Consider the following 69,726-nt stretch of genomic DNA (forward strand, 5'->3'; position numbering starts at 1 on the left):
GGCTTTTGGGAAACCTCCTGATGCTCCGGATGCGCCACCGGGTCAAAGCTATGCCAGGAAGCTGCAGGACCGACTGGAGTCGGCGCATTCCTATGCTCGGGACCAGCTGGCAAAGGCGGGACTGCGGCAAAAGAGAAACTACGACCTGACTACTAAAGGGAGGCACTTCCGTGCTGGAGAGCTGGTGTGGGTCTACAGCCCGAAGAGAAAAAAGGACGGTGTCCTAAACTGGACAGCAACTGGGTTGGACCCTGCAGTGTCCTGGAACGAGTTGGGGAAGTGGTTTATAGAGTACAGTTACCACCTAGAGGCAGGAAAGTGGTCCTGCACAGAGACAGGATGGCCCCTTATAAGGGTCGTTCTCCTTCCCCTTTCTCTGAGGGATGCGTGCAAATCCCCCACACTCCAGCTCAGCTGGACTCCCAGCTGGACATGGCTCCCTCCCCATCCCCTTGTTCTCCCCCTCAGTTTCCTGTAGTTCATGCCACCCCTCGGAAGCCAAAGAGGCGACGTCAACTGCCTCCCCGCCTCAGAGACTGTGTTTTTCCCTCGAGGACGAGGAACTTTTTGTTGGGGGAGCAGTGTAATGATCCATGATGGACGTTATTGCTAAATGTGTGTCACAGTTATTGTTCTCTTTAAGTTAGGTTGTTTTGGGGTTGAACCGGAAGGAGATGTGGGGGGTCGCTCTTGGGAGGGAGGTCTCTTTTTTTCTTGTGTGAGTTAGAGTTGGCTGTATCCGGCGAGAGCTGTTCTGTGTGTGTCCGGCCTGATTAAATGGTGTTAGTAACGAAACCTCTGCCTGGTGCTTGGGTGACATAACGGAACGTTACAATATTATGGGGTAAGATAACTGTCAAAACAGTGTATGAGTAGGAGTCTAAATTCGTAAATGTAAGCCAATAAACGTGCATAAATTTAAGATTTGTATTTATTGTTTTCCAACTCATACATACATGTAAAAATCCGAGGTTTTATCTCTGAGAATACAAGTTTGCGAGTTACGAATACAAGCTACAAAGTTACAACTTTGCAACAATACGAGTACGAATCATAAACTTACAAGTACGAACCACAAACTTACGAGTACAAACCACTGTGACAGATTTGTCTGTAATCGAGGGTTCTTTCACCCTCAGCTCAGACTCACAGGTGGGTTGCGTTCAGGTCTGCTGGGACTTATTACTCGATCTCACATTAGCCTGCTGGTGTGAAAAATCAAATGCACCTGGTTCACCAGCAACATGACGTCAGCTGCAGAGAGCAGCTAGGTGAAGCAGTTAGCTGATGTCATGTTGCTGGGCGGGCTGCGCATTGGCAGTGCTCCAGGTGACCTGATGGTCAGTCAATTTCGGTCATTTTTGTGGATGAATCTGCGAAACAGAAATGTGACAGAAAGGACCTGTCCCTCTGAGGCAGAGAGAGGGAGGGGAGGGAGAAGATTAGAGGACAAAAAACACAAATGTAAGTTCCCATGAGCAATTACAACACGTTTAGTTTGTAACCAGCTCCAAACGTACTTATAGTTATCCCCAGCTGGTTAAGTATGGTATTTATCATGTTGCTGTGTCTCTGTCAAAAACAACCTGTCAGCCTATGTCACAGTCCTCAGCGTGTTACTAGTTAATATATATTTTGCTTGACTCTTATCGTCATGGTCGTTTGTAATTTTAGGACTTTCATTTTTCAATTTATATTGTTAATGTTACTTTTTGATTGACTTTTTTGATTGACTTTTTGTCTTTTTCTGCCAATTCCTGGTTGGTTTCACTGTTTATATCCTGAGGTTTCTTGGTTTTCTGAGAGCTGTTCTTGGCCGTTGTTCAGTTTCTGTTTAATCCTGTTTCAGTTCTTAGGCTTCCTGTGTTCCCGGTTCTGTTTGGTGTTTCATTGTTTCTGGTTTGTTCTGGTAAGTGGATTTTCATCCTGGTCTCTGTTCCTTGTGCTATCTTTAAGTCCTCCTCTTGTGTCTAGTTATGATCTTGTTCCATAAGCAGGTCAAACACCCTAAATCACATATTTTCCTAAAAAGTCTACGCCCTCTAGACTGGATAAGGAATACATTCATCTATGTCATGGACATAGTTTTACAACAGGGGTGCCCAAACTCAGCCCACGGGCCACTTCTGGCCCGCCCCCTACTTCCAGTCAGCGAATTGATGTAAAAAATAACAGACAATTTAAGTTACTTTTTTGACATTTCGCCTTCCCCTCCAGTTAAGAGGGTTAAACAAAATGTCAAAAGAGTAACTTCAAGGGCCAAATTGTATGTTATTTTTAACATCAATTCGCGGACTCGGGGGGGCGGAACCGGCCCGCGTGCTGGAAGATTGGGCACCCCTGTTTTACAATGTGAATCATATTGAAATACATTGTTTTTAATGGGCTGAGACTGAAACAGTGATGCATCCCAAAAAATTAATATTCAACTTCAACCTTTCAGCATTAGTAATGGTCAGGCTCAGGTGACAGTTAAGTGGTATGAGAGGGACCCCCAAATCAAATTTTGCTTAGTGCCCTTTCAAGGCTTGGCCCTGTATGTTGTGGGAGTTAGACTAACAGCTCCTAGGTGAGCTGAAGGTCCAGCATGTAATCAGTTATTTAATACAGTCATGCATATTTTAATTATAGAACAACCCATTTTGATAACTATGGGTAAACCTGATGAGCATGTGTCCCCACATACCTGACTGTTTTTAATCTAGCTTTCCCTGACATCTAGTGGAGACTGAGAGAAGATATGTGGCATATGATGAATGTTTGAAGGTCCGGGTTAAAACAATGCAATTATAAAACAATTTTTGTGGGGAGACTTCACAAGATGAGTAAAATACTGTAATAAACAACTAAAAATAAAATGAGTTTATCACATTCATGAGGTGATGAGGCCATACAAGCAAAAACACGTTAGTTCTTCCTATACCGTCTCATCCTGCTGTACAAAATGACAGAAACCTCTTTTGTTTAGTTTGCATTTATTTATGCATATGAAGAAGACAAAAATAACAATACGGTTCAGCGGGACTAGTTTGTATATTGTAGTGCAGTCATCTGCCATGACCGGTTGGGGCTGGAAATGAATAAATTCAAATAAAGTTTGAAAGTGAAAAAGTTAAAACCCAACAGTTAAAATGACCCTCAATGAGCATGCACATGGCGACAGTGGGAAGGAAAAACTCCCTTTTAAAAGGAAGATGCTTCCGGCAGAACCAGGCTCAAGGAGGGGCGGTCATCTGCCATGACCGGTTGGGGGTGAAAGTAAATAAATTCAAATAAAGTATGAAAGTGAAAAACTTAAAACCCAACAGTCAAAACGACCCCCTATGAGCATGCACATGGCAACAGTGGGAAGGAAAAACTCACTTTTAACAGGAAAAAAGCTCCGGCAGAACCAGGCTCAGGGAGGGGCGGTCATCAGCCATGACCGGTTGGGGGTGGAAGTGAATAAATTCAATTAAAGCTTGAAAGTGAAAAAGTTAAAACCCAACAGTCAAAACGACCCCCTTATGAGCATGCACATGGTGACAGTGGGAAGGAAACACGCCCTTTTAAGAGGAAGATGCCTCCGGCAGAACCAGGCTCAAGGAGGGGCGGTCATCTGCCATGACCGGTTGTGGGTGGAAGTAAATAAATTCAAATAAAGTTTGAAATTTAAAAAGTTAAAACCCAACAGTCAAAACGACCCCCTATGAGCATGCACATGGCGACAGTGGGAAGGAAAAACTCCCTTTTAAAAGGAAGAAACCTCCGGCAGAACCAGGCTCAAGGAGGGGCGGTCATCTGCCATGACCGGTTGGGGGTGGAAGTAAATAAATTCAAATAAAGTTTGAAAGTGAAAAAGTTAAAACCCAACAGTCAAAACGACCCCTTATGAGCATGCACATGGCAACAGTGGGAAGGAAACACTCCCTTTTAAGAGGAAGAAAGCTCCGGCAGAACCAGGCTCAGGGAGGGGGCAGTCATCTGCCGCGACCGGTTGGGGGTGGAAGTGAAAAAGTTGAAATAAAGTTTGAAATTGAAAAAGTTAAAACCCAGCAGTCAAAACAACCCCCTATGAGCATGCACATGGCTACAGTGGGAAGGAAAATCTGCCTTTTAAGAGGAAGATACCTCCGGCAGAACCAGGCTCGAGGAGGGGCGGTCATCAGCCATGACCGGTTGGGGGTGGAAGTGAATAAATTCAATTAAAGCTTGAAAGTGAAAAAGTTAAAACCCAACAGTCAAAACGACCCCCTATGAGCATGCACATGGTGACAGTGGGAAGGAAACACTCCCTTTTAAAAGGAAGATTCCTCTGGCAGAACCAGGCTCAAGGAGGGGCGGTCATCTGCCATGACTGGTTCGGGGTAGAAATGAATAGGTTCAAGTAAAGTTTGAAAGTGAAAAAGTTAAAACCCAACAGTCAAAACGACCCCCTATGAGCATTCACATGGCGACAGTGGGAAGGAAACACTCCCTTTTAAGAGGAAGATACCTCCGGCAGAACCAGGCTCAAGGAGGGGCAGTCATCTGCCATGACCGTTGGGGCTGGAAGTGAAAGAGGTGAAATTAAGTTTGAAAGTGAAAAAGTTAAAACCCAACAGTCAAAACGACCCCCTATGAGCATGCACATGGCGACAGTGGGAAGGAAAAACTCCCTTTTAAGAGGAAGATACCTCCGGCAGAACCAGGCTCAAGGAGGGGCGGTCATCTGCCATGACCGGTTGGGGGTGGAAGTGAAAAAGTTGAAATAAAGTTTGAAATTGAAAAATTTTAAAACCAAAATTTAAATCAACCCCCTATGAGCATGCACTTGGCGACAGTGGGAAGGAAAATCTGCCTTTTAACAGGAAGAAACCTCCGGCAGAACCAGGCTCAAGGAGGGGCGGTCATCTGCCATGACCGGTTGGGGCTGGAAGTGAAAAAGTTGAAATAAAGTTTCAATTTGAAAAAGTTAAAACCCAACAGTCAAAACGACCCCCTATGAGCATTCACATGGCGACAGTGGGAAGGAAACACTCCCTTTTAAAGGAAGATACCTCCGGCAGAACCAGGCTCAAGGAGGGGCGGTCATCTGCCATGACCGGTTGGGGTGGAAGTGAAAAAGTTGAAATAAAGTTTGAAAGTGAAAAAGTTAAAACCCAACAGTCAAAACGACCCCCTATGAGCATGCACATGGCGACAGTGGGAAGGAAAAACTCCCTTTTAAAAGGAAGATACCTCCGGCAGAACCAGGCTCAAGGAGGGGCGGTCATCTGCCATGACCGGTTGGGGGTGGAAGTGAAAGAGTTGAAATAAAGTTTGAAAGTGAAAAAGTTAAAACCCAACAGTCAAAACGACCCCCTATGAGCATGCACATGGTGACAGTGGGAAGGAAACACTCCCTTTTAAGAGGAAGATACCTCCGGCAGAACCAGGCTCAAGGAGGTGCGGTCATCTGCCATGACCGGTTGGAGGTGGAAGTGAAAAAGTTGAAATAAAGTATGAAATTGAAAAAATTAAAACCCAACAGTCAAAACGACCCCCTATGAGCATGCACTTGGCGACAGTGGGAAGGAAAATCTGCCTTTTGAAAGGAAGAAACCTCCGGCAGAACCAGGCTCAAGGAGGGGCGGTCATCTGCCATGACCGGTTGGGGGTGGAAGTGAAAAAGTTGAAATACAGTTTGAAAGTGAAAAAGTTAAAACCCAGCAGTCAAAACGACCCCCTATGAGCATGCACATGGCGACAGTGGGAAGGAAAAACTCCCTTTTAAAAGGAAGATACCTCCGGCAGAACCAGGCTCAAGGAGGGGCGGTCATCTGCCATGACCGGTTGGGGGTGGAAGTGAATAAATTCAATTAAAGCTTGAAAGTGAAAAAGTTAAAACCCAACAGTCAAAACGACCCCCTATGAGCATGCACATGGTGACAGTGGGAAGGAAACACTCCCTTTTAAGAGGAAGATGCCTCCGGCAGAACCAGGCTCAAGGAGGAGCGGTGATCTGCCATGAGCGGTTCGGGGTGGAAATGAATGGGTTCAAGTAAAGTTTGAAAGTGAAAAAGTTAAAACCCAACATTCAAAACGACCCCCTATGAGCATGCACATGGCGACAGTGGGAAGGAAAAACTCCCTTTTAAAAGGAAGATACCTCCGGCAGAACCAGGCTCAAGGAGGGGCGGTCATCTGCCATGACCGGTTGGGGGTGGAAGTGAATAAATTCAATTAAAGCTTGAAAGTGAAAAAGTTAAAACCCAACAGTCAAAACAACCCCCTATGAGCATGCACGTGGTGACAGTGGGAAGGAAACACTCCCTTTTAAGAGGAATATACCTCCAGCAGAACCAGGCTCAAGGAGGAGCGGTGATCTGCCATGACCGGTTCGGGGTGGAAATGAATGGGTTCAAGTAAAGTTTGAAAGTGAAAAAGTTAAAACCCAACAGTCAAAACGACCCCCTATGAGCATGCACATGGCGACAGTGGGAAGGAAACACTCCCTTTTAACAGGAAGAAACCTCCGGCAGAACCAGGCTCAGGGAGGGGCAGTCATCTGCCGCGACCGGTTGGGGCTGGACATGAAAAAGTTGAAATAAAGTTTGAAAGTGAAAAAGTTAAAACCCAACAGTCAAAACGACCCCTTATGAGCATGCACCTGATGACAGTGGGAAGGAAACACTCCCTTTTAAAAGGAAGATTCCTCTGGCAGAACCAGGCTCAAGGAGGGGCGGTCATCTGCCATGACCGGTTGGGGGTGGAAGTGAAAAAGTTAAAACCCAGCAGTCAAAACGACCCCCTATGAGCATGCACATGGCGACAGTGGGAAGGAAAAACTCCCTTTTAAAAGGAAGATACCTCTGGCAGAATGAGGCTCAAGGAGGAGCGGTCATCTGCCATGACCGGTTGGGGGTGGAAGTGAAAAAGTTGAAATAAAGTTTGAAAGTGAAAAAGTTAAAACCCAACAGTCAAAACGACGCCCTATGAGCATGCACATGGCGACAGTGGGAAGGAAAATCTCCCTTTTAAAAGGAAGAAACCTCCGGTAGAACCAGGCTCAAGGAGGGGCGGTCATCTGCCATGACTGATTGGTCATGGATTGAGGGCAATCAGGTCTGATCTTATACCCTTGACGACCAGTTCAGTGGTCTGAGTAAGGATCAATACAACATTTCAAAGACCACATGATGAGCACCACAGAAACACAGTGTGTGCAGAGATACTGAAACCTTGGTAATCTAATCCTCACCAGATTCAGAGAAGATTGCATGAGCAAGACAGAATACAGTTATCAGTGTGAGGAGCACATTTGCATAAAAACTGCATTCATTCATAGGTTTTATTGTTCTTGACAACTTCACTTTGGCAATGATTATATTTACTGATCAGCAATGCTTCGTACCACAGTTATACAGAGGTAAAAGAGAAAGAATGGGACTTTTCTCTTTCATTTGGCATGAAGCATCCAACAGTTTTAAGTACCTTTATCAATAAAACTCTAATGACACCTGTCACTACCTCTGCGTGTCTTACCTGTCCCTGGCTGACTGTACGGGTGAGCTGGCACCAAGGTGGGGGATCAGTCAATAGGGTTAGGGTGGCTGCTGTTGCTGGCTGGGGGGTGGCGGGTGACCCAGCAGGGAAAAAAGGTGGAGGATTTGGTGTTTCCCCCAACTGGTCAGGTATAGCATCCCCAAGAATGGATGGCAGTTCTTCCCAATCCATCCCCTCCATGATACGCTCAAGTTTTTCTTTGATGCCCATCTTAGTGACAGAGAGGGGGTTTATGTTAGTTTGTCTGATCAGAAGAATGACAAAGTCCTGTGGCACACATTCATAGGAGGTTTTGATGCTCTCAGAATGGGACTGACTTCTTATATTATACATTACACAGAACTAAACAAAGGACAAGTATTATGTGGGAACAAGCTGTACTTTGCAGTTAAATCAGTTAGTTTTAAAGTATTTAGCAAAAACTTGCTGAAGTATTTAACATTAAATAAAGAAGTCAAATACATTTAAAAGTGTTGTATTTATGAACTAACTGAACCCAAGCCACAGTTCTTACTTTGTACAATCAAAGGCAAATATGCGCTGTTATACATGCAGTTACCCAGTTATACATAATATAGCGATTGTTTTTATATATATATATATATATATATATATATATATATATATATATATATATATATATATATATATAATATGGTCACATACCTTTCGCCCCTCCTTTATTATATATAATCTGCATTAATTATCAGACACAAAATATTTAATAATACTATTAAGGTACATGAGTATTATAATTTGATTTGATTGAACAGATTTCCTCTATTTTTAGCTCAACTTCAGCTCCACTAGTTACAACATTAAAATACTGACATCTGTGATTTGATAACTGACTGAAATGGAGAGAGGAAAATATAGTAGTATTGTAGTAACACGTTACTCTGCATATTAAAGTTTTACAGGCATTCCTGTGACAAACTAATACAATATGATGCATTGTTGGAGATGAAATCATCCAAAAAAGTTGATTAATTTGTATTAACAGTGTACTGTGTGACATAAGCTGCTGCTCTACGTATATGTTTCTGATCATTTCTGATAATTTTTTCTATCTTAAATTAGATTCTTGTGTATTTTTCATTTCTTAAAATGATGCAAATGACTTCATTCAGTGCTCTATCACACAACATCTCAATAATTCAAACTGAAACTTTGACACTTTCTGTTCAAGTTCAAAGACACGGCAAGGAGCCAGCCACAAGATTTAGGGAAAATATTTATGTAGAAAACACAAATTGTGGCTTAAAAATGTAAAGCTAAATAACCTTAAAAGGACCCATGTAAGTACTTACCAATGATAATCAGAGATGGATTTGTTTTCAGTGTTGTAAAATGTTTGCTTTTGGAGCTCTGAAAAGCAGGTGTTCACCTGGTGAAGTTCATCGATGAAGTGAATAATTTCAGCCTAAACCCAAGACATGAAAGACAAATGTCTCTGATGTGTCGGGTTCTATAGAACACTGCAGAGGAGCTACATTGTGACATCACTTCTAAACATTCCATTCCACTCCTCCCTTTTCCAGCAACTCCTTGTCCACAATCTTCATCATGGCTAGATCAACATCCTCAGGGACTCCAGAAAACAGTTGGTGTGCCCCCACTGAGCCCACAGTACATATCAGAATCCTTAATCCCTTAGAAACCAAACTATAAGCACAGACACAAAACAGTCCTCAGAAATCCTCATTTTTGTTTCTGTTTGGAGCAATTAATTTTTTTATTTTTTTGTTGTTCCCTGTTGTTGAGTTGAGTTTCCCGTTCCAGAACAGCTGATCAAAGTTAGTTCAATCAACAAGTGCAAGCCTGAGTTAGCATGTGCATGAGTAAAGAAAGAAAGCCATCATCAATGAAGCTCTGATACCAGGATTAACCATGGCAATGGGTAAATAAAGAGTGGAGCCTCCATTTTAATCCGATGGATGGAGGATCGCATGTGTCAGTGTGGAGCATGATGAGTCATTTTAATCAGCCTGACCCACTCTGTCATCATCAAAGACTGAATAAAAGTTTGGTATAAAATATTATCTTTTTTTTAATAATATTTGCTGTCATCATTTACACAACTTGAATCTCCATCAGATTAAGCTGAATCCTAGTTTCACATTCAATTTATAAAATGTAATTAGTCAGCTGCGGCCTGACTGACAAAATGCAGGAGACAGAAAATTAAGATAAAAATGTGTCGTCTCACTTAGGTAGTGTGTTTCCTGGTTCTGAGTTTTCCTGAGTATTCATTAGTTGTTGAATTATTAGCTCCAATTGAACTTTCCTAGCTTCCTTGTACCTGATGTACCTGACCAGAAATAAAGCTGCGTATTTCTGAGTTCACTCATTTTTTTCCATTTTGTTTTTTTTCTTAAGAGTGTTTGGGTCCTTATCCTGCCTGTTACACTGCAAAATCATGACACTTGTATGTCAAGGTTGTTGAATATTTGCAAGGTTCAGTGGATGGGACATTCTAGCTGGGCACATCTTGGCTTTATTCATGCATGAATGTTCAGACATAACTGTGCATTTGTAAAGTGTAGTGGTTTAATCTGCGTGTCCGAGTGGAACTGACCCGGTTGGATACGTCATCGACTCTTGGAGCTCGTGGAGACCTGTGTGCTTCTCGGCCCTTGGAGTGGAAGACGTGGAAGACGCCTACATATTCGGCTTTTTGGTAGCAGTATCTTCTCTGTTTGGGCTCGGTGGATACCTGCTTTACTGGCAAATTAAGAAAATCTGGACGGCGGTTCGACATCTGCAGAGGCTGCCGATCCAGGTGGAAGGGCTGAGCAGAGCCGCACAAACTCAGACTCAAAGCCTGGTGGACCTGAGCCGCAAGATTAGCGAGCTCGCAGGCGAGAGGGGTTAGATCAGGAGATATAGTTCGGTTCTGCACAGTGAGGACGGCAATCAACTAATTTGGAATATTGGATTTTTGAATGGTTTCCCAGTAAGACTGAAGGCTGTTGGAAAAACAAGCAGCCTGTTCCAAAACAACTTCTGTTATCAGGAATTCGGCTCCCCTGCCGGCCTTGGGTTGGCAACCATATCTCTCTCCAGGGCACTGTGTGCGGCTGCTCTCCCCCCCACTCCGCGTTGTGATTTGTGAAGCTGGGTCTGGTGTATCACGGCCGCTGATGAAATTCCACCACTATCAGCAAACTGTTTTGGCTGGAACCTGGCATCTGGCTCCACAATGCCCCCACCTCTCGTCTCCTTCTGCATCCCCTCCCGCCCTGACCTCACCTACCGCTGCTGTCCTTGCTTTACATGTGCAAATGCTTTGCTAAGGTGGTTTTTTTTGGACCCTGGTATAGTGCTCTTTTTGAGCACTGTACCAGATGACTTTTTTTTTTTAACCTAACTTCCCCATGATGTGTTGTTTTCTCCTCCTGCCAAAGGTAGCGCCGTAAGAAACGGCTGCATGACCCGAGGACACATATCCCCCTATGTGTGTTGTGTTTGTGTATTTGGATGGTGTTCTGTAACTGCAATTTCCAATGTGTGAACTTGTTCACCCACATGGCAATAAAACTTCATTCATTCATTCATTCATTCATTCATTCATTCATTCATTCATTTAATCTGATTGGTTAACTCACTGTTCCTGTGGTGACACTGTTTTGCTGTTTTCATGCTGTAGTCAGATTGCATTAATAGACTAGTAGATCTCACTTTTATTCCTCATTCATGGTCTCGGAGTGCCACCATGTAATTTTGTGGTATAACAGTGTAATTACATATTTACTGCACTTTACGGCCCAATTGCTGACCACTTGTATTCAATATAATTTCTCTGATGCTGAGAAATTCTGTATGCTGTATAATTATTATTTATATATTTCAAATGGCTTATTTACTAGTCAGTAATTAGGTGCATTTACAGAGTTATGCAAAAATATACATCTTTTGGATGAAAACAGCATGTCCAACATGTCCAAAAGCAGGTCAGACAGACATCCAAAATGACATATTTCCTAAAAGGCCTATGTTCTCTACATTGGATATGGCATAATGGATGTCACCACGCCCTGTGCTGCAGACTACCACATCAGACACACAGTCATGCAGCCTCACATACTGTGGTCTGTTAGTGAGGTAGTCGATGGTCCATGCAGTCAGCTGCCTGTCAACTCTGGCTCCCTCCAGCTTCCCACCCAGCAGTGCAGGCTGGATGATGTTGAAAGCACTGGAGAAGTCAAAACACATGACCCTCGCAGTGTTCCCCGCCTGCTCTAGGTGAGACAGGGATATGTGCAGCAGATAGATGTTGCTGTCGTCCACCCCAATGCCAGGCTGGTAGGCAAACTGCAGGGCTTAGCTCACCAGTAGGCGAATGTGGTGCAGGATGAGCCTTTCCATCATCTTCATCAGATGAGAAGTCAGGGCCACAGGTCCGTAGTGGTTGGGCTCACTGGGCTTAGTTTCCTTAAAAGGGTGGTTGGGCTCTGCCTTAGAAATAGGGTGAGGAGCTTGGGTCATTCAAGAGGGATTTGGAGTAGAGCTGCACAGTGGCGCGGTGGTTAGCACTGCTGCCTTGCAGCTAGAATGACATCTAGAAGGTCTGGGTTTGATTCCGCCTTTCTGTATGGAGTCTCCCTGTGTCTGCTGGCCCTGTGGCAGGTGACCTGTAAAGGGTGTACCCTGCCTCTAGCCCCAGCTGGGATAGGCTCCTACCACAACCCTGAACAGGATAAATGGAAGAGAATGGATGGCTCACCATCTTTTCCATTATCACAAGATAATAGCCAAATTGTTGCTGTTATATAACATTTATGTGTATATAAAAATAAAGAAAATTGCCAATTTTACCAAAAGAAGTTTACAGAAATAAGTTGCAACAGCTGATCATTGCAACAACTATTCACTAGTGTCCCTAATAGGAAAAAAAAGTTCAGTAGTTCCCTTCAGAGCTATATTGTTTTTATTAATTGTGACTACTTCACAAAATTTTACACCCCAATTTACAAGATTATAAAGTTGCAGAAACAACATGAACATAACAGACCTTTATTGGCCAAAAGATTTTTTTTACAACTTTTTGGTGTTTGACTCTGGCTGACCCATGTTTTATTAACTAAAACAGCTGTAGTTTAGTTTAAGTTAACTCTGAGCACGGTGGCACACGCCTTGGAAGAAAGATTTGCCTGAGCGATCGTACTGAGGGCAAAAATAGCTCAGAAGATCCTCAGACCACTTTTTTTTTTAACTCATTGATGGTGTTATCTGAGGGAGGAAAACGTGGACGGTGTGTTTTAAATCTTACCTACCGCTTTTAGCTGTGTTGGCAGATAGTAGTTCTTACTCGCAAACATACATCTGTAAAATGACGGAACAGTCTTCGCTGTTACTACGTAAACAATTAGCAGGTAAGTCGGCTAACTGTTGTTGCTAAGCCTGTGAAACGCTAGCGTTTCACTTTCTGTTTTATTGCCAGTCAAAAGAGAGAAGGAGCCGTGTTTCATTTGGCTTAAGTTTGTGTGTTTATGTGTAGCCTGTGGTTTTATATACAAATGCTTGACAACTCCACGTGTAGATAGCATTCCACACAGCTGTTAGCGGACGTGTGACTAAGGCTAGCTGCTACTGCTCAACAGCTACTATGTAAAATAAGCACACTCGGCATTCAGTGCATGTGCTTACTTTCCCCATGTCTAACCCACGGTATCCCAAGCACACAGTGCAAGGAGTTTGAATGCGTTTGCTCATTTTAAACCTGCAGAACTGGTGAAGAACCCAGTGGAAGGCTTTTCTGCTGGGCTGGTGGACGATGATAACATTTATCAATGGGAAGTGGTCGTTATTGGACCTCAAGACACATTATAGTGAGTGTTTTTTATGGATTGATTTTAACTAATTATATCCACCTGTACCTGTGTTTGGTCTTGTTAACACCATCCTCTCTCATTTGCAGTGAAGGAGGTTTTTTCAAAGCCATCTTAACTTTTCCTCGGGACTATCCACTGAAGCCTCCTAAGATGAAGTTTGTCACAGAAGTCTGGCATCCAAATGGTTAGAACAAGCATCTCAGACCTTTTTCTCTTTATGTAATCAACATCAAAGCGCAGAAAATTAACTTTTTTTGTTGTTGTTTGCTGTCTATTTTAAACGTACAGTGTGTAAAATATCACAGCTAGACGTCAGTAGTTTGCAGTCTGCTGAATTCTGTTTTCTCAGCCCCTCTCAATTCAAGTGGCTGCTGTAGGACAAACATGGTTTAGTCAGTGAAGAAAGATCAAAAATATTAAATTTAGATTGTGCCCCTGTAACAGCCACAGCTGGCCGTTTCCCCCATAATGGCTTTGACTCTCCACCCATCCTCTTCCGGGTGGGGGTGTGGCTGGAGCCTATCCCAGCTGTCATAGGGTCAGAGGCAGGGTACACCCTGTACAGGTCGCCAGTCTGTCACAGGACTAACACAGAGACAGACAACCATTCATACTCACATTCACACCTATGGGCAATTTAGAATCACCAACTGACCTAACCCCAGTTACTGGGGCCTGGCTAGCTACATGATTTTCCAGGGTGTGGAGCTGGGTCTCCAGTTCAGAGGCTGGCCTCCAAGTCTACATTTATTAAAGTTACACAGTCATTACAGTTTTATGGTAAAAACCTCTTTGTTAGCTTTCATGTTTTTATTTTGCATGTGCAGAACTGTAGTAGTCTGTTTATTCTCCTGCTTTCTTTTATGCCAGTGGCAAAAAATGGCGAGGTTTGCATTTCCATCCTGCATGAACCTGGTGAGGACAAGTATGGCTATGAGAAGCCTGAGGAGCGCTGGCTACCAATCCATACAGTGGAGACCATCATGATCAGTGTCATCTCCATGCTGGCAGACCCCAATGTAGATTCTCCTGCCAATGTGGATGCAGCTGTAAGTGCTCATGTGCTCCAGGCTGTATTAGAAGAAACATCTTAATCTGTCTGCTTTAGGTTTGGTGGAAAGATGTCAGTTTTATTCAGAGATGCTGGCTTCAGACAGAGGGAGGTGTAAACTATGACCTAAACAAAATAAACATGTAACAGCCATCTGTACTGTGTGCAGAATGTGTGACCAAGACATATTCAGAAACAAGTGAAGGAGGAAGTAAATTATATTGTATAAAACAACTTTTGTGATTTTTGTTTTGTTTTTTTCATATACCCTGCAGAAGGAGTGGAGAGAGGATCCTGCAGGAATTTTTAAGAAAAAGGTGGCGCGCTGTGTGCGAAAAAGTCAAGAAATGGCTTTTGACTAAGGCGTCACTCTGATCATCTTCTGTAAGTACCCGAATACCTCTTACCATCTTCTAGGCAGCCTTTGGTGTTAGCTGTGTTTTAAGAAATTACAAGAAGTCTTGTATGTGCATTTTGGCTGATGTATTACAAGGTTTAACATTTGGGTGTGCCATATGGGCAAAAGTTAAATTAAAAAGAGGTGGATATTAATCTAATGCTTGGAGGCAAAGGTGTCACCGGTGTTTTGGTGAATAATGGTAATGTAATGAAAAATAACTGAGACCTGTGAATTCACTGCTGCTCATCTTGGCGATTTATTTCCTAGGAACAGCAACTGAAATGTTTATTTTGCTTTAGGTTGGAGCTGGATGTGGCGTGTGCTTCCAGCCAGAGACGGCTGGCAGAACTTCACAATTCTTGACCAGTGAACAAACACAAAAACAAAGCTGAAAATTAGAATTTTGATACCATTTTTGTTTGGTAGTTATTTATGAATATTGCTGGATGGCAGTGAAATTTATGCTGCCAAAACAGTATTTTTAAATCATTGCTACTTAAAGGAGAAAAAAAAAAACTACTGCATTATCAGCATTTCATTCACAGGACAGTTACAGTCAGGTTGTGTGGTATGTGTACTTATTGAATTTGACAATACACTGCTCCCATTTAGAGTGATTTTCCAAGTAAATATATTCATTAATATCATGAAAATCACCCTAAATATTAAGTAGTGATGTTACATTCAGTGTAAGGAACCATCAGATTTTGGACAAAGTATCTGGATAATTGCACCTTTCTCTAAAGTTTATTTTATATGAAACTATTTATTTAGAGTGAGGCTATTTGAGATGCTTGTTAGAATTTTTTTTTTTTTTTGGGCCTGCCACACTGAGCCAGTCACTGTATGCAATGTTGCAGTAATTGCTGTCTTTGAGCAGATGGAAATCCAGAAACATAATTTCCTTTTTCTCAAGTGCTTCGTCTTTCCTTGTTGGTAAAATTGAACACTGCCTTAACTTTGACAGCCAGGAAAAAGAAACCTGTAAAATCTGTATTTCAAGAATTTTTCCTGATTTTTTTTTTTTTTCTTTCTAATTAAGGAAAAAAAACCTTGAATAAACCAAAGAATAATAAATCAGATTTTTTATGAACACTCTTATCCTTGTGATTGCATATGTAAAGTGTATTCTCTCATTCCTATGGAAGACGTCACAGTTTAGCAGGACTTTTACTACCTCCTACAGAAGTTTATATGGAACAGCATTTTTTTTTTAATGGTTACAGTAGCATGAATATTGTTTCATTAAATGGAGTTGTATTCATTTGAATAAAGTTGTGTGGAAACTCTTGTGATTTCTATAGAATCCTTTTCTTCCCCTCCATGTCTAATCACTGAAATATCACTTAAAATTGTTTCCTTCAAACTTAACTTTAATATAGCACACTTTTTTTTAGCGTAAAATGACAACAAGTGCATTAGCATCTCCATAATCGCTTTATTGAATTAAGCACCAGCTCAATATAATCAGCATCCAGACAAGTGAAGGTGTCTTTGAACATAAACAGTATAAAATCTTAACACAAAAGCAAACCATCCTTTCCCACCCCACCCAAAAATCTTTTGATCCATCTTGCAAATGTAGAACAAAATGCAGTCTTCAGTCGTTCACTGTCCAGGAGCTGACAGACTTTTGTTCATGAACTGCTTCTTGACGAAGCAAACCCACCACTGGAAAGACAAAAAAAGAAGTTTAGTCAGGACGACACATTGCTTTAGTATGGATACACTGCTAAAACCTGCACTTATTTAGTTGATGTACAGTATATAAGTGACCCAAATCTAGCAGTTGTGCCTGCATCCCTCCTTGTGCTGGCTGTATTGGTGTCCTATTTTGATATTACGTTGTGCAAATCAGAAGAGGACAAGAAATGACAGAACAGCAGAGCAGCCAGTTTTTATTTAAAAAAAAAAAAAAAAAGCTTCACAAAGAGTGGAAAAAACGTAATCACTGAAGCAAAGTTACAGACCTACACCCAGTGTAGTTGCAGTTAGAGATATGTAAGCCCATACTCCACATTACAACTTAAATCCAAATGGATGCATTAGACGCAGTTACTAAAGAACAAAGGTTAAATTAGGCCCAATAACCACCTGATTAGCTTTAACACCTTACTTGTTATGTTTTAAGCACACAACTGTCAGTTAATTTAGACATGGCAGACTCACCTTGCTGGGTTTATCTGTCTGGGGGTCAAACACACGATCACATAGCCTCAAGCCAGTCTCCTGACGGAGCTGCTGGAGGTAAGCCCTCATAGTCTCTAAAAAAGGATGAAGAGCAAATATTAATCACTCCAGCCACAGACAGCATCAACTACTGTTTAACAGACACTTTTATTAGGAGAGAAGTGACACCATACAGGAACACTAGAGCATTTTGTTCAAGGAAGGCCTTAGGCACGGCTTTAGTAGTTGACCTTCCACATAATGTATTTTTGTTTGTACAAAACAAGTAAAAAACAGCTGTAACAGATTTGACAGGATTCACTTGGACTGGGCCAATTGAGTAAATTAACTCCATGTTTTTATGAGTTTTTAAATTTTCAGGTGGACTTCCACCAATTTCATCAATAATGCTGCACAAAAATAAGGACTACACAAGCATGAAGCAATAATTTCAGTGTCAGACCCCCTAGGGCTTAAAGTTGGCATTTCTATTTTTGACTTGAAACACAAGAGGTGCATAAGGAAACCGATGCTAATTCAGTGTACAGGGAATTGAAACATTTCCAGTTGGTATAAATATGGTGAAATGTCAAGTTTGCATTTACATATTTACTCCCTTAGGCAACCATACTAATCCTAGTTTGTGGTACAGCTTCTTACCTTCCTCTTGCTTGTTTGCAGGTTTGGCATACATAGCATTAAGAGGGAAGCCAGGTTCTCCAGGAATGGGAAAGTTTGTGATGCCAAGAGTGTACATTTCCTTTTCTCCCTGGCTCCTGGAGCTACACTGTAGAAACACACATATGCCAAAGGAGAGAATCAGATCATATGTTTCCAATCATCTATTTAAATATATTTAAGTATCTTGTTGCTAAAAGTGAGGAAGCAATTCACATTTCACTTACTGAAACTGCACAACGCCCTTTGTGGGGGTTTGTTAAACACTGTACAGTACCAAAAGTTCAACTTACCTTCTGTAGTCTCTTCAGGCATTCAGAAATATAGAGTGTGACATAGATCAGTGTCCTGTCTGCCTCATTCTGAAAGAAACAAACACATTACTGTAAAAAAAATGTATGAAGCTTTGATTTGTACAGCACCAGTGACATCTCATAATTGCATAGGCCAAACCCTAAAACACTATGAAAAGATTTCACTGCTGGCAATCACAGGAAGAAGCAAGCCAGGGCATGTGGAGGAAACAAAGTGCTCAGCTGCTCCAAGACACAGGAGCAAAACATGAGGAAGAGAAAACATAGCGGAACAAGTACACTAGTGAAGCAGATATCAGTCTCCTTATTTATGTTTCTCATTCGTGCTGGGTTTGACTTATGCAAATAAGAGTCATTACGCTGTTTTTTTTTTTTTACTTAATGATATACTTTATGATACAATAAGTTGGGGGCACAAAGACAGCAAAAGCACAGTCAAGTTTATAACTATTCTGGATACCCTAAACAGAGGACACATTCAATTAATTTCTTACCTTGATTTCATAGTTCTTAAAGAAAACATTGGCCTTGAAGTAGTAGATGGCCTCATCAATAATATCAGAATCTACACCTAAAATATAATAATAAAAAAGAAGTTAACAAATTCAAGTCTGTAAATTAAATACTTGTGTATGTACATATATATGAGTCATTGTTAAAATATCATTTCCTGTTTTGGCCATGCAGGCCTTTTTAGTTAGCGGCTGAGCTCCATTTTTGATTTGTGATAAACAACTCCAACCACTTGGAAACTATTATTTCACGGTACTGAAAATCTATCAAATCAGCAACAGTATGGAATATTGAAATCAACCGTTGGCTGGATTGCACACCACAAAACATAATGTGTGTTTCACTACAGAAACTGAGAAACTGGAAGTGCCCACAGACACTAATGAAGTTGAGATGCGCTCTTCACACCATATAAGGAAGTGCAGCTGATGGATGCATGTATCAGGAACTGAACTGGGAGTCATAATATGGTATAAATTCTTGCCTAAAAGTGACCTAAACAAGTCATAAACACTGCTGAAAACTCAAACACAATCCATCAGTGTTATTAAGAGGCCACATCAACCTTCTGGGATAAATAAGAGAGATCGCACAGCCTTACCGTCCCCTCTGGCTGGTCCTTTAAACTGAGTTTTGACGGGGAGCAAAGCCATATTCCCCACCAGCCTCGTTTCAGGGATCATCAGGTTTGAGTGATACGCCTGAAAAATTAGCAAGAAAAAGTTGCTGTCACCTGATTTCACCGGGAGCATTTCTGCCAGCTAGCAGCAGTGCCATTCTGGCTAATATGCTAGCATAACTTAATGGCTATATTGTCGTAGTGCCAAATAATAAATATAGTTATAATATGATTTAAGTTGCTTGCAGCCAAGCATCAGGAGCAAATTTGCGCTTTGTGACGCGTCAGCGTTAAATTAAGACCAAAACGGTGAAGTAATGCGCAAACTATGCTAAAGAGACTAGCCAAGCTAACGTTAACTCGGAGGCCCCCTTTTCACCTAGTAGCATATTTAAGCTCCAAACTGCACAGTAAATTGCTCTGCTATTCCATAAGTTTTTTTTTCCCCCCTTTTACTCACCGGCATGTTGAATGATAATTATCAGTCCAACTGCTCAGCGACAGAAATATACCGACACTGCGAGATGCTGCTTCCGCGATGTCCCACCCTTCTGCTTTAACAGGAAGTGGCCACGTGTCATATCGCGTGGCAAACACTAGGGGGCGCTAACCAAACATCATTTCACACAGGCAGCAACAATGTGTATTTAATGTGGCATTTTATTCAAAAAATATAGTATCAATATTTTTAATAACTCTTAAACGTCTAAATGCCTTAAACCACTATGTTAAAATATTAAAACATGAGTTTTCTATTTCTTCATTCATCAAAAGAAACAAAAGAAAACTTTAAAATACATGACAAATTATTTATGACATCCACACTCTTCTTCACATGTCCATTTCTAAGTATCCATACAGATATACTGAACAGTCCGATTGAGCTCCTCTGCCAGCCTCATTACACAAAATCTGCTTTTGCAGCACAGCCACAGTGCCCCTCAGCTGTTCGCTTTGTCTTGAAAAATCTCATCATAATTTAGGTTAGCAGGCTCTTCCTCAACCTCCTGTAGGAAAAGAAAGTATAGAAAAAAAAACAAAAAACATGATCATGAAAAGCTATATAACTACATCACATTATATTTTAAGTTACGCTTAGTTTCAGGAGGGGGTTGTGTTGTTTCTTCACCTTTGGCTCCTTGAACTCCAGGTCCTCTCCGTACTGTATTGATAAGTCAATGTGTTGCAGTACTATGTTAATACCTTCTTCATCAGTGCGGTCAAAAGGGAGGAATCTTACCATACTGTAGTCATCGATCTAGACACACAAACAGAGAGACTCATTAAAAAATAATAATTTAATAAATAAATAAAATTGTGAATCTAGTCTTAAACCTGATGACGAACCAAATCAAGACCTTTACTTACAAGTCCACAAATAGCTTTGGTTAGCTTCTGGAACTTTTTGCTTCTGATTGTGTTGGAGCTGTCTTGCATCATTGAGTACATGTCTGGGTCCAGGTACCTTATGAAAAATGAAAACATAAAAATGTCCAGGTTCTGAATAACATGAAAACTTAAGTCCAAACACTCCATTCAGTAAGAAAACTTCAAACACTGCACAGTCACGGTAACTTCCTTGAATCTAGTCTTAGTGCATGCATTAAGGGGAATTACTGCTGTAGGTTTCATGTGAATTTAACACTGTTGTATTATATTCGTATGAAACTTACTTCTCAATCTCCTTCTTGGCTTTCGGGCTAAGCAGGTCCATTTTTGTCATGATGTTTATTTGAGGAATCTCCAATGAGACCATTGCACTCAGAGCGGCCATGACTCCGGAGATAAACTACAGTTAGAAACAAGTAAAAGATGTGCAGTCATTTAAGTGTGCTGTCATTACCACAATACATGCATGTTGGTACAGAAATGAAGCGTGTTTAGAAGAGAGAGAGAACATATCTCTCAGAGGAAGGAACTGTGAGATTGTTACCTTAAAAGACTCCACCATGAACTGTGAGTCAACCAGAAAGACTCCACAAACCCGAAACTCCCATTGCTGGAGCTGCTCCACCAGCTGCTTCATTACAGGGAGGTGTGTGTATAACTCAATCTGCCCTGTAAAAAAGAAGCCATGTGTCAGGGTAGTTGTATGAGGCACACACGGACAAACATTTTCCCACAGAAAACACACCTTGTTCCAAAACTAGAATGAAACAACATACACTCGCCAGCCACTTCATTAGATACACCTGTTGAACTGCTTGTTTGTGGCAAATCTCCTATCAGCCTATCACATGGCAACAACTCAATACACTGAAGCATGTAGGGTCAAGACAACCTACGCAAGTTCAAATTGAGCACAAGAATGGGGAAGAAAGGTGATTGAAATGACTTTGAATGTGGCATGGCTATTGATGGCTGGTCTGAGTGTTTCAGAAACTGCTGATCTACTGGGATTTTTTCCTCACACAACCATCTCTAGTGTTTACAGAGAATGGTCCAAAAAAAGAAAATATCCAGTTCTCTGTGTGGAAATTCTGTTTTGAATTGCCAGACTGCTTTGAGCCGAGACAAAAGCAGCAATAACTCAAATAACCACTCATTACAACCAAGGTATGCAGAAGAGCATCTCTGAATGCACAACCTGCTGAACCTTGATGGGCTACAGCAGTATAAGACCAAACCAACTGCCATACATGGATCAATCCCACCTTAATCCAGGCAGGTCAGGCCTGTGGTGGTGGTATAATGGTGTGGGGGGCATTTTCTTGGCACACTTTGGGTCCCTTAGTACCAACCGAGCATCATTAAAAACCCACAGCCTACCTGACTGCTGACTTTGTCTATGCCTTTTATGACCAGTGTACCCATCTCCTGATAGCTGTTTCAATATAACATGCCATGCCACAAAGCTCAAATAATCTCATTCACTGTACTCAAACTCACCAGATCTTGATCAAATAGTGCACCTTTGGAATGTGGTGGAATGGTTGAGTCACATTATGGATGTGCAACCAACAAATCTGCAGCAACTGTGTGATGCTGTCATGTCAATATGGACCAAAATCTCAGATGAACATGTCTAGCACCTTGTTGAATCTATCCAATGAAGAATTGAGGCAGTTCTGATGGTAAGATGGTGTACCTAATAAAGTGGCTGTAAGTGTAAATCTATTTTAGTGATGTAAACAAAACTGACAAAGAACAGCAGCCATCCACACCCTAGCACAAAGAGAACTGTCACATGCTGAAACCAGTGCAGGGCTGGATTTAGGGTGCCTTGTTTAGAACATTTACCTGGGCAGTCAAAAAATATGTAGTCATCTTCCACGTGACCCAGGCTTTCTTCCAGCCAGTCAAAGTTATTGGCAAAGTACTCCATGCAGAAAACCAAACCTCCGTTAGGGCCAAATCTTAGAGAATCGTCCTCCATCACATCATCTACCTGAATGAGCTCACGGATGTCTGAAGGCACCGAAACATAAAAAGGTTGGCATGTACGTCGTGTAAAATAAGTCATATATTGTATTAAAGAATTAGAACTTACTTTAAAACAATTATCAAAGTTAATTGTATCCCCCGCCCTTCTAGCCACAGTTCTGGGTAATATAAACTAAAACCATGCTGTATTCACCTGCCATGACAGGGTAATCAAAGTGCTCAGCTGCTGGGTCCAAATTGACCACCTGAACTGAACGGTTTAAGGCCTCTAAATGCTGGACCATGGTGGAGCAGTAGGTACTCTGAAATGGAAATGAACCCCCAGTAAACAAACGGCAGATACAGTCTGTGCTTAGACACGACATAACCTCATGCCTTAGCATTAGCACAACAAGGTATTACAACACATTTAACTGAATGGCTGACAACCTACCTTACCGCTACCCGCAGGACCCATCACTAGCTGTGCATAACGAGGCATTTTGCCTCAATTAAAAGGAGCTGTGGTAAAACTGAACCCCTTTTGTCGTCAAAAGTAGCTTTGTAATAGTGCTCGTAAAATTCATTCCCACTGGTGTTTCTTCTTCTGCTTCTTCTTTAAGAAACACCTACAGACTTCTGCCACCTACTGGTCAAAGTGTGACTTATAAATCATCGCATGGATTCGTTTATACTGTTATGTGATATAATAAGAAATATATGAGCGTAATACACTATTTGAAGGAGTATTTTAAGAAAATCCGTCAATGAAGCCTGAATATACGTATATCATGAACAAGTCAGTTAAAGAAAACGATTTTCCTAAACTGTTAAACCCTTGCCGAAATTACTCTGCCTGGATAACTGGACACAAACGAAATGAGCTGATGAGATAAAGTACAAATCACTGTCTATTTTTTTAAATTATTTTTTAAAATTAATTAATTAATTAATAATAACAAACAGTAGAGGGCAGCAATTTATCAGTGTGGTTTCTAGCCTGTATACCCCTAAAAGAATAAGAAAACGAGGAAGTAGATACAAACTGAAACAGCATCAATGACATACCAAACTAGATCAACGGCTCATAAGTGATTGCTGCCGATCTCTTGATTTGACCGAGTCTCTAAAAATTTGCCATAGTTGGAGGTAAAAATGTCTCGATAGAGTGGATGGAGCTGACGTGTGAAGCTTTCAGAGAAAGCTTACCGAGTGGAGGTGGACTTCGCATTGGCAGGTGAGGTTTTTAATCACGCTTCGTCTTGCAAAACGTTTCAAATTACTTTGCACGTTACGTAAACAGTTTTAGCTTCGTTGTGCTCTTGTGTCATACTCTTCGGCTACTTTCACTGGTGATAAGTCACTACAGGGCTCGCTGCTATGGCGGAGGAGCTGCCAAAGGGACTGTGGTAATGAACAGCAGCTGTTCTCATTAACGTGTTAAACGCTAATCTATGCTAATGCTAAACTTGGCAACTAGCGCGAGGAGCGTTAAAGCGGGCGTTGCTAGCTGATAATACCGATACTTTATGCAGCGATAAGTAGGTTTGTATGCTGGACATAAACTGTCGCTAACCTAGTTTTGTAACGTTTGCTGTGCCCGGCGGTAAGAAGCCACTGCCCGCGAACCCCAGGTCATGTTTGTAAATGAGAACTGGTTCTCAAACGTTTTACCTGGTAAAATAAATAAAGGTTTAAAAAACACCTTGTTTTGAAATTACGTGGGAGAACATTAGTGGGACCCTCATACTCTACCGAATGATATAGCCTCTGCTAACAATGTAACATGTTTTTTTCCTTCTTTGTTTTCCAGAGTTACAGGCTATGAGTGTGGGTGATGGAGGACGGCCAGCATGGGGACTTGGATTACTTGATCCAAGATGAGGACACTCTCATTGAAGGCGTCAGCAACCAGGTCTTATTTGTGGTGGCACTGAGTGTCGCCTTCCTTGCAGGCCTCCTCACTCTCCTGTGCAGGTAAGCGATAATGTCAGACTGATTTTTTTTTTTTTTTTTAAAGAAATATCATAAACTTTGGATTGTCTAAAAAGAGGGGGAACTGCACAAAATTCAAGAGATACTTGTACCAGTAGTTTACTTTCACATCCATCCTGTGCAGTGTCGTTTTCTTCTGTTGGTGACTGAAGTGTGTTGTTTAAATTGTTAAAACAGGCCATCAACAATCAAGACTTTTTATTGTCATTATGCAAGCATGACAAAATTACAGTTATACCCCCTCACGCGGTGCACAAAGTTTATGACACATAAATATGCTGATATATATGTATATATTTGCTCCATTGCGTAGTCGGTATCCAGTCTTGGTAATGGTCTAGCTGAGGGGGTTCAGGTCTATGCAGAATAACAGTGGGGACAGACCATCTCCTTGGTAAATCCTGCACTTGATAGTGACTTGTGCAGTTCTAGGCATTCCAGGATCCATGTGTGAGGCATTGAGTCATCGGCTTTCCTGTAGTCAATCCAGGCAGTGCACACGTTGGTCAGTCTGGTCTTCCAGTCTTGAGTAGTGACTGCTCTATCTACCAGTAGCTGGTGTTTTGCTCCTCTGCTACCAATTCCCCTCTGGGCCCTGTTCATGTATTATGCCATGTGTCTGTTCATCTTAGCTGCTATGATGCCTGACAGGAGCGTCCATGTTGTGCTGAGGCAGGTTATTGGCTGGTAGTTGGATGGGACTGGTTCCTTCTGGGGGTCCTTGAGCTCATTTGTGCTGCTAGGTGCTCATGGAGTGCAGTTAGCTTCTTCAGCCAGTAGCTTTGTATCATGTCAGGGCCAGGTGCTGTCCAACTCTTTATATTTGAGACCCTTTCTTGGATGTCTGCCACTGTGATGGTTGCTGGATCCTGTTCAGGGAGTTTGTTGTGGCCTGCTCTTAGATCCACTAGACACTGAACATTGGCGTTGTGTATTGCATCCTTCTCCCATATGTTCTTCCAGTATTGCTCCATCTCCAGCTTTGGTGGGGGTGCTCTCATATTGTTCCCCTGCCACTAAGAGTACACCTTGGATGGTTCAGTGAAGAATATCTGGTTTCGTCTCCTGGCTTCTATGTCTCTGGTATACCTCTTCAGGTGGTTAGCCAAGGCTGTGAGTCTTTGCTTGGCAGTCTTTAAGGCCTCAGGTATGGACAGCCTGTTGTACTTCTTAGGCACCCCTTTCTTCATCACACCTTTCTGCAACTAACTGGCTAACTTCCCTCCATGCTGCCTTGATCTTAACCTCTAGTCTTCTTTTCCATGGAGGGTACTGCTCCTTTATCTTATGGCCAAGAATCTCAAGAATCACTGTTGTGACAGCAGTTACTTCTTGCAGATGTTGGAACACTGAGCTATTAGTCAGTCTGGATGTTTGGTGTCGAAGAGTCCATAGGTCCCACATCCTCTTCATGTAACCCTTTTCACTGGGATTGCATGTGTAGTAGCATTCCCAATTCTCATCCTGTGTCCATTTTTGCTATATTCTTGTTTTTATCTGTTTGTATATGAACAGAAGAATGTTGCATGTTTCAGCTATACATGAGGAAGAAGGTGTGTTCACTGGATTTTATGCAGTGCATTAAAACTTTGCTCACTGTCTTTGCTTTGCAGTGTCACACTATGTGCCAGTGACATGTTTCACAGTTTAAACTGACAAACAGCTGATTACCAAATCATCTTTTGATTTTTACAGGCAAGAGCAGCAAAATATTCATCCCGAGAATCAGGAGCACGTTCGAGCCGTCCGACAACAGCTCCAGACGGAGCAGGTAAGGAGACAAAATGCAGCTCCAGCCTTTCTGGGTCAATGTATGACTTATTTTGTTTGTATTTAACGTGTTTTATCTTAATAAAGCAAGATCTAAAATGACATTTCTATCTGTGAAATTAAAAACCATAATTAGTTTTGGCTCTAGAAAATCGTAAAAGACTAAAGGAAGGAACTGAAAATGTTTAAATTGCCAAGTCACCACAGGAAATTGCAAAAGGACTGCTATAAATAAATGTAACTTTAGAAGAATTTTACCTAAATCTTCTTTTGCAGGTAGTAAATGGGATAATTGGATCATTGACTGTTTTTTATTTCTATTTTCCACTGGGGAGATATATTTCAAAATTGCACAGTTAGAACAAATGTACTGAACTTTCATCAAGTTTTTGATTTGTATGCTTCCTATTTAATTTTTTCAGGATGAAAATCCTCAGGCCGAAGCGAGGCAGCAGTATTACACCGACATGTCGTGCCCTGTATGTTTGCAGCAGGCTGTTCTGCCTGTGGAAACCAATTGTGGACACCTTTTCTGTGGTGAGATTATTGTACAGATTTCAGCAATGCACTCTAAAAACAAAGTGTAAGAAGGAGAGAAAGCGCATAATTTCTTTTTCACATCTTAAAATTAGTTAATACATTTTTGTTTTGTTTTTTTCTGTGTGTGTGTACCTTAGTTGCACTAATGTCCCATCTTCCGTATCCTTGCACAGGCTCCTGCATCATAGCCTATTGGAGGTATGGCACCTGGCTGGGAGCTATTAACTGCCCCATCTGCAGACAAATGGTGAGACTCTTACAACTTGTTGAATGGTCATCCTGAGCTTATTATCATTGTTCTGTACCAGACCTGCAGGTAGCTGTTAGCATTTCTTACCATATAATGGGCCATTTGCACATGGGGATTCCCAAAATTGGGACAGTGACAGCTGCTGTTTGTAAGACCTGGCTGCAGCCATGAAATACTGCCAGCTTTTCTGTATGCATATCTGTGAATGCACCACACTACCATCAGTCAGTTTTGCTTTCTTTGCTGTTACCTACTGTCACAGTTGTTGGAAATGAGTGTTTAAGTGTGGTAAGTGATGTGTCAGTCAGTGACCTATGTGACCTCGCATGTACTGCTGTATATGTATGTCGACGCCCAACTGATTTATAATATTGCCCGGCTGATATTGTTTGCCAATTAGCTGTTTGGTGATCTATTGATATCTCCATTTATAACAGCCAATAAATTAAAAATTTAATGTTAAGAGACAGGAGAAAAAAAAACATTTATACATTTTGTGCATAACCATCTGAGTGCAAGCAAATTCCTTTGACAATGTGACACAGTTAGCACTGCTGTAACTTCATTCAGTGGGTTTAGTACAGCGCTGCTTAAGAAGTAAATTCAGAACAGTAACTTGTTCGAAACCACATTATGTGTTTAGCAGATAGTACCATGGTACTTTGGCCAGCTAAAAGAGCCACGTCTGTTCTTAAATTTTTTTTTTTTTCTCTCCCCTTTTCAGGTAACGTTGCTTTTTCCACTATTCCATGAGCACGCTGGTCCTCAGAGGGTGCAGGATGGGGAGGCTGAACCTCAGCTTATATTAAGAGACATCAACGATTACAACCGTAGGTTCTCTGGCCAGCCAAGATCTGTGAGTATATTTATTTACACCTGGGGTTTTTGGTTATATTAAAAAAAATTAAAATAAAATAAAAATGAAACCGTACCGGATTTAAATTTGGCTGGTCTTCCTTTATCCACTAGCTATACCACCACTTTACAGGGACACTGTACCTCTAGCCGCGCTACTGCCATTATTTAGATAAATCCAAGTAAGTTATGTTCTCATCACTTCTGCTCGAGGATCTGTGATCTACAGTGTGTCAAAATGGTGACCCTTTAACTTGAATTTCATTGTGAGGAAGAGAACAAAGGAGCAGGGTATCAAATCTGGCAAGTAAAGCAAATAGGGAGTTAGAATGTGTTCATGTGGACAGAAAAGTCCTGCATTTTCATTATGTTCAGATGGTTTGCTAAAATGCTGCTTTCAGGTGCCACAGGATGTGACGGAGGAACTGTGTGTTTTTAGTCTGATCCTTGGGGGAAAATTCATGTTTATATATAAACATTCATGCACCTGGTCATGCTTCCTGACCTCATGCATCTCCTTCAGTCTGAGACACTGAACTTTTCCACTATAAAACGCCTTATCTTCTCTATGGGTCATACTGTGAAACCCATCTTTCTTCAACAGTGATTAATCTTGATATAAAAGTAAAGTGTGAGGTCTATCATAAAATGGCAGATATGCAAGGGACTATTTTTAAAAATAGTGGTCCTTGCACAAAATGGCTGGTAAGATACTACCTTAATGAAGGACATCAATCAAATTTAAATCTGTTATGTTTTTAACTTTTATGAGAGAAATGATGGAACTATGTTATCACACCTCATTTTCATAATAATCTATGCAACTGCTTTTAAGTTGGCAAAGAAAAACACTTGAAATAGAATCTGATGATGCTGCTAGTACAGCTGCTGTGCTTTCCATAATCACTAGCATTCATCAGAAAATCTGAATTCTGCCGCACTCTTGATGAGTAGAAATGCAAGTAGACAAACTAGATAAACTTGTGTAATTTACTAAAAAATTGCTGTTTTTCTGTTTCTGTGGTTTCCCTCAGTTTATGGACAGGTTGCGGGATGTGCCCACCCTGCTTCGTCACGCCTTTAGAGAGATGTTTACTGTAGGTGGCCTCTTTTGGATGTTCAGGATTCGAATTCTTCTCTGCCTGATTGGGGCAATCACTTACCTGGCCTCTCCGCTCGACATTCTCCCTGAAGCGCTCTTTGGTCTTCTGGGATTCATGGACGATTTCTTTGTAATCCTACTTCTCTTTGTGTATATCTCTATCATGTACAGGGAGGTGGTTACTCAGAGACTGAACGGCTAGATGAATGCTCATGAAAGAGGCCTCGGCCTGCTCATATGAGTCTCATGAAGAGTAAAGTCAGCATCTGAGGATGTACAAAAACTGAATAAATGTTTGGAGAACAGTTAATCGATAATACAGATCTATTGCCCCCACCCACAAAATCCCCCAAAGGACTTGCTCCGAAGCCTTGGATGTTATTTTATCACTGGAGATGGGTTAGCAAAAAAAATACTCTCAGTATTGACTCTGTATATAGAATTTACCATTCAGGGTTCTAAGGTTGAATGAGTCAATACCAACAACAGCACAACATAAGGAGGCTAGTGTAAGGGTGGAATGTAAAACTCTGCTTTGAGTCAGATACTGAAGTCAACCAGAAAATCTTTTTCACCCACCTGTGTGTACACCCCTGACTAAATGGAGAGCTGTGTCGTGAGCAGGCATTTGGTTAATGTGCATGTCATCATTACTGAGGCAACTGTGTAACATTAAAGTGTCTTGATTAAATGCATTTAAAGTTAGCTGTCTGCATTTGGGTTGTCAACTGCCAAGCAAAGGTGTGTTACATGAACCTTCTTCCTGTGGTTCTTACGGCCTGGTTTGGTCACTTACGCACTTATTTAATTGATCTGTAACTATGCATAATCATAACTTGAAAACAGTGTTTGTCAAAAATCTGAACTGTTTTATCTGCAAAAGTCTTAATGTATTCATCAAATCTGACATACTTTGAACCTTTCTGGGCTCATCTATGTGAAAATATAGTGACTAAAATAAAATCTGACTTCTCAATTGGAAGATGACTTTTCAAGAAAGGAAAGAAAATGATTAAATGAGTGATTATAGATCATTTTGAATGTCAGCTCACTCAGGAATGTCGATCACATTTCAGCGCTTATTCTAGATCTTTTTTTTTAACCTCATTTACATATTTCTCAATCTTAGCTTTAATTAGTGTCAGTTCAACTCCATGCACTTTCACATTGAAGTCTTTTTTTTTTTTTTTGTTAAATCTGTCAGATTTTGAAATGTATTAAAGTGTTATTTATGGGCAAAATAACATTGTATACAAAATGTGCGTTCTTGAGGAGGTAAATGAAAAAGGGGGTACCAAACTATTCAAGTGTAAAGATCACTTGAACTTATGCAGTTCTCATCCCCAACTTTTTTTAGCTCTGCTTTTGACGACACACGGCAGTCAGCGGGCCCCCCAGCGTCCATCATCTGTCAACTTTTTGCTCCGTCGTTTATATTTGAAGTCTTCTGGTTTTTGCGCATACTCTGTGGGTAAGGCTCTACAAAACAGGGAGATGGATTTTCGATTTTTGACTCTTTATCATGAGTTTCATTGTTTACCTTTAATCCATACCCCTCACTTATTCCAAGGCCAACACTTTTGAAACTTGATATGAGTATTCAATGTGCAAAGCTCTACAAAATGCTTCAATTTTTATTTTCATTTTTTTTATTTTCAATGTTTTACGATTTTTTTAAAAAAAATTTGATTTTAAACAGTACAATCATATTTAACGTCAATGACTACTTCTCCCTTTTTTTATTGGCTGAATCTTCTGAAACTTGCTACAAATATTGATTGGGCAAATCTATACAGAATGCTGCAGATCAATTTCTGATTTTTGACTATATATATATATATATATATATATATATATATATATATTGCTTCTTGAGTGGTGTTTCCAGGCCATTTGGTTTCTGACTAAAGCCAGTGTTTGAGAAGCTTTTCATGGTAATTAAAAGGAGTGGGTCAACTAGACAGCACAGATTTAAACCAGCAGCTACCTCCTGGAATGTCTTGTTTTAGGGTGTGGCGCATACCAGTGTGTCATACTTAACTAGTGTCCTCTTCAGTTTGTCTCTGGGATGTTTGACTAACCAACACCCTTTTACTGCACAAATACAACTAAACACCGTCTGGAGTTCTTAGTGTTTTGTAGATTTGTCACACGTTTCAGATCATCAAACAAATTTTAATATTAGCCTGGGTAAATACAAAATGCAGTTTTAAAATTATTTCATTTATTAAAGGAAGAAAGTCGTTCAGATTTACCTGGCCCTATGTGAAAAAAATAATTGCCCCAGTAACTGCCAATAAGTCTCTCACATCACTGTGAAGATATTTTGGCCCACTCTTGTTTTAATCCAGCCACATTGAAGCGTTTTTGAGCATGAACAGCCTGTTTAAGGTCATGCCAAAGCATTTCAATCTGAGTTAAGTCCGGACTTTGACCGGGCCACTCCAAAACCTTCATTTTGTTTTTTGAGCCATTCAGAGGTGGGCTTGCTGGTGTGCTTCTACTCATTTTATTGCTACATATCCCAAGTGTGCTTGAGCTTCAGGTCACAAACTGATGACTGGACATTGTTCTTCAGGATTTTCTACTAGAGACCAGAATTCATGGTTCATTCCATCCATTACAGCAAGTCGTCCGAATCCTGAAGCAGCAAAGCAGCCCCAGACCATCACACTAACACCACCATGTTTGAATGTTGTTATGATGTTCTTTTTATGAAATGCCGTGTTAGTTTACACCAGATATATGGGACTCAAACCTTCCAAAAGAGTTCAACTTTTGTCTCATCAATCCACAGAATATTTTCCTAAAAGTCTTGGGGATCATCAAGATGTTGTGAGATGAGGCTTTGTGTTCTTTTTGGTCAGCAGTGGTTTTCACCTTGAAACTCTTCCATGGATGCCATTTTTGCCCAGTTTCTTTCTTATGGTTGAGTCATGAACACTGACTTTAACTGAGGCAAGTGAGGCCTGCAGTTCTTTAGATGCTGTTTTGGGTTCTTTTGTGACCACCTGAATGAGTCAATGATGGTAGGCTGACTACTCCTGGGAAGGTTCACCACTGCTCCAATTTTTCTCCATTTGTGGATAATGGCTTGTCAGCAAGTGTGAACACCTCTGTAAAAGAAGATGATTTGGCAGTTTGCTGGTCTGGAACCCAAAGAGGAAAGACATCAGGAATGATCTTGGGGAGGCACTTGTTGTTGCTCACCAAGCTGGCTTATAAGTTCATTAGTCCATTATTGTACAGTGAGAAAGATTATTGGCAAGTAAAAAGTATTCAAGACAGTTGTCAATCTTTCCAGGAGTGGACGTCACAGCAAATTCACCCCAAGGTTGGACTGTGCAGTGCTCAGAGAAATTGCATAAACTCAAAGAGCTACATCTCAGATGCCACAGGCCTCAATTAAATGGCAAAGCTCATCACAGTGCAGTTAGAAAACAAGCATGGTTTGCCAGGGCTGCCAGGAGAAAGCCTCTACTCTTTAAAAAGAAAATAGCAGCATACCTTAGGTTTGCAAAGGTGCATGTGAATACCTCACAAAACTTCTGAAACAACGTCCTGTGGACAGACAAGACCAAAATGGAGATGTTTGGCCTTAATGCACAGCACTATGCTTGTTGAAAACCACGCACAGCATATCAGCATAACGCCTCATATCAACTGTGAAGCACAGTGATGTAGGAGTGATGATTTGGGATTGTTTTGCAGCCATGGAACCTGGGCACATTACAGTCACTGAGTCAGCTTCTGCATTTTGGCTTAGTTTTTGTTTAATAAATGATGACATGGTGCAATATGTCACATGATGCTGTTAATCAGAGGTTGTTTTTACCTAATTTAAGACCTGATAAGGACTACTGAATATTTTTTTTATTATGTCCTCATATGTAAAACCATGACTGTGTATAAGCATACAAACTTAGGAGTCAGTTATACATATTCTCAAACGTGCACTTCTTCTCTCTACACATTTAGGACATTTTAGGACTATGAATAGATGAATGTTCCATTTACTGCTTGTTATTGCGGCAGTTTTCAAACAAACGCCAAATCGGCTAAACTTCACAGTAAATAAGATAAGATAGTAAGATAAGATAATATAGTGTTTATTTGTCACATGCACAGTTATACACAGTACAATGCACAGTGAAATGTATTTTGTACCTGCAACCATATATACCCACACATATAAATAAGAAGAATAAAAATTAAAAAAAAGTAATTCACACTATACACTATACTCTATATACTATACACTATACACACTTTTTAAATTATAATATTTACATTGTGCAATAATGGTCCAGTTAGGGCTCAGAGTTGAGCAGACGGATGGCTTGTGGGCAAAAACTCTTCTTCAACCTTTCAGTCTTAGTCCTCAGGCAGCGGTAACGCCGGCCTGATGGGAGCAGGTTAGCATTAGGATTTCCTAGTAATTAATACCTGACAGTACATAGAAAATTGAATTAGTCAGAATTTTCCTTTAAATGTATTGCAGACTCCGCCCACACAGCCCGCCTCTGGCAGACGCCGGACTAGCGAACTAGCGAACCCGACTATTGGCCGGCGGACTGTGAGACACCCAGAGAGCCAGAGATCTCGGGAGTGTATGAAGCTGACTATCAAGTTCAGGCTCTCTTCGCCACGTAAAGTCAGTCCACGTTAGATCATGATGAGTACATCAGAGTCTTTGGATCGAATGGAACTGTGTGAAAGCCTCTTAACATGGGTAAGTAATCGAGTTATAGTTGTTTTTCCACTGACAGACGGTTCTTCGGCGCCGGCGACGCTAGCTAGGCTAATGGTAGCTCGATGAGCTAACGGGAGTAACGCTAGCTGTCTAGAGGAAAATGACTCGGCTCACAGTGGTTACGTATGCAGGCCAGCTGTTTAGCTGCTGATGTGTTGCTTGCTAGCCGCCAGTAGTCCACATACCATGGCGTAACTACTGATTTTTGATTTAAGCGCGGTTTAATCGGGCTTTATCTAACGTTATGTGAGCTTTCATATACCGAGCCCTAGCCAAAAGCAAATGCTGTGCCAAGAGGATCAAACCGCAGAGACACTGGCCTTGTTATGATTTAACGCTACTTTTTTTTTTAATGGGACGAGGAGAAATGCTCGGTGTCTGCTTTGGGGTTAAATTCCCGTCATTGTTCTCCAGTGTAGCATATCATTATGTTCGGTTTTCTTCCTCATTCCTTCTGATTAACATGTTAATGCCAAGTAACTTCTGGCGCTTGGATTTTAACAGACATTACATTACTGCTCAGAGCCTGAAAACGATTAAAGCTACCGAAAGCAAAAGGCGTCGGGATGTAAAGTCACGTGCTGCCGATTGGTATATGTTTACATTGTTGAAATAGGGTCTCCCAACTCTGGGTGTCTAAAATGGGACAATATTCTGTACTTGGACAGCTGCAATATCCTAATATATCGTGGTATAACTATTACTGATTTGATACCATACCAACAGTAGATCAATCCACTGATTAGTTTTCACATATAACATCAATCAATCAATTTCCCCTGTGTGAATCTGACAGGTAGACCTTTGTTGTAGTTGTAATGGATCTGGTAAACATTCCTCACATACCTCACATGCCTGTCAACTGTGAGGTTACATCACTGAGTGTGAGTGATCAGGACTAAAACAAGACAAGTGTTGCTGGTTTACATAAGTAAAGAAGTAAGATCAAGCGCAGTTGATTTTAATGGATGGCTCTTTGAAGAAAATTTGCAAGTACTATTTAATGACATTGTAAATACTGGAAATTTGTTTTTTTTTTTCAAATACTTTCTACCTTGCCAGCTCCCTAATTCAAAGTCTGTGCTTTGTCCAATTGTGCCTACTTGAGAGCAACACAGGCAATTGTCCTGTGAATTCACAGTGAGCCAGTCAGCATCATGTATCCTGACTGCTGAATGGTGTACCTTACAAGCGCCCCTGGCTAAACCAAGTGGAGTATTTCCAGTAGTGAGAACACATCTGATTATCTCCCTCTGTGTGTTACATGTGAGAAAGGGTAACTTTGATCAGTGTCCGGACTGCTAATGAAATAGTATTCAGTATATAGTGGCATTGCCAAGAGAAAAATAATGTAAGACACTCACTCATACTTTACATATAAAGATGTAGGATTGCACATGATTGAAACATGTGCAACATGTGTTTTTGTATTTAAACTGCTTACCTCAGACAATATATGTTACTGTTACTGTATGAAATTACTGGAGCTTTGCATGCCTGCCACTGTTACACTATTCATCTCATTAGGCCATATACGTTAATGTATATTTAAGTATCTGTGAAGGTAATGATTGAGAGCAGTGATTCCCAAAGTGGGAAGTTGTTGCAGGTGGGCCGTGAGACACTATTTACAATAAATAAATAAAAAGCTTTTAATTTCAATTTTGTATTTAAGTTTGAATGTGTTAAATGTTTACATAAAAATAATTAAATAATGAATCAAATTAGCCCTCAGGAAAGTTGTAAAAAATAAAGAGAAGACTACTATGAAATAAAGTGAACGCTGTTAAATAGGAAACAACCTCAACAAGCAGTTTAGTGGGTGATCAAAGTTAATCTGTGAAAATGCAAAGAAGGAAATAGATAGTCTGGCATGTTTATTGGCGTTGTGATTTAAGGTTCAGTGGGTTGCAGATTTTAGATTTGGGCACCAGCATTTTCAGGTTAATCTAAAGGTACGTTAAATATCCTCGTAATACATGATCACATTCATTCTACTTTTGTTTAGTCAAGTTCTGTGTTCTCCACAGCTGAGTATCTCCTTTCCCAGCTGTGTCTGCAGACTTGTAGGTGTGGATTTTGATCTCAGTCCACCATGTGTGTTTGAGCACTGTACCAGCCAGAGTTGACCCTTTGTACTACAGCTACACTTTTAACAATATGATTGCTTATTGTTTTCAGGTGACTAGCTGAGGATCCCCCCCCCCCCCCCCCCCCCCCCACAAAATGTCATGCATTTCAAAAGTACATATAAACCCAAGTTTATGTGTTGACGTGGCCTATGATAGTGATAGGGAATGACAGCAACTCAGCCATGAAGTGGGAGGCCATATAAAATGACAGAGCAGGCTCAGTGGATGCTGAATCACATAGTGTGCAGAGGTCACCGACTTTGTGCAGAGTCAATCGCTACAGATCTCCAAACTTTATGTGGCCTTCAGATTAGCCCAAGAACAGTGCATAGTGAGCTTCATGGAATGGATTTCCAGCTGCATCCAAGCCTTGCAGCACCAAGCGCAGTGCAAAGCATCGGATGCAGTTGTGTAAAGCACGCCACCACTGGACTCTAGAGCACTGGACACGTGCTCTCAAATCACGTTTCTCTATTTGGCAATTGGATTGACAAGTCTGGGTTTGGTGGTTGCCAGGAGAACGGCACTTGTGCCAAGTGTAAAGTTTGGTGGAGGGGGGATTATGGTGTGGGGTTGTTTTTCAGGAGTTGGGCTCTGCCCCTTAGTTCCAGTGAACTCTTGATGCTTCAGCTTACCAAGACATTTTGGACTGTTTCATGCTCCCAACTCTGTGGGAACAGTTTGGGGATGGCCCCTTCCTGTTCCAACATGACTGCGCACCAGTGCACAAAGAAAGGTCCATAAAGACATGGATGATCGAGTTTGGTGTGGAAGAACTTGACTGGCTTGCGCAGAGTTCTGACCTCAACCCCATAAAACACCTTTGGGATGAATTAGAGCAGAGAGTGTGAGCCAGAAGAATGGTCAAGAATTCCCATAAACACACTTGTAGACCTTGTGGAAAGCCTTCCCAGAAGAGTTGAAACTGTTATAGCTGCAAAAGGTAGGCCGACATATTAAACCCTATGGCCTATGGCTGAAGAATGGGATGTGACTCAAGTACATATTCGTGTGAAGACAGATGAGTGAATATTTTTGGCCATATAGTGTATCTCAAAAGCTCACATTACAATTGAAATCAATAAAGTGTGTACCGGTTCTTATTTTTTTACATTGGGGCTAACATTCCATTGACCTTTAGTTCAAGAGCACCAACACAGAGGTTTATCACTAAACATCTCTCTCTGAGATATGTTTGTCTTATGACAGTATTTACTAGAGCATGGTAAATTGTAATTGTACTTGTCCCTCAGTAACTACTCATTAATTTTAAATATACAAAATACTTAGCTGTTGATTTGTATGAAGTTAGAGACTACAAAGAGGATGGATATAAAAACAAATCATACTTCTGTATTCAACAGTATCATCCAGCCTTGATTGGGCTCTAGTAAAAGCACACTGGCTAGAAGCAGTAGGTTTGAGCGATGGCTGATTGACTTTTTTTGGCTGATGTAATTACTGTGTTAATTGTTTTTTGGTTTGTGCCTGATCAACATTCAGGACACCAGATGTGGCATAATTAACTAATCTATAAAGGCATGTATGTGAGGCTAATTGGATTGAAGTAATGCAAAGCTTCATTCAAGGATGACATGCTGGCACAATGTCCTACACTTACACATAAAGCAACCCACCTGCGCTGGTTAGCTTTGGCTTTACAATAGACATCACATGAGCGTACATTCCTTTTCCATGCTTTGTTATCTAGTGTTACTGTATGTATTGCACAGGTTTGGACAGCGTGATATGCAGCTAAACCTGTCAAGCTCAGTAATGAAAGCCATTATTGTTTAGAAAGAATAGTGTAGGATGTTTTTGAAGCTACAGCCTCACAAAAATGAAAGGGAGATTTTGTCAGTCAGCAACATAGAAAAGTAGCTGATTGACTGAAGCTGACTTGATCTAATATGTTAAATCATTAGTCAGCAAAAATAGGACTTTTTATATTTTCCAAACCTAGCACCAGGCACTAAGCACAATACATTTCAGAGGTGAATTAATTTCTTTTGCTCATCTTTCACAACATGTAGAAAGCTAAGGACCCGTCATACTGTCATGCTAGTGGTCAGTGCGTTTGTGCAGGGCTGGTTAATATTTTTTTTTCCTGCTATGCCTTTCCTGCAAAGGGAAATGATGTAGACCAAATGTTGATGTTGTGGAGTACCAAGTTCAGAACAATAGGGATGCATGCAGCAGTGTCTACCATAAGGTTTGTCTTGTCTCAGTTCCTCTTAACTCAGCGGCTGTTCAAAAGAAAATTGTTATGAGTTTTTGTGCTGTGTTTTTAATACTATTTGAAAAGATAGCACATTTAAAACCTACAGTTTCATGATGTTTTAAGTGGCAAGTCTTGCCATTATTGTCTCACAGTTGCATCTAATACAGGAAGTCAGTAAGCAACCTTGTATATTGTACTCTAAAACTGGCAGAAGATTGTAACTGAGCTGTAGATTGAGTGAAAGCTGTGTGGGTAACTGAAGCAGGTGAAGCTTCTCCTCGTCTCTCCCTGGTAATTGGTGTTATGTAATCGTGGATATTGTTTAGGTTCTTTTTGTGTTGGCTCCTGGCCAGTGTCTGGCTTTTGCTTCTTGCTGCCAATACACCGAGAAGCTATTCTACTGGTGCTGTTTGACAAGTCACTTATTTTGAGAGCTGTGATGGATACAATCTTGCAACTAATTAGTCCCCTGAGGGCATTACAGCACAAAAAAAACCAAAACAAAAGACAAGAGAAAAACACTCAAAATTCACATCAAAGTAGTAATGTTACCTTTCATGTCCAGCCTAAGTACACCAGCAGTTTAAAAGCTTTCCTTTTAGATGGTAGTTACTGCAATGTCATGCTGTCCTCATGTCACATGAACTGTGTCCTTCTAAAGTGTACAGTGTCAAGTGTCTTCTTGTTTACTGATCTTGCTCTTTCCTAATGATAATATACTGGTCTTAGTTGCTGTTTTGTGCCTTTATGAAATACTTCCCAAAGTCCCAGACTTAATTAGTTAACTTAAAACTTAAATAGACTCAAGTAAATAAACAGAATTAAAAATCTAATTAGTCTAGCACAATAAATTCACTTTTCATTTTTAGTCTTGTTTCAGTAAGATTATTTCATTTTAAAAGGAACCTTTGCTAAGACATGTATAGCTTATTATATTAACATTAACATCAACAATTTAAGTTGGGTTAAAAAAAATTATAGATCTTGTAGTTTTTATAAGGTTTAAAAATTTTGTTGCGTTCATAGGCGGCAGTTGTTTTGTTTTTTTTTATGTTGCAAAGCTCTCTGGGTAGTGATATCAAACACTTGTAAAAGTCTTTGTTCCCATCTCTGGACTTTACAGTGAGATAAACATGTATTCTGTTCAGCCTTTTCAATCTAATCACCAGCATAATGTAGAGAGGGAAGCACACTAGACGTGGCTTAAAATGTGACACAAGTTTGCAAATAGAAGTCACAGAGGTGAGGAGGTAGGAACAGGGCAAAATTGTTGGTGTCTTTGCAGTAACTCTATGCCAGTCAAGAAGGTTTGATTCGTATGTCAATCAGGGAAAACCAGATTGATATAAGAAACTAACCTAACTAACCTGTTGATATGCAGGTTTTCAGAATTGCATTATGTATTTGAATCATGCAATAGAAAGTGAGGGAGACAGAATGATGTGCAGGTGGACTTTTAACTGTTTTTCTTCCTGTTTGATTTTCCAAACATTCCTTTTCTTAGCTTCTCTTCCTCCTTTGGCACTTGGACTGCTGGCATGCACACTGAAGAATATCACTTGTTTCTGGGCTGCAGACTTTCTGCCTGAAGAATATGTTACAGAAAAAGAGAAAGGGGTAGGAAGAGAAGAAATGTCTCGTGAGGAAGGGCGTAAAGACAGAATAATTAGAGGTGACATAAGAGAAACTGAGCAGAAATGACAGGCAAAGTCTGACTGAGAGTTATTAAAAGATATCATCAAAATACTGTTTTACAGAGACGTTTGTAAAAGCACAGGCAAAGCAAAATTCTGAGTCTTTTCCAGTTACTGTCTTCTTATTTAATCATTCACCGTGACACTGACTAAACTATTTTATCTTCACTTTCAGATCACTAACCATCATGTAAAAGTAGTTTCATTTAAAAACGGGCATTGGTTCATTTTCACTTTTAACTGCATTTTCAAGCGAAGCTCGAACTGTAATCTGATATTTGGGTTGAGAAAGTGAAAGAGTAACGCTGCTACATTGTTACCATCACTAGAGTCTTCTTGATAACAGCGTTTATCCCCTAATGCTTACAGTGGATGTGCTCTGTGGACAGCAGATTGTGCTGGCCAGTATACAGCTATGACAGTATGATTTTGAACAAGGCATTCCCTAAAAGAGGCTGTTGTAATCTTGTAAAATGTTTATTAAGTGTTTCAAAATGTTACACTGTCTTTAATAAACTGGTTTCTATTTGTTTGTTTGTCAGATCCAGACATTTGGAGTAGAGGCTCCATGCAAGACTGTAGAAGACTTGACAAGTGGCGTCGTCATGGCCCAAGTTCTGCAGAAAATGTAAGTGTTTTTTATCAGTTGCTTTTAAAAAATTATTTTCTTTACATTATTGCAAAGTTTAGATGAATATCATTTAATCTATATAAAATGATATTAAATCCTCATTAAAGATGAGACAATGAACAAAAATGAATTTCTCCTTCACCTCCCTGTGCAAAAATTGTTATTTTGTCTGATATGCCTATTTACCAGAACATACTTTGCATAGTTTAAAATTTGTTTGTTTGCTTTTTTGTCTGAAATTTCTAGAGATGTCGTGTATTTCAGCGATGCTTGGATTAGTAGAATCAAGCCAGAAGTTGGAGACAACTGGAGGTTAAAGGTAAATATCGCTTACACTTGGTTTCCATAGTAGCAAAGCGTGCACAACACGAGCTGCATGAAATAGCAGATCTACCCAAATGTAAGTTTGTTCTGAAATAATTGTATGTGAGAACTGTACAATTCTGATTCTGATTACACCACTATTTTGTCAGATTGGTCTATTTTTAGTTAGTTTGGCATTTATTAGTATTTGCTGTCTAAACCTGTATGTTACTAATATACTAGATAAATATCTGGCTCTCTTTTACAGATCAGCAATCTAAAGAAAATCCTAAAAGGCATCCTAGATTATAACCAGGAGGTAAGAATAATTATAATTATTATAACAATTTTAAAATTAACTGTCAGTAATCGAAACCTCAGTCAGTTTAACTCAACACAAGTCATGCTATATATGATATATACATGTTCTTATACATTTAAAATTAAATATACAATGTAATTTTTAAAAAAATTTTTATTTTATCCCTGTCTAGGTCTTAGGCCAGCATATTAATGATTTCACACTACCTGATGTTAATCTTATTGGAGAACACTCTGATGCAGCAGAACTTGGGAGGATGTTACAGCTTATATTGGGCTGTGCTGTCAACTGTGAACAGAAACAAGGTGAATCTTGCATAATCTTGCATCTATTTAAGAAGGCACTGTTCTGTGTTATCTCCCTGCATTACTATTTTATATTTATTCATAATTCTGTGTCTCTGTGATCTTTAGAATACATCCAGACCATAATGATGATGGAGGAATCAGTGCAGCATGTGGTCATGACTGCCATCCAAGAGGTACGCTGTCATCTTTTTTAGGCCTGGATAAAGCAGTAGATTCAGAAAATAACTGATAAATGAAAATAAGGTGGGACTGGTTGGGACAGTTTTTATTTTTTAATAGAAAACAGGGTTGTGGGTCAGTTCAGCGTGGTACATCTGTGCAGTCAGCTGTTAAAGGTTAGAAAAGGGTGAGACTGACATACCAGTCCTGCTTATTGATTCTTGTCATTACTAGAAAAAGGTTTGTCAGTTGTTATTATTGTGTACTAATGGATACACAGGGCTGTTCTTGAATTATAACTGCAGTTGGCATTTCAGAAAAGCACTTTTGTTTGCAGACTGTTAAATTACAGTTTCCCTGTGTATAGAAAACCACTGTCATTATCACTTTGGGAACACATACTCGCCAGACATACGTCAATCTGTAATTCTTCCTTTCTAATGATCAAAGTTTACTGATCACATTTTTAGGAATAAAGAGCACCCTGAGCACTGGTAGTGTTTAATAATAAATTTTAAACCTATTAGATTCAGGAATACCAATACTGATGAGCAATAGTGATATTGTTGGAACTTATCAATAAATCTTTAGTGGTACCCATCCCTTATGTTATTTGTGCTTCTAACCATTAACTATTTTTGTTTGTTTCTGTAGCTGATGAGTAAAGAGACTCCAGTCACAGGAGGAAATGACTCATATGTGGATCTGGACAGACAGGTATGTAGATTTTCAGTTTTCAGGAATTGTCTGCAGTCATGTGGAAAAACTGAGTACTCCCCATGATTCATGAGCTTTTAGAACCACCTTTAGCAGCAATAACTGGAAGTAATAATTATCTGTACGAGTATTATCACATCATTGTGAAGAAATTTTGGTCCACTCTTCTTTACAACTTTGCTTCAGTTTTGTTGAGGTTTGTGAGCCTTCGTTTATGCGCAGCTCTCTTAAGATCCCACTGCAGCATCTTTTGGTTTTGTTTGTCCAAAGGTCAGTGCTCCAAAAGTTCTTGTGGTTTGTTGAGATGCAACTTTGCAAACCTAAGCAGTGCTGCCATATTCTTTTTAGAGAGAAGAGGCTTTCTCCTGGCAGCTCTTTCAAGCTATCCATACTTGTTTTTCTGATTGGCATGTCCTGAACTTGAATATTTAATATGCTAACTGAGGCCCCGTAGAGTCTGAGATGTAGCCCTTGGGCGTTTTGCAATTTCTCTGATCATGGGGTAAATTTGCTGGGACATCCACTCACGTGATGTTAACACACACATGAATGCTGCAGACCTGCCAAACATCTGCTTTTACAGAGTTGGTCACACTTGCTCATGTTCAGTTAGTGCGTTAGATTAGCAGCATCTGGCTGGTACTTAATCTCTTAATTCCTATGAAGCAATAAGGATGTACTTAATTTTTCACAGAACTACATAGAATGATTTTTAATTAATTGTGCAACATAAAATATTTTTATGAGAAGCAATTCAGTGTTTCTAGTCTACTTTATGTATTATTGATTTGTGCTTTATTTGTTTTCAGCTGAAGAAGACAGTTGAGGAGTTGAATGATGCTTTGGCCACCAAGGAAGAGATCGCCCAGAGGTGTCGTGAGCTCGACATGCAGGTTAGTTTTCAGCATTGCTCTTCACAGCTGGCCTGCACACTATAGCACCATGTACATTTAAAGGGATTACCTCACACCTAAATGACCTAACACTCTTGTCAGTGCAAGACCCAATGCAAGCTTTTAAAATAAGTTTGTGTACACTACAACACTCGTTGTTCTTTGTGACAGATTTTTATAAGAGGACCATTTGGCTAAAACTAACATTTTGAGTTTCTTCATCCATATAATTCTTGTAATTTCAGTCACATGTGGAAATGGAACTGCTGAATATTACTAACTAACCGAAGAAAATGCAAAATGATAATCTTCATATAAAATTCAATTGGTAAAATATTTTCAGAAAAATGAGCCCTCGTGTCATGTGTTAGATTCACATAATAGTATAACAACCATTTCCCGACCTTGAATAAAAATGTTTGTTTTTATGTTTTCTGCTGTAACTCATTTACTGCATTAGTGATGTTGTAAGTTTACAAATATTTTTTGGTCACACTTTAAAAGCAGCTCCATTTTTGGGTGATATAATAAATAATTTGATGTCCTGTAGTTGCTTATTTAATGATTTCCTTACCAAATTGTTGATTTTATTTTTTTTCCTCTCAAAGCTTAAATGTAAAGCAAAGATGACATAATTACTTTGTTTACTTTATGTTAATTGCACTCATTGACAAAAAGCGGAGCTGTAATTTAAAGGGATACTTGCTCTCCACTTGTGTTGAATCAGTTTCCTCTTATCTTTCCTCCTTACTCTTTCAATACTGTTCGCCTTGCTTTAAAGGCTCTCCATGCCCAAGAGGAGCGTGATAGACTGAGGTTAGACATTAATGAGCTAGAAGAGAGGGTAAATCCAAATTTATTTTCCCTGTTTTTTTCTTTATGTTCATGGTGTGTGGTGTGTCAAATAGTCCAGGAGTTTGTTTTATTTATTTATTTTTTCAACCTGCTTGCATCAGGTTCCCCTTTTCCAAATTGTGTGTGCATGTATGTGTACACATTTGTGCACAATTGTTTGTGCACATGTGCACATCGTCCTGTTGGAACACACCAGGCACAACTGCAGTTTTGTCTGGCTGTGTCAGATGTGATCCCTTCACTAATAAACCTCTGCTTTGTTTTACCTTGGTGTCTTTCATGCTTTCCCCACAGCAACAGTAGAAAGCGAGGGAAAGAGGTCGGCATTTGAACCAAGGAATGAGTCCCTTCTTAGAAGAATTCTTAGATATCTGTTTAACACGCTCTAAATTAATCATATGATGCATTCGTCTTTTTGTTTTCCTGTTTTTTGGATAGAGAAATACATTTATGGTATCCTTTTCAAATGTTGCATAACTTGCATCAGCAAATAATCAGCAAAGTTGTTTAGTCTGTACCTTTAATAATTTTCTATATTTTGCAGAACATGTGTGCTGGTTTTGAAATTGGATGCAGCTGATTCCCGCCTTATTTCCTGCTTTTTGAACTGTCCTGTTCACATCTTTGATGTGATACAGACTTGTTGCCGTGAGAGAATTTTCACAATGCTGCAGGTTCCCCTGTTTCCCATAAGAGTCTTAATAGCAGTTTAGATATAGAAGTGTTGGAAACTTATTAGAAGAAAGAGAGAGTCACAGCACATCTCTCAGTCCATTTTTAAATCAACAAAATAAAAAAGGGAAAATAGAAAATAGATTCACTTGGTACATGCATAACATTCCTAAAATTTATATTTTCCAGTATTTTAAGGAATATTTACAGATTTGATCTAGGCAAATTCATAAAACTCCCTTGCCTTTTTTTTTTTTTTTTTTTTAAAGAATGTTTGTATTTTCTCTAACAAAATATATTATTATAAGGTTGGTTGTTTTATACTGTTTCACATTAAAAATGCAGCAGCACTCAGCTTTTGCTTTGCTTTGTGTGGAGTTTGATTCCTTGTCCATCACACTGAGAAAACATCAACCCTGTAGCCCTCTCTGCTTTGTTGGAGTTCATTGATTTGCCTTGTTAAGGTGTGTTTGGTGTGTGCTTGTAAAAAAAAATGGACTGAATGCTGTAAAGGAAACAAGCACATGAATTTAGTCACATTCTGAAAGTTGCAATTCCTTATTAACTTGTTTCTCTTCTGCTTCTTTTCTTCTTTAACATCCTTTCACTCTGTCCTTTTCCATACCTTTTGGTTCTCTTTAATCCTTCCTTTCTTCATGTTATCCCATTTTCCCACCTTTGATTATCCCATTCTTTGGCCTCTTCTTCAACACTTCCTTTTCTCCAGGTGGCAGCCCTGCAAGAGGAGAAGAGCAGTTTGCTAGCAGAAAACCAGGTTCTGATGGAGAGACTTAACCAGTCTGACTCCATAGAGGATATAAACAGCCCTGCTGGACGCAGACATCTTCAGCTGCAGACGCAACTGGAGCAGCTACAGGAAGAAACTTTCAGGTGTGGAGTTGCAACATGGAATGCAGCTTCAGCAAATTAGAGTTGAATCGACTAATGTCAAAAACCTGCAGTTTCAATCATACTTGTTGTTTCTAATTCACTCTAGGTTGGAGGCAGCAAAAGACGACTACCGGATCCGTTGTGAGGAGCTTGAAAAAGAACTTTTGGATGTAAAGTCCCAGAATGAAGAACTTACATCACTGGCTGATGAAGCCCAGTCTCTCAAGGATGAGATGGATGTCCTCAGGTATGGTGGGGGTGCAAAACTCAGCTTCTCAACATAGTAAGATTACCCAATTCAAGGAAACTAAAAACCTAACAAGATAAGAGAACTGTTGTTTGTAGTAATCCTAGTTACAGTAATCCCTCGCTACTTCGCGGTTCATTTTTCGCAGACTTGCTGTTTCACGGGTTTTCAATCAATATTAGTGTAAAATATTTATTGCGGTATTTTCGCTGTTTCGCGGGTTTTTGCGGTACTCGTTCTTCACATGCGTAGTACGTGTTGTGCAGTAATGTATATATTTGGTGTATAAAAGTGTGTGGGGAGGGTTTATAAAAACTTAAAATAGTGTATAACTACTAAAATAATGTATAAGTATTAAAATAAATATAGCGTTCCCTACTTCGCGGATTTTCACTTATCGCGGGTGGTCCTGGAACGTAACACCCGCGATAAGTGAGGGATTACTGTAATCTGCAAAGAAGCACAAATTTCAGTCTTTGCATTCATTCATTCATTCTTAGAAGTACAAGCCTAAAGAAGAAAAGGTAAAAAAAAAAAAGAGCCAAGAGGACGTTATGACTTAATACCCTTTAGCTCTTCAGCTTGACATCCATCCACAAATTATAATTAAACTAATGGAGTGTAGAAGTCAGCGGGTCAGTGGTCCAGTGGTGGAGTGGTTTGTGTGTGCTGTCAACTTCAGAAGGCAACATAAAGTGGCCTCTTATAAGTTGTGATATTGTTTCTATAGCCTAAAACGGATCAAATATTAAGTATATAGATGGCCCTTTCTAAAAGGTGCACGGGGAACTGTAGTTTAAGTTAAACACTAAAAAGTCTTTCACAAAAATCCCAATTAGTCAGAAAAATGGAGACGATCAGAGATGACACAGACATCCAGCATCCAGCTTTCCCCTTCCTTTCTTTCTAAATGTAATCCCACAAAATAAAACTGCCTGTTTTCCTCTCAGGCACTCCTCTGACAAGGTGTCAAAACTAGAGGGCACCGTGGAACACTACAAGAAGAAACTGGAGGACATGGGACTTCTCAGAAGACAAGTACAGTGACACACAGACACGGCAACTTCTAATATATCTTTTATTCTTATGAGTTCTACTTGATTTTTCATGCTTAAAAAAATGTAGATTGGTTTGTGAAAAGTTTACTTTCAATTTATTTTGAATCATTTATTTGAGCTACCACTCCCATTGTCATTCTGAACACGGGTATAAATCTTGTGTAAATATGTACATTCATGTATCATAAGACAAGTCAGACAGCACCAAGTTTACATTGCCATCCTTATTTTGTAGAACAAGCTTATGGAGGAGAAACATACAGCGTTAATGCAGACGAACGTCGGCTTAGAAGAAGAGCTACGAAAGGCGAATGCTGCCAAAGCTCAGTTGGAGACATACAAGAGACAGGTACCTGATCCAAAAAAAAAATGTCTAACATTTCCCCAGGCTGTGTAATGCAATCCAGTTCTCTTTAATAGATTTTTTCAGTTTTCATGCACCTGTATATAATTTTGTAGAGATAATGCACTGAACTGTCTCTTTTCGCAGGTTGTTGAACTTCAGAACAGACTGTCAGAAGAGTCTAAAAAGGCGGACAAGATGGAGTTTGAGTATAAACGCCTCAAAGAAAAAGTCGATTCTTTACAAAAAGAAAAAGACGTACGTATGTTTGATGTGACTAAAATTATGACTAACGACGTTAAATTTTAAATATCCCACCATACTCTGTTGTCAGTCCTATTTTTCTTTTTAGAAATTTAGACCAAAGGCTCTGGATAACTGAAACCTGTGCCTACCTATCTGTAAAAATTCTTATACTACTTGGCACAATGAAGATTCTGTATCCTGCACCGTCTGTTTGACTTTCTGTGTAACTCATTCACACATTTGACCCTCTGTCTCTTTACAGCGTATGCGAAGTGAGAGAGACTCATTGAAGGAAACTATAGAGGAACTACACTGTGTTCAAGCTCAGGAGGGACAGCTTACATCAGGTGATGTATCTGATATCTTTATTAAATATAATAAGTGGAGCTTTGCCTCTTTTAAGATTAGTGGATTCCAGTCGGTGAATCCTAGTTTATCTTACTAACGGCTACTATTTGTTTGTCCAGGTTTATTCCCACTGGGTAGCAATGATGGTTCTGATTCACTGGCTGCTGAGATCACCACCCCAGAGATACGGTATATGAATATATCATTTTAAACCCAAATGTTTTTGTTTCACTTTGTTGCTTTAAATAAAAAAGAAGGATGTGACAGAATGCTGATATTCGATTGTCCTATAAGTTGATTGGTAAAAATCAAACAAACAAGCAAACAAAAAAAAAAAATACTCTCAAAAATTATATAACTATAATGCTTTACTGAGTAACAAATACCACAGCAAAGTATGCAAAAAGAATAAAAATAAAGATTGGATATTGCCATACAAAAGAAAAGAAAAGAAACTTGATTCCTAAATTTTGGATAGTGCAGTATGTCTGTGGTGCTGTTATTCATTTTAATAGCCAGATCATTTAAAACCCTTCCAAGATTTTCTTTGCTGTTTTCATGTAGATTAGTTTAGCCTAAAAACCCTTTAGAGCATTACGTAATAATTGTGCGTGAGTTACATCAGACAGGCAGCAGCTTTCCAGGACAGCTGGGTTTTCTGTTGGCTGCATATAATAATATGCTTAGTTTTTCTTTTTTTTTTTTTCATTATTTGTAAACCCAGGAAAAATGTGGATTTGTGTACAAATCTTCTAAAAGCTACTTTTGAGTGTTAAAAAAAAAGGCTCAAGTTAACCCCATCCAGCCAGTTCATTTACCTCTAAAGGTAGGCAAATGAAAGCAAGTGAAGCTTTTCAAGATGTTGCCTGTGACTTTTCATGCCACTTTGTCTATTGGTTGACTTGTCAGTGTCAGCATGTTGCTTTTATAAACGGCATCTGTTGCTTGTTAATAAATCAGCTGTAAAACAGCATGAAGCTGAAAATTAAGTCCCTTAGCCAACCGCACCACATCTGAAGTCTTTGCCTTCCCTTTGGCCTTTAGACAATATTAAGTTTGTTTGGAAACAGCCAGTTCTTCATTTGGAAATGAGTCACGTGCCATGCCCTAAAAAAAAAAAAAAGACACGACTTGAGATGAATAACAAAGCTTCCTGCCTATTTTTCTACCTGCCATTTTAGTGATTACCTGAATGTGCGGCCCTCAGATACTTTCTGTTTATTTGGCTATCCATCAGACTCCAAACCAAGACAAGGTTGTCTTCCTGATTTACCTCCCACTGTACTAAATACAGGGTGGCTCCAATCAATTGTGCGTGGATAACATTTTTTCAAGTGTGAGAATTGTCAGATTTAACCTACTACTGTACCACTCTTGACTGCTTTTTTTTTTTTTTTTTTTAAAGGCAGCATTATTGACACGTTCTCTGAAACAAATGAACTGAAAAGTGCGACCCTTTTTTCTTTGTCAGGAAGCACTCAGACAAACGGCACAAGCCACAGCTTTGCAACACCAGTGGCCACTCAGTGTTGCTTATTTTCAGTTCTCAATATGGCATTGTTGGTCACTGGTGTATCTAAGTATGTGTATCCTAAAATACTTCATTTTTTTTTTTATGTAGATGGTTTTGTTATAAACTAGCCTGAGCCAAGAGGTTGATACATGTTTGCATCTTATATAGATAGAATTTATTAGGCGGACAGTGTTATAATGAGGTGATTCAATACAGTGATCAGTTAACCTTCAGGTCTTCCTGGGTCTAGTATGCAAGTTGAAGTGAAAGACTCACTCACACTGACTTCTTGACCTGGGGTTGCTTGAGTATATGTTTCCGTGCAAATGAGTACACCAATTAAAAGTACGTCCTCATCCTATTGTGACTGAGTGGTGTCAGTCAATTTATGTCCAGTACTAACATGAGAGGAACAGAATAAATTACAGATAAAATACTCTATAATTTAAAGTATATATGTGTTTTTGAGTTTAACACTGTTAATGCTTCTGTGTTTCTAGAGAACATTTGATTCGCCTTCAGCACGAAAACAAGATGCTGAAACTGGCTCAGGAGGGATCAGATAATGAGAAGATCTCACTGTTGCAGAGTCTACTAGAAGACGCCAACAGAAGAAAAAGTGAACTGGAGACAGAGAACAGGTTGGCAACGAGCACACAAACATGCCGCTTATTTGGCATTAGCAGGAAATCACCTAGTATTGCACCCAGCATCTCATTGTAATGGAATCTAAAAAGAGCAAATATAATTTTTCTGCCTAGAATGTTTTGGTCTGCTCATATTGATTTCAGAGCCACACTTTAACTCCTGTGCTGGAATGTGGGTCACGCTCCCCTTTACTTCTCCACACAGATGTTCTTGTCTACACTCGTAATTCAGTGAATGACCTTTCAGCCAAAAGTCTGCCTCTGGTGTTGGATCTGTTTAGCTTGCCGTTTGCCCGCTGCTTTGTTTAAAAAATGTGTTGTGAAACTGGACCTCTTGTACTTTTTATTTAGGTTGATAAATCAGCGCCTGATGGAGGAGCAGAGTCAGGTAGAAGAGCTACAAAAGACTCTTCAAGAACAGGGTTCTAAAGCAGACGATGTAAGTGAATGTTTGATCTGTACTGTATGTGTAACTCTCACATCAGTCGAAATGGTAGCAGTAAACAGAGAGAGCCGTCACACCACACTTTAGAGAGTGCAGTGCTCTGTTTCTGCTGAAGGCTCAGTGTTTTTAAAGTAATGTCCAAATGTGAAAAGGCAACATAGAAACAGGTTTTCACACCATCGCTCCTTTTTAACTTTATCCTTAATGCTCTTTAAACATTAACAATTTCTAACACCTGTTGTATTCCCTTTTCTGTGCATACATGTCATTTTTAATTTGATTTAACTTTACTTTTGCTTTTATTTGTTTTATGTAATTGTTTCTGTGTTGCAGACACACTAGCTTTCTTGGGATGACATAGAGCCATGTGTGTTTAACACACTTATTTGGTGATGCTTGATTACAACAGTAAATGAAATTAATATGAGCTACTCAGCAATTGAGCAAATTAAATTTTCCTGGATCGTTTTAACATATTTACCTCCTTCCTCGTCGCTGATGCTGAATGTTTTCATGGCCATGCTCTCTTTTCCTTGTCTCTTCCAAACTAGTTCCTAATATGGGACAACAGATTTTTAAGAAAATGGGATTTGGAGCATCTCCCAAGAAGGTTGATGTGAGGAAGAGAGTTTACATGCATGTTTAACTTTATTTATCTTTACTGTGTAATTTTGGGGGTTTCTGGTTGAATTCTTGGCAGTCTCTGCAGATCTTAGATCCCGTTATCAGCCTCATCTTTCCTTTTAATCAACATCACAAGCGCGGTTAGGCGTCAGTTTTCCACCTCTGCTACACTGCATAAAAGCAAGCAGACAAAAAGGAGAGGATAGAAAAACTGGTTTTCTGCTCAAATATTTTACTAAAATAAAACGATGATGCAAACATTTAGGTAAGGAGCAAAGATGTGAAAGAACACAGATTATTATATGCCACATTTGGCACCTCCTTTTAATTTGTACTATTTTAAAGAAATGTCCATTTTCTTTGCAAACAATTTTCTGCCGTCAGACTATAGTAAGTATATCTATGTGATTTCAGCAAGTTCCAGCTTTTTAGATGTTTGCATAGTCTTTGTGTTGACAAAAATATGTAACTGAATGCAGTGTTTACATGTTAGAAAAGCAACATAGTAGCAAGTAGCATATATCCTCTATTTTTGTGAGCAGTTTAAAATCCCCACCCCTGTTAGAAACCCTAGGTCCTTGTCTTCTCTCCTACTTTCACTGTAGGAATCAGAGCATGCAATCTTTCAGTACTCTGAAAATGACTTTTACCTATACTGACTGCATGTCACCTTGCTAGATAGAAAATTGGGGACTGGTGCTGATTCAAAAGACACAATCAGAAATGTAAACAAACTAGATTCCTGCTTTAATTATATGTTTTCAGGACCATCGACACTTTGACTATACTGACAGCCTCTTTCACCATCTTTCCACATTTTGGATCATGATCTTTTCCCAAAACAGTTCAGTGCTGTGCAGTTCAATGTACAGGACTGATTAATTTGTGGAATATGCTATTATTATTTCTAACTCATTTTTATTTATCTTTTTTCAGTCTTCTATTTTGAAGAAGAAATATGAGGAGCACATGTAAGTGGTCTTCTGAGCTGTGTTTTACTATGTATAACTTAATTTGCCCATGGCGTTTGATTCTGCATTTCATATTGTGAGATATCAGATATAAGGTGTTGTATTCTTTCTCTTAGGGAGAAACTACGAGATTTGAATAATGAGCTGTTGAAGAAAAATGCCCTCATCGATGAAATGGAGCCGAAATACAACACCAGCAGTGAGTTTACAGTGAAATCTGAATATGTGAAGCCTGCTGATATCGCACTGAACGATTCAGTATAAGGGAAAGCTAAACTGTGGTTCCTCTCTCAGCCCAACGAGTGGAGGAGCTGGAAGAGGCCTTGAAGAAAAAAGATGAAGACATGAAACAGATGGAGGAGAGATATAAGAAATACCTCGAAAAGGCCAAGAGTGTGAGTGCATTTTTTATTAATAAAGGATTGAAAGATGAATTGTCTTCTGTGGGGCAGACTGTGTGTCCAAAAAACCCCCCCACATAACATGACTCTGTACTTCACAGGTGATCCGAACACTGGACCCCAAGCAGAACCAAGGTTCAGGTCCTGAGGTCCAAGCCCTGAAAAACCAGCTACAGGAGAAGGAGAGGATGTTGCATTCATTGGAGGTAATCTGTGTCCTAGTTATGAATTAGGGTACTAAAGAGTCTACCTTTTGGTTTAGGAACTTCTTGCATTCTTTAAGTTTTTTTGTTTGTTTGTTTTTGTTTTTTTTGCCTTTGTTTCCCCTAAATAGAAAGAAATGGATAAGACAAAGAGCCAGAGAGATCACGAGGAGAAACTGATTGTGTCTGCCTGGTACAATATGGTAAGGAGGACCAATGTGACACAAATCCTGATGCTACTGGCAACTGGTCTCCTTTATTAAATACGTTGTGGCACAGACAGCTGAGATTTTGTGGCCGAGGAAAGCAATAAAACACCAGTCATAATAGACAGAATGGTTACTGTCAAAGTAATTTATAGCTGAACAACGCATTTATTAAAACATTTTAACTTTAAGCATAAAAGAATAGACAGTGTTCTAATGAGGTTTTTAATGTTACACATGATTTTTTATTTTTATTTTTTGAGTTATAGATATAATACATTTCTCTAATATGCAGAGCAAATGCCACGTTTTGTGTCACCACTAGATGGCAGTGTAGACTATTCAAATAACCCCAACAGATGCCTTTTCCTCATAATATATTTGATCAATTGCTGGTATTATTGTTCATGAGCTGTTAAATCAGCACTAATGTTGAATTTCAGCTGATTCAATTTGCTATTCATCAAGATTACTGGAATAACTAGCAGATAATCTAGTGACTGTTTTACTATTTGTTTTAATAGCTTGTACTCCTCCAAGGAGCAAAGGCTGTCTTTGACTTACAGTATTGTTGACTTACAGTGACCTTCAAATGGGGTCATTAAGATTTCCTCCTCTGTATCTTTTACCAGGGTATGACTCTACAGAAGAAGGCCGCTGAAGATCGACTTGCCAACACTGGCTCCGGGCAGTCTTTCCTGGCCCGGCAGAGACAAGCCACCAGCACACGCCGCCAATACCCCGGCCACGCCCAGTCAGCTACCGCAAGGTAGATGGCAGTAGGGCACAAAATGCTGCAAACAGCTAGCTTACAAGTCCCCTGAACAATGTGCCCATTTTGAGGCATTATGTTTTCATTCATTTCTTATGGAAGTTCTTGTTTTCCTGCATTCTGCCTATTGATTTTCTTTTTTTCCCCTTCTCGATCAGATCCATGAGGTAGAGATGCCAAGAAAGGCTGCCCAAATCTTGCACCACTTTTTTTTTTTTTTTTTTAATTTTCCCTCCCCCTAAGCATATTTTACCTTGGCACCTATGATGCAAGACTTCTGCCTTTTATCAAACCTCAGCATACTTAATAGGTTCTGACCAATCACACCAAATGTCCTCTCTCCCTCCCTCTCTACCATTGACCTTCTTGAACCTGCACTATATGGTAAACCAGACCCCAAGGCTCAGAAGAATTGCATCTTCTTGACAAGTTACTGTCATTTTTGATAAGAGGAACCGCTCTACCTGTTCATGCAGTATTTATGCACATCTCTACCTGTAGTAACATTTGACGTTCAGCTTTTTCTTTTCTTTTTTTTCCAATGGACTTGCGTTATCTGTTGTAACTCTTTATAATGTAGCTTTAAGGAGGTAAAAGCAGCTTTTAGTTTAATGTGCCAGTGTTTCATTTCAGCTGACTGTAAAACAGTTGCAACTAACGTATACATTGAACTGCAGGAATATGTATTGTCTTATGTAAATGTTTGATTTGCTTGCTAAATGGGCTAACTAATTTAACTGATTGATTTCAAATAGGAATGCATGATATGCTGGTAATAGTGCAGGAATAATTGTGAATGGTAGCTTTTTTTTCCCCCTTAAGATAGAAAAAACTCTTTTGGGTTCTGAAGTTGTTCCCGTGGGTGCAATTCAAGGCTCGATAGATTTCAACAAATGTGCTAGTGTACATACTGGTGTAAATTAGTTTGTTAATTAAGAGGACAAAGAGCCACCAGCAGTTACAATGTTGTCAGACAACACCTTATGTGCCATAGTGTTTGATATAAATGTCTGTACCTCAGTAATCTGTCAGCTTTACCTGTCCCCTAATAAGACATGACAAAAAAAAATGTATTCACAGAACGTTCGGCAGGCAAGTTTCAGACCTGGGGTCTGTGGGTTGAAAGAGGTTTAGTTTCTGGATCACCAATAATGCCACAAAGTGGACAATAAGATCTATTCAGTGTCATACATCAAAGTGGACTTACTATCACTTTGTATGCTCAGTTGCTATCATAGTGAAAGCATTTTTTTTCGAGTTGTGTTAAAGGGTGTTAAAATGAGCATTACATACAGGTATACAAGTTTAAATGGGAGTCTTGAATTGGGTATGCTTTTCTCATGATGTGTTTAACCCATTATTTGATTCGTTGGCTTTACATTGTCCTGTTTTAACACATATCAGGAACGATCACTTACTAATCTTGAAATAATTTTGCTTGTTGCCTCTTTAGATCAGTTGCGTATTATTGATTTTAGGCTAACAAGCCCTGTCATCTGACCATTACTTCTTTTCTTTTTTTTCTCCTCCCTCAACAGCAATGTCCCTGCATGACTGGCACACCAATGACCTGCCCAAGCCTTGTGTAGCCTGGCCTGTCCTTTATGTGGCCTACACTGACCGCCCTGGCTGGGCTAGGCTGAGGCACGCAATGCATGAACTACCTGCCTGTTTGCATGACTTTGCATTGACTCAAGCCCGCGAATAACCAGCCCACTAGCAGCAGCACAAGCACTAACAACCCCTCTGCGGTGTCATGCATTCTAACCTCCAGACAAGCCCGGGAAGGAATGGGATTTAAAAAGAAAACCTTCACACTCCTTTCCCCAGTAAATTTTTCCACCGTTCCGACTCCTTTCTTCACATTTTGATGCTCCTTGTCTTCATCTCCTGCCCTCCATCTCTCGTCTCCTCCCCTCTCCGTCTTCATAAACATGCTTGCTTGTGCTTCCACTCTGCATCAAGTCTGTTACAATTCCACCTATGTTACAAACAAACAGGAAAGTGGACAGATTAACTCAGCATCATCTGTCAATTAACTTTTGGATTTAATAGACCTATTCTCCAGTATTTGTGTCTGAGCTGAAGTCAGCTGGCTGCTTAGGGATACCTCAATGACATATTCCCACATATCTGTTTCTGTTTGTATGGCTCGAGGATTGAGGTAATATTTGAGAGGTATAACCTGCAAATCAGTCTGCATAACAAAAAAGGACTCCATTCTCTTTTTAACTTCTACAGTAAGGGTTTCATATGAAAGCCCTGAACATGTTGCTACATTGCATCTTAAAAGTGCTTTTACCTCAAGTATTGAATACAACCAGTTTTGGACTAAAGATGCTTTGTGGCTTTTGTTACCCGGCAAGTGTTTGGATATAAATAAGTGTTTAAATGAAAGTCATTGTTACAGATGTGTTTTTATAACTAGTAAAAGCCCCCATTAAGCCTCCTTGGATTTTTTTCTTATCATATGGCTTTCTTTTCTTTTTTTTCCTCTCAAATGCGATACACAGTGTTTCTGGTATTGGACAAAGTGCAGTTGGTTACTGCTTTGTCCATTATTTTTCTTGGGAGCAAATAACCTGTGGCTTAGGCAAGAAGCTTACCTCTGTGTAGTGTGTCTTGCATTTGATCTACCTTTTGAAATTATTGGTAGAAAGGAAATGAAACTCTACATTAGCTCATGCAGGCTAATGTACTGTTAACTTAAAATTGGTTCTTATATGCAAAAAGGGGAAAAGGTCTGAAATGGTCTTGTTGATCACAGATTCTCCTTCAGTATTTAAAAAAAAAAAAAAAACTTCACATCAGGCAGGTGAGAGGTGTCCTACATTTGTGTAACAGTGTTTCATTTCTTTGTTAGTGCTGCTTAACAGGGTTGGGAATAATACATCTTGCCAATAATGGTCAGTTGAGGAAGCTTACTATTTAAACATGCAGTGTCACACAAGACACATGTAATGTATTAGTTAACATTGATGTTACTGTAAGTAATATTATAGCCTTTTTAAATGTGTTTCCCCCCCCCCCCCCCCCCCCCCCCCCCTAAAGCTTATTAAAGTGTTTAAAAGGTTGGGGACAAGACTGAAGACTGCTCCTGGATCTGAAACCTTATATGCATGTAAATGGCATGAATGCACACTTTAATTTAAATGAGAGGGGTGGTTACATCATCCAATTTAGTGCCTTTTTTTAATTTGTCATATAAAAACATGCATTTGAATTTTTTTTTCTTTGTGTTATTTGGGGAAGAAAATGTCAAAGATGAACTTAACCTTCAAAATAATTTGTGTTGGGCTTAATGTGGGCTTTTCTTCTCAGTTTTTAATCTAATTTACTTCTATTTGTTATATTATGTAAGTTTAGATGGTTCACGCCATGCATTTTTATCTGAACAGGTTATTCTTTTTGTGGCTTGTACAGCAGTGTTAAACTTTTTTTTTTTCTTTCTTTTAAGTAGTATTATAGCACCACTCATATTGTTACAATGGATGTAATATTTCCATAGACATGGCAGTACATTTAAATACTTGTCTTATGCAACAAAAGGAAGAGACAGTTTGTGATCAAATGCAGTTCCATTTACCTCTGGTTTCTTCAGTGGGAGATTTCTAAGAAACTCCACTGTGCTGAGAAATTGTTGCATTTAAAAAGGGGGTTTCCTTTGCTTTAACAAACAATGAAATTAATTTTTAAAAACTTTTAATTCATTTTATTTACTTCAACCCTACAATTTATGATGTTTTCTAATAGCAGCAAAGACCGGGATGTTATTTGTGGGGGAAAAGGTTTATTAGCTGTTGTAACTGCATTAAAATATTAGCTGGGCAAATAATTTGTTTTCTCAAACTGATGAGCAGAGTAATATTTTCAAGGATGAATTCATAAGTAAAGTACAGAGGTGTCTTCTCCAGGTCTCTGCTTGTTGCTGTGCTAATTAAGAGTTTTGTAAACTGTTCGTCTATGACATCTGCAGTTGAAGCTGTAAATTTTAATTACACTGAACTCTTAACCGTCCATCCACACATGCTGGTAAGAAATCTGTATATTATGGAACACATCCACATCGTGGTTGACCTGTTGGAATTTTTAATCCGGGGTTTGAGGAAACCTTTTCTTTAATCTCCCCTCAAAAAAAAAAGCACAATGTCTTAATCGCCTTCATCCCTGTGACATCAGCTCCTGTTTTGTTGCCACTGTGTTCTTTAATAATATATCAAGTCAGCTAGTTTAGGCTATTTTCAGACCTTGTCAATGCCAGTTCCTTGTCAATACAAGAGTAAAGGTGGCATCATTAACTACAGCTGAAGTTATAACTCATTCTTTTCTTAAAATTAACAAATCATTTTTGGGGGGAAAGCCGTAATCCTACAAAACTCTGTCCTAATGTGGTGCATTTTCTTTTAAAACATGCTTAAGTTAAAATGACTTTCCAGTATTCTTTATTATTAGTTGACTTCCAGTTGCAATGGTGGCCATTCACACTGTATTAGACAGAAAATATGGGGAGCTGTTAACAAGTCAGAATCATAATGTGCAGTGTTTGATGTTTTTTTTACTCATTGGGAAAAATAAAATTCTTATTGAAGTAGCAAATAATCTTCCATTTGCCAAGTTTTATATAGCTTGTATACAAACACATTATGTACATAAGTATGTGATGGTGATATGAGAAGTGTATGGACATTTAAGAATGAGGAAAATAAAAGTCATGTCCAATGAGGACTTACAGATGAAAATGTGCTTCCTACACAGCAAAAATGACATTGTAAATAAAGCTTGTATAAAACTGGCTGCTGGTCTCTTCTGATTTTTGCATTATTTTCTCTTGTTATCAACTACCAAACACATTTTCAAATTTAGTTGCCTGAACAGATAAATCCATTACTGGCTGTTAAAATTAATCCTTATAATTAAATCGATTAAACGTGATATTTTGGTTACAAGAGGAAGTGATGACAGTGTCATTCGTTGTGATCAATCAACAGAAAATTATCGTAAAGCATTTAATCCCTCTCATTCCAATATTTAAAACGGGTCACAAGTAAAAAATGTTTTATTGCATGTTACTTGGCTGTTTCATTAAATTCTTTACAACAGTGCTTCTTTCATCAGATCATTAGACAAACAGGATAATGGTGAGTTTTCATTCCCTGTGTTTGCTTGTCTTATGAACTGAATCTGCCCACTCAAAGTCAGCCCAGCCTGGGAAACAAAGCCTGGGTGCCCCTCGAGGCTGCGGACATCGGAACTTCCCTGTATCAGTGTCCCATTCTTCATTTCTGAGAGCTTCTTTTTCTCGCTCTAACCTCGGCCTCCGGGTGCTTCCTCATGATGCGTCAAGGCAGAGGTCCAGAGTCAATATAAATACACGTCTCTGGTTACTCCTCACACCGATGGTATGATTGAAAGGAGGACAGATGATAGTCCACAGTGTGTGTATAACATCATTTTGCATTTCTGGGTCAAGTCACATTTTTATAATACATTATTCAATGGAAAATACTTGCAATATATGCAGAAACTTGCATATTTGCACATATGTATGTATACCCAAAGGGTGCACGGATCATGATATTCTATTGTGACAGAGCTGCAAAAATAAAGTAAATCTGGCTCTTGCAAGTTTAACCACACTTTTATGTGTGTTATTTTTTTAAAATATGGTAAGCACTGTAAACAACACCAGAATATGAGATTTATTATTGATGGTGGCATAGATTGCTGCACGGGCACTTATCACAGTTGTGTGTTTTGATCAATTATTCACTGAAATTTTGTACAGATCCTAATCAGACTGACACAAATTTTTATTTATTTCTCAGATGATGCTTTCAAAGATTATCCTGCTACATTTACTTAGCATCACATTAAGACAGCACTGTGGTTTTTAGTGACATATATCATTGTTTGCTGTCATTCCCAGGATGAACTGTACGCCTAACTGTAAGCCTACAGCCTTAAAAATAACCACACACACACACACACACATTCCCATCAGCCTTAGGCCTACTTGAGAGCTTACTCTAATGGAATTTGTGCATAGCTGTAAAGCAAAGGTTTACCTCCATGCTGTGTGACTCACTCCAAATGCACATTATTGCATCCTCCCTCTGACCTGACTGACTGTAATTTTAATTTCTGGTACCCACAATTTACCAACAAAATCTGTAACAAAGTGTAATTTTCTGTATATCATTTCATAACACAGCAATTCTTCAGTTTTCACCAGCGTTCACTGTTGTTGTGAGAAAATGTTGCGTATGTTGTAGAAACCTTAATTAAAATCAATAAAACACTAAGTTTAAATGAGCTGAAAAGTGTGGACGCTTTGCTTTGTGACAATTCTGCTGAAGATTGTTTAATTTCATTAGCTACCCTTCAGTTACCAAAAATCAGAGGAGAAAAACTGAGACCAGCGAAAGTCAGGGACAGACAATGAGTCATGAAAATCATGAATAGACACTAACCAGCAGTACGGAAACAAATCAATTTGTGTGGATCAGACAAAAGCCCCAAATTCTTCTTCTGTTATTTGAAACATAAATACATAGTGTCTGGTTCATTATAATTCCATCATGGTCAGACATTCTCTGAAATACAACAAACTCAGAGATGAATTCATTAAAAAAAAAAGTCACAAGGTTGAACTTTATGACAGGTTCCCTTTGTGTGGCGTTGGCTTGGATAGAGTGATTTCTGAAAGACATCTGAAAGTTTAACAACGTCAGCGCTTCGAGACTGTGGAAGCATTAAAGTAATAGTGTGAAGACTGTACAGTAGGGTACATCCATTTAAAAAAAAAAAAACAAACTCTGTTACTCTTAACAGCAAATGCTGTCAGAGTAAGAACATTTTTTTAATATCCAGAGAAAATGTTGTCATTGATCCCAGATGTTTTTTTTTTCTCCCTTTTTCTTCTCTCTGTTTCTCAATATTGAAGTCATTACGGAAACATTCCATTGAAAGGAAAATCAGAGCAAATAGGAGCTGTCATTTCCTTAATGAAAGAGCCTGTTACTGTTTCTTCATAACTTAGCATTTGGCTGACAATATAGGCTTTATGACACTTTCAATTTACATTTCAATCAGGCTGGTGGGGGGGGGTTGGTGGGTGTGTGCAGAGGCCTGATAACACAAGGCTCCCATTGATGCACAAACGCACACACACACATACACACACTCGGGGGCACACAGATCAGGTGGTGGCACTTTTGGATTGAAGCCTGGTGGGACCTGAGATTTTGACATGCACATGCACACAAAAACCGTGGGCACACACCCTCTGACACACACACACACACGAAGCACAAAACCCACCAGCTAACACACAGGCAACCCCTCCAATTTTCCATTATCATTTCTGGCATGACTTCAGTGGAACATAGGTGAGAAGTGCACCGGTGTAACTGAAACCTCATGCTCAGCCTGTTGACACAGTCAGAGAGTGAAAGGAAGGCAGAGTGGCTCTTTGGATTGTGTTGACCCCTGTGAGAAAGGAGAACCGAGCAGAGTTTGAGGGGATCAGTTTGACAGACAGCTGCTGTGTGAAAAAGCCTGCGGTTTATAAAAAGGTCCAAGCAGGCGATGCTTTTTGGAGACACGAGGCTTTCATTTGCCATGAAGATTTATTTTTTTCTGTCATATTATTGGCCTTATCACAGGCTTGTTAAAATGCCTTTGGTTGAGTGATAGGTTAGAGAGTTCAGTAAACAAACAGAACACTTCTTCCCTACATGAATCCATAGCCCTTTACTATTACCCTTTTGTGCTATATTAACCACTTTCATTTTATTTCATTATTTTTATATTGATTTGTATCTTTGTCACAAACCAATATGTACCATATCATGTTCTTGGTCAACCGCATGCTTGGAAAAAAAATTTCATTTCCAAGCAGCAGTACGTGGCCTTCACTACTGATACCCATTTAGTCATTTATTTATTTATAACAATGAATGCCAGTTGGAGATGTGGGTTATTTCTGCACATGCGGGGACACTTTCAACTGAAAGCAGCAAAGCAAATCTACAAAATGGCCACATCCTTAAATTTCTGTTTTTCTCTTATTTTCTATCACAAGCACCTAAACAACATGTTACAGCATTGTACAAAAGTCTTGAGTCACCCCTCATTTCCTTATATTTTGCGAGGAAAATTGAGAAGTGATTGATTGAAATGTGCAAACATACACATGTAAATACAGCACATCAGGCAAAAAAAAAAAAAAAGAGACATTCACTGTTTTACTTCTCTCCTGACCTCCTCCGTACATACTGATAAAGATTTAAACCAAAAATGTCAAATTTGGATTCATCACTCTATAAGACCTGCTGCCACTGATTTTCAATCCAGTTCTGTAATTTGACATACCTCAGCCCCCCCCCCCCCCCCCCCCGTTTCTCTTTCTTAAATATGGTTTCTTGACTGCCACCCCTTTCACTGAAATCATTTCTGATCAGGCTTCAATGGTCAACTGAAGGTCCACGTCCTGTGTCAGATCTTTGCTGGGTTTTGTCCTCTTTCTTAAGGACATGACTTTCAGATACTGTACATTTGCTCTAAAAAGTTTTTTAGGCCTGAAACTTCTTTCTTTATCCTCCATTTGCCCAGTTTCCTCAAATTTCTTAAGGAAAATATGTCAAACTATGTTATAGTTGGTATTTTTCTCATTCAACTAAAGAAACTGGAACAAATTATATTTTTTTGCAACAAGCTGCTGATGACAAAGTGCCTAAAGATACAATTTAAAATTGGTTCTTTGCTAAGTTGTCTGTTATGTGTAGACACAGCACTGGTTCATCCCTTGAGTTAGATGCTTTTTTTTTTTTATTGTTGAATGATTCATAGGTCAGTGTTAAGTGGCTTAACAAACAATCAAGGACTGGACAGAAAATGAGTGAAAAAGGAGCCAATGTCCAAAGAAAATTTTGAGAGACCTTCAGAAAACCTGGAGAACCATTGCTTGAGATCACTTAAAATTTTTTTTTTTTTTACAAAAGTTGAGCGGCAGCACGGTGCGCGGTGGTTAGCACTGTTGCCTCACAGTTAGAATACCATCTGGAAGGCCTGGGTTCGATTCCACCTTGGCCCAGGCCTCTCCCTCTCTCTGTGTGGAGTTTGCATGTTCTCCCCGTGCTTGCGTGGGTTTCCTCCGGGTACTCCGGTTTCCTCCCACATTCCAAAGACATGCACTTACTGGGGTTAGGTTAATTGGCTAATCTAAATTGCCCATAGGTGTGACTGAGTGCGTGAATGTGAGTGTGAAAGGTTGTCTGTCACTCCGTGTTAGCCCTGCAACAGGCTGGCGACCTGTTCAGGGTGTACCCTGCCTCTCGCCCTATGACAGCTGGGATAGGCTCCAGCCCCCCCGTGACCCTTAACAGGATGTGTGGAAGCGAATGGATGGATGGATGGATGGACAAAAGTTGAGCTCCTTGGAAGCAAAATATAAAGACATGAGTAGATCAGGACTTCTGCACACCACTGTACATCAGCTCTTTTGCTGACTTTGGCTTTTTGTCCTCAGGTGGCTCCAAGCTTCATAAGTACACTGCATGAACATTAACCTTAATACCATGTTGAGGCACTGCACGCGCACACACACACACACACACACACACACACAGACCAGTAGGGAGCAGAAAACCATCGGACCGGAGGGATGAACGTCTGAGTGATCTCCATGGTGTTTGAGCCAGAGTGAGTCACACTGTCCGCTGTGACCACTAAATCAAAGAGCTGTTTGAACAGCTGCATTCCTTCACACTCCTTCATCCTCTCTTTCTCTTGATGTGCTGTTATTCTAATTCTGGTTTTGCTGCTGACCCAAACCCTGTCCCCTGTCCATTTTCTGATGTGACGAAGATCAAACTTAATGGAAAAGGAGTGCAAGCGAGTTTAGTCATCCTCTGATAATGAGCAGGTGTGTGTCTGAGGTCCAGTGTGATGATATATGAGACAAAGAAACTGCAGCTGATTTATGGACACATGACAGCCCGAGTGAGTTGACCTGCTATTGCTTTTCACATATACAGCTGCTCTCCTCCGTAGCCATTTATTGTCAGGCCTTTAGTCTTCAGTGACAGGCATGGTAATTGCAGCTGTATGGACAAACGAGCACTGAAACAGTTCTTTTGTTTTAGGTTTCAGACATTTTACTGGTTTAATAATCCCTAATATTAACTGTGCATCGAACTGTAATAATGATATGGGCAGTAGGATCAAGAAGTACACAGAAATGGCAATCCAGGCCGCTTGGGTGGCTTGGTGGTGAGGCCGGCGGCCACATGCATATGCCGCATTGTGGTGTGGGCAGCGCGGGTTCACGTCCTGGCCCGTCGCCGATTTGCCTGCGTGTCTTCCCCTGTGTCTTTCCCCCGTTTCCTATCTCTCTCCACTGATGATAAAAGCCGCTGTAGCCAAAAATGCAAAAAAGAAATGTCAATCCATATATATATATATTTTTTTAATGCTTTTTGTACCAGAATTTGATTAATTAAATCCCTGTCTCTGTGTGCTTTCCCCCCAAATAAAGCTCCATAACACACCTCTGATGACTCTTCTCAATATTTCTTCCATTTTCCCACCCTGTCTTTTACTTGCATGCCGGGGATGATGATTCTTATCACTAGGCCAGTTTTATTTTACTGTCCATGATTATTTGGCAAAATAAATAACTTATCAGTGAAGTCTGGCATTTGACATTTTACTCTTAACTTCGGAGGCCCACAAGTTCAACTTCCAGCCAAGCAAATTATGTTACATCTGGCACCTTTTGTGATAGACCCTTAAAAAGAAATGAAGCATCACAGTTTCTCCATTAAAGTGTCGTCTTTGATGTGATCTGTTAACAGGATCAATTACAGAAATGCTTACACTGGCTGTTTCAGGGGGTACGAGCAACGACTGATATGACTATTCAGCAGGAGGAGTTGTTGGCTTTATTACGTAGGTCTTTCCATGTTATTCACACTGCCTGAACTAAAACACTGGTTTAAAAGAAAGGGCTGAGGAAACTTTAAGAAAACATATGTGTATTTAATGTCCTGCCATTCTGACTGCATCCTTAGTGAGTGCAATCCTAAGATAAATTGTTGGAAAATTCAAATGTAGGTCTGAAACAAGTCATTTAAAACAATCTGCTTCAAACCTGAGGAAAAACACTCAGGCACTAGTGCCTGCTGTAGCACTGATTCAAAATAGACTACTATGCCATACTGGATTATAGGTTGACTTCTGCAATCATTCATTAGCATAGTGGACTTTGTATTGTTAATATTTGCGTTCTTGCTTTTGTGCTACTTTGAGAAACCTGATTTGTTTGCACCATATGGAACTTCGAGTGGTGCGGTGGTGCTGTGGTTGTCACTGTTGCCCCACAGTAAGAAAGTGCTGGGGGGCTTTCTGTGTGAAGTCTGTATGTTCTCTCCATGTCTGCATGGGTTCATCCCACAGTCCAAAGACATGCATGGGTTTAGGTTAATTGCTCATTCCTAATTGTCTGTAGGTGTGATTTGCTGGGATAGACTTCAGCCAGTCCTGGACTAACTAAGCAGAGGAAAGTGAATGGATTTCAACCTTTGTTTTTAACATGCCGTAAATAAACAAAAAAGAAAGATGCAATAAAACTGTTGTGCTAATGGGCTTGCCCTGCCACAAACAGTAGGAAAAACAAGAAATATTTTTTTGAATATTTAATTAAAGAAAAAAATGAAATTCTTGGAAATCAAACCATGTCTTTTAATGGTCTCTTAGATATGTTTTAAGTCTTGTCATGGAGAAAAACACCTTGATGATTAGAAAAATGCTTTGGTTTACACCTTAAATTGTTTTTACCAAAACCTGCTCAACATGGAGAAACCAACATTGTTCTGCCTTTTTACACCTAAGCAAAACCACACGAATGTGTTTCCTAACAGAACTGAGAAAACGCTGGGAGGAATGTGGTTGGATGATGAACAATTAAGAACATAAACTGGGATCAGAGCTTTGGATCAAGTATACAAGGTATGCGTGTCTGCCCACAGATCCGCCGGGACACCCTGGATTCCAGTAAGTGCTTTTCACCCCAAACACCACTTCTGCCTTTGAAGCTGTGACTAAAGGCTCAGTCACACAACCACTTCCATCACGACTAACCATGCAGTCATGTCTTTTCTGCTGTGTATGCCATTTGCCATTAATGTCATGTTTGTTTTTGAAACGTGAAACTATAGATGTTTACAAGTACCAGATAATTAAATGTGCTGTGACTATCAAAAACAATCTCGTGTGGTTTTGTGTGCCTGCTAAAACTAGAAAGTCTCTGTATAAATCTCATTGAAGCTGAGATATCTGGGACATTTGTTGGCTTGTGTTGAGAAGTCACAGATTAGAATAGATGGGATTACTGTAAGCAGAGCAAAACACCATTCAGACAAATTATCATGTCATAGGAAGAAAATGTGTGTGGTTTTCTTTCTTTTTCTTTCCAAAAACCCCTGAAAGATGTCATTACAGAAGTCAAATATCTGTGCAAGAAAGTCATGTTTTTTTTCTGCCTGACAAAGACAGATACCCTCCAGAACTCATTTGTAAATACTGTAAATGACTCTGAGCCGATCATGATTTCATGACCGTCACAAACTCCACTCAGAAAATGGAAAACTCTGTTTACTAAAATGACAGATCAGGATTTGCCTGTAGAGGGCATTCCACAAGGTTCCTCGGTGTGGTTTGTATCGTTAATAAAAGCTGTGAGTCACTGGACATCTTCTGAGTTCACTGTTTACCAAGAATATACAAGACCCATAACAGGTGAATAGTTGAAATATGTATCAGCAAAGCAATCAATGAGATGCTGAAATAAAAAAATAAATAAAATGCCATTTTGTGACAAAGGGTGCAATGTCCACAGCCTTGTTTTTATTCTGTACTACCTGCCTAGCACACTGATATTCCCTCAGCCTCTGAGTCTCCTGTTTGGTCTAGTCTGGTTTCTGTGAGGGGAATATAATCAAATCTGTCATTAAATATGATCTCTCTGACCTCACTGATGAAAGTATGTCTGCACACCATGTCTGAATTACTTACTTCTGATTTAATTTGATGTCCTGATGAGAAAGGGATCGGATGGTACATTAATGTTGAGAGATATGTGCTTTTCACTGTATTTTAGGTCACAATAAGCAAAGATGCTTTTAAAAATCTAATATGTGACTGTTTTTCAAAGTCATGAATGTAGTTTAGTTGATCCAGTGAGACTTTGGCCTGAACATTGCATCTGCAGCCACAACAGTAGGGAGATGGTGCTGTAAAGGCCCCTTCTGATCTGACTCATTTGTTATTAAAACACTTCTTTCTAGGAGCTCAGAGGAAATCAATAAATAATCCATCACAAATGATTATACAATAAATTAAATGGAAGTATGTTGTGAAATTCAAAAATGTCTTTTTAAAAACTAAAGTCTTTGTGTATAACTCAAAAATACCTGAGGATAAAAATGAAATACGGTGCATCATGGCTTTAAGGGCAGAGTTTTACATTTTTGAGGAATACATAAATTTTATTTCTTTTTGAGATTTTTGTTTTATGAGAATATCAAAACTTCTCACATGTCTGCATATAAAGATCCGCTCCAGGTTTAATTGAATGCTTTGTTTTGTACAATAATGTGTACTGGAAATAAAAGTCAACCACCTCCACCAAACCACATACTGTAAGCCACTTTTGCACATGAACTGCAGCTCTGAACTTGTCTAGACATTACCAGACAAAGGTGCACGTGACAACAGTTGGGACAGTCCTGAGAAATCACGGCTAGTGAGTGGGCGTCATGTGTCCTGGCTTCTGCAGGTTTTATCCAGGCACCCACATGCCAAAACCACAGAGAATATTTTTTTGTGGTGAGTACACCTCTGTGTTAAATATCAGAAAAGACATCTTTGGATAATTTCTCAACCTGATTCTTCCAATATTATCTGGAGTTCAAGTGTGAAAAGGCCAGCAGACAGGCAATGTAAGCATGGAGACAATCAGGCAGCTGCAAGCGCATGCAAGCAGCAGAGACTAGAGCCAGGTCGTTTCAATTAGACAAAATAAGACAGTGGTTTATATGACTGACCATCTGTAATTGGTCCGTTGCTGGAACTACTTATGCAGTGCATATGATTCTCATCTCTTCCTGTTATTTTATTCTTGCCTAGTTCAACACTTCATCAAAATGTACTTTCCACCACCAGCATCCACAGTTTAGGTCAGCAAGTCTCCTTCCTGACTGATTACAGCTCAGGACAGGCCCCAGTTTCCCTTCCAGAGTCATCTGGAGCCTTTGCCAAAAGTCACTTAAAGTTAACTGAACTGTTCCTACATCACAGCTGTAGTTCTTCTGTCCTGCAGGTACTTGTCTACTGCTTCTGGAGACCTTGGGGTCAGCCAAGCCCAAATGGTCTCCTTTTTTCAGCTTGACAGCCTCCTTCAGCATCAGTGTCCCCTTGATGATTCTTAAGCTGCAGCTCCAACAGGCGCTGACAACCTGCTGACCACAATTCAAGTAACCACCAGTGCTGGTTCTAAACATGGCTTTCTTTGCTTCCATGTCTATAAGATCCACCGAATGCATCCAGAAATATTCTGTGGAGGAAAAAGCCCTCATAGACATGTGCCAGCTAGATGTTCACTGTTTACTCTCACAAGTGCCCAAGACAAAGAGCTACTTAACTGATGATACAACCAGAAGGTCAAGCATTGAACTTTGAACTTAGTCTTTGGACTTAGGTGTTTTGGTGCACGTGAGTAAACCTGTGATGGGTAATAAACCTCATCCACCCAAAGGCTCTCACAAACAATCAGGAATGTTTTCCAGAGACTAAACACAGAACTCTGATATGGCATCCATCTGGCACCGGTCACTATAAGAAACTCTGGAAAATGATAGTCCAGGAAATGGAAGGCACAGGCCAGACCACTTTATTTCATTTGATACCACTCAATCTCCCACACCAACACAAGGTACTTGCCCACCAGAGTGGTTAGCATGCTGGGGTCCCCGCAAATTCAGGAAGGAACTGGGGTTGGCTGCATCACACATCTTGCAGGTCGTAGGTCTGAAAAGCTCCCCTCCTAGGTCAGGCTGTTTAAGGGGCCCTAGTTGCTTTTGCATGCAGTGACGCAGCTCCAGACTTGCCATGTGTTGGTTATGTTTTCCCACATTTTTCTTTTCACCCGAGGAAAAATTTAAGCTGTTCTTATATTTACTTATTTTTAGTTCTGCACATTTACACTTAATTTTCTCATGATACATTATTGTAGACAAACACACACAAGAAAACAATGCTATGTCGTATGAGTCACCTGACAGGATCAAATGCATTCACCACCCCATCTTTATATAATGAAGCATGTGCGGTCATTTCCATACTGTGAGACCCTTTTGAAGATTTCTCTACAGAGGCAGAATCAGATGTTTGCTCAGGATCTCTTAGAAGACCTCCGGTTCTGTTTGATCTCCACAAACAGAGCCACTTTAAAGTGGAAATATACAGATGTAACGCTGTATCTGCACGGACACTGAAATCCATTCCAGATTTCAAACAGACTCCTCTTTAAAAAATAATAAGAGAAAAATGGTTTGTGGACCGCTTTTAGTTTCAGCTGTTCAAACTTTTGCAATCATTGCATTTGAATGAATGTCCTCACACTTATCATTCCAACTGTCTTAAAAAACTGCCAATGATTTTCGAAGTGTAACAGTTAAAACTGTGAATTACTGCTTTAAATAAACCCAAACATTTAGTTTACTTTTACTTAAAAAAAAAAAACCCCATAGAACCAAATAATCTTTGTAGTTACCTGACAAGGTTTAAATTATATCATTACTACAAAAAACACTTTTCAACCCATAAGAACATAAAACTATGTGCTTTGTATTGTCCCCACATGCTGGTGTGTCATATGGTTTTAAGTTATGAAGGTATTTTGCTCTGAAGTGACAGTTTTAGTAACGTGCTAGTTTGTGGATTCCTGATCTCTGAGGAGTCATGAACCCCAGACTTCATTCCGATCCTCATCCCAAGTGAAGTACTAAAAATGTGACTTTTGCCACAGTAAAGAGCCATAAAAAAATATCAGTTAATGGTTCTTAACGCCAGGCATACCATATGTGATGCTACATAGAGCTAGGGAGGATGATAGAATAGCCTTTGTCAGATA

The 69,726-nt window shown here is 39.7% G+C and overlaps 5 protein-coding genes and 1 non-coding gene across 14 annotated transcripts; 3 read left to right on the forward strand and 3 right to left on the reverse strand.

Annotated features, from left to right (window-relative positions):
• Positions 1-12,672: 12,672 nt before the first annotated feature.
• LOC115789041 (ubiquitin-conjugating enzyme E2 G1-like) lies at positions 12,673-16,080 on the forward strand. Its single transcript, XM_030742213.1, has 6 exons — positions 12,673-12,881; positions 13,235-13,337; positions 13,427-13,524; positions 14,211-14,389; positions 14,667-14,775; positions 15,091-16,080. Exons 1-5 carry the CDS (start codon positions 12,839-12,841, stop codon positions 14,751-14,753), a joined length of 510 nt encoding a protein of 169 aa, XP_030598073.1. The 5' UTR covers positions 12,673-12,838; the 3' UTR covers positions 14,754-14,775; positions 15,091-16,080.
• Positions 16,081-16,209: 129 nt separating this feature from the next.
• arpc3 (actin related protein 2/3 complex, subunit 3) lies at positions 16,210-19,678 on the reverse strand. The gene is made up of 7 exons (XM_030742212.1): positions 19,545-19,678; positions 19,067-19,166; positions 18,447-18,523; positions 17,932-18,000; positions 17,621-17,747; positions 16,961-17,055; positions 16,210-16,462 (listed from the first exon to the last, which is right to left on the reverse strand). The coding sequence occupies exons 1-7, from the start codon at positions 19,548-19,550 to the stop codon at positions 16,400-16,402; spliced, it is 537 nt and encodes a 178-aa protein (XP_030598072.1). The 5' UTR covers positions 19,551-19,678; the 3' UTR covers positions 16,210-16,399.
• Positions 19,679-19,771: 93 nt separating this feature from the next.
• On the reverse strand, positions 19,772-23,801 carry gpn3 (GPN-loop GTPase 3). 3 transcript variants are annotated; one of them, XM_030742203.1, is made up of 8 exons: positions 23,657-23,801; positions 22,662-22,770; positions 22,325-22,492; positions 21,018-21,142; positions 20,758-20,873; positions 20,453-20,549; positions 20,214-20,342; positions 19,772-20,091 (listed from the first exon to the last, which is right to left on the reverse strand). In XM_030742203.1, the coding sequence occupies exons 2-8, from the start codon at positions 22,750-22,752 to the stop codon at positions 20,026-20,028; spliced, it is 792 nt and encodes a 263-aa protein (XP_030598063.1). In that variant the 5' UTR covers positions 22,753-22,770; positions 23,657-23,801; the 3' UTR covers positions 19,772-20,025. The 3 variants fall into 3 exon arrangements, with proteins under 3 accessions (XP_030598063.1, XP_030598064.1, XP_030598062.1); XM_030742204.1 differs by lacking the exon at positions 23,657-23,801 and adding an exon at positions 23,516-23,653; XM_030742202.1 differs by lacking the exon at positions 23,657-23,801 and adding an exon at positions 22,902-23,093.
• rnf170 (ring finger protein 170) lies at positions 23,545-30,133 on the forward strand. Of its 5 annotated transcripts, none has more exons than XM_030742205.1 (7): positions 23,545-23,684; positions 24,261-24,424; positions 26,138-26,213; positions 26,635-26,749; positions 26,926-26,999; positions 27,727-27,858; positions 28,892-30,132. In XM_030742205.1, exons 2-7 carry the CDS (start codon positions 24,285-24,287, stop codon positions 29,159-29,161), a joined length of 807 nt encoding a protein of 268 aa, XP_030598065.1. In that variant the 5' UTR covers positions 23,545-23,684; positions 24,261-24,284; the 3' UTR covers positions 29,162-30,132. The 5 variants fall into 5 exon arrangements, with proteins under 5 accessions (XP_030598065.1, XP_030598069.1, XP_030598070.1 ...); XM_030742209.1 differs by lacking the exon at positions 23,545-23,684 and adding an exon at positions 23,742-23,856 and having other exon boundaries at positions 28,892-30,133; XM_030742210.1 differs by lacking the exon at positions 23,545-23,684 and adding an exon at positions 23,924-23,992 and having other exon boundaries at positions 28,892-30,133.
• A 3,348-nt stretch (positions 30,134-33,481) lies between these two features.
• hook3 (hook microtubule-tethering protein 3) lies at positions 33,482-56,552 on the forward strand. Of its 3 annotated transcripts, none has more exons than XM_030742381.1 (24): positions 33,482-33,691; positions 40,302-40,387; positions 40,637-40,709; positions 40,962-41,012; positions 41,188-41,320; positions 41,429-41,496; positions 42,137-42,199; positions 43,009-43,092; positions 45,347-45,510; positions 45,617-45,757; positions 46,708-46,795; positions 47,051-47,164; positions 47,306-47,416; positions 47,667-47,751; positions 47,872-47,941; positions 49,766-49,906; positions 50,264-50,351; positions 51,918-51,952; positions 52,069-52,151; positions 52,247-52,347; positions 52,455-52,559; positions 52,688-52,759; positions 53,395-53,531; positions 53,693-56,552. In XM_030742381.1, the coding sequence occupies exons 1-24, from the start codon at positions 33,632-33,634 to the stop codon at positions 53,703-53,705; spliced, it is 2,166 nt and encodes a 721-aa protein (XP_030598241.1). In that variant the 5' UTR covers positions 33,482-33,631; the 3' UTR covers positions 53,706-56,552. The 3 variants fall into 3 exon arrangements, with proteins under 3 accessions (XP_030598241.1, XP_030598240.1, XP_030598242.1); XM_030742380.1 differs by having other exon boundaries at positions 55,073-56,552; XM_030742382.1 differs by lacking the exon at positions 53,693-56,552 and having other exon boundaries at positions 53,395-53,682.
• A 2,767-nt stretch (positions 56,553-59,319) lies between these two features.
• Positions 59,320-59,411, reverse strand: LOC115789866 (small nucleolar RNA Z122). Its single transcript, XR_004020740.1, has one exon. It is a non-coding gene; the product is annotated as a small nucleolar RNA Z122 (small nucleolar RNA).
• Between the last annotated feature and the right edge of the window lie 10,315 nt (positions 59,412-69,726).

The sequence above is a fragment of the Archocentrus centrarchus genome, chromosome 12 (assembly GCF_007364275.1).
Source record: "Archocentrus centrarchus isolate MPI-CPG fArcCen1 chromosome 12, fArcCen1, whole genome shotgun sequence".
NCBI classification, from domain to species: domain Eukaryota; kingdom Metazoa; phylum Chordata; class Actinopteri; order Cichliformes; family Cichlidae; genus Archocentrus; species Archocentrus centrarchus.

What these genes read in the sequence shown, in the direction of transcription:
- LOC115789041 (XM_030742213.1), top strand. Translation starts at nt 12,839, where the DNA reads ATGACGGAACAGTCTTCGCTGTTACTACGTAAACAATTAGCAG. An exon ending in ACTACGTAAACAATTAGCAG is followed by an intron (nt 12,882 to 13,234) that starts GTAAGTCGGCTA and finishes TTAAACCTGCAG; the next exon opens with AACTGGTGAAGAACCCAGTG. An exon ending in CTGCCAATGTGGATGCAGCT is followed by an intron (nt 14,390 to 14,666) that starts GTAAGTGCTCAT and finishes TATACCCTGCAG; the next exon opens with AAGGAGTGGAGAGAGGATCC.
- arpc3 (XM_030742212.1), bottom strand. An exon ending in AGGACCAGCCAGAGGGGACG is followed by an intron (nt 18,524 to 19,066) that starts GTAAGGCTGTGC and finishes ATTATATTTTAG; the next exon opens with GTGTAGATTCTGATATTATT. An exon ending in TTAAGAACTATGAAATCAAG is followed by an intron (nt 18,001 to 18,446) that starts GTAAGAAATTAA and finishes TGTTTCTTTCAG; the next exon opens with AATGAGGCAGACAGGACACT.
- gpn3 (XM_030742202.1), bottom strand. Translation starts at nt 22,949, where the DNA reads ATGCCTCGTTATGCACAGCTAGTGATGGGTCCTGCGGGTAGCGGTAAG. An exon ending in TGATTACCCTGTCATGGCAG is followed by an intron (nt 22,493 to 22,661) that starts GTGAATACAGCA and finishes CGGTGCCTTCAG; the next exon opens with ACATCCGTGAGCTCATTCAG. An exon ending in TCATGGTGGAGTCTTTTAAG is followed by an intron (nt 20,874 to 21,017) that starts GTAACAATCTCA and finishes TTCTAACTGTAG; the next exon opens with TTTATCTCCGGAGTCATGGC.
- rnf170 (XM_030742205.1), top strand. Translation starts at nt 24,285, where the DNA reads ATGGAGGACGGCCAGCATGGGGACTTGGATTACTTGATCCAAGATGAG. An exon ending in TTGTGGACACCTTTTCTGTG is followed by an intron (nt 26,750 to 26,925) that starts GTGAGATTATTG and finishes ATCCTTGCACAG; the next exon opens with GCTCCTGCATCATAGCCTAT. An exon ending in GCCCCATCTGCAGACAAATG is followed by an intron (nt 27,000 to 27,726) that starts GTGAGACTCTTA and finishes TCCCCTTTTCAG; the next exon opens with GTAACGTTGCTTTTTCCACT.
- hook3 (XM_030742380.1), top strand. Translation starts at nt 33,632, where the DNA reads ATGATGAGTACATCAGAGTCTTTGGATCGAATGGAACTGTGTGAAAGC. An exon ending in TCCTAGATTATAACCAGGAG is followed by an intron (nt 41,013 to 41,187) that starts GTAAGAATAATT and finishes ATCCCTGTCTAG; the next exon opens with GTCTTAGGCCAGCATATTAA. An exon ending in AGGGTTCTAAAGCAGACGAT is followed by an intron (nt 50,352 to 51,917) that starts GTAAGTGAATGT and finishes ATCTTTTTTCAG; the next exon opens with TCTTCTATTTTGAAGAAGAA.